This window comes from Scomber scombrus, chromosome 15 (genome assembly GCF_963691925.1).
Source record: "Scomber scombrus chromosome 15, fScoSco1.1, whole genome shotgun sequence".
NCBI classification, from domain to species: Eukaryota; Metazoa; Chordata; class Actinopteri; order Scombriformes; family Scombridae; genus Scomber; species Scomber scombrus.
In genome coordinates this window covers 13827326-13899414 of record NC_084984.1, presented here as the reverse complement: position 1 = coordinate 13899414, position 72089 = coordinate 13827326, and the positions used below count along the sequence as shown (strand labels likewise).

Genomic DNA, 72089 nt, shown 5'->3' with positions numbered 1-72089 from the left:
GAGCCCCACTATCAGCAGCACTTGTAAATGCCAATCAACAGGCAGAGAGTGTCGCTCTGTTGCTAGGAGACTAGCAACAGATGTTTTATGGTGCTCCATAAAACATCCAACAACTGAAGAAACTGTACTGTCTCACCAGAGTTGGGTTAGGTTAGTTTGGAAATGTAATAGGTTACAGATTACTAGTTACTCTATTTAAAATGTAATAAGTAATGTAACTATTTCAAGTAATGTAACTTATTACATTTGATTACTTTTCTAATTGTCTAACCAATATTTCAGCTGTTAGGGTAAATGTTCCCATTAAGCACCAAAATCTAAGTTTAGCTGTTTTTCATGGATACTGACATGATTTATAAGGGAGATCATTTCTTATAAAGCAACATATATCTCTCATTTGAAAATGTTTTCATTAGTTCATGTAGATTTTGGAATGTAAAATAAAGATATTTGATGAATAAAGTGGGTTTAATTTGTACTGTGACATAATTTAAGTCCATGTGTACATTGATCTCTCTTGCATCCTCTCTAATACGATCTCACACCTGTTCTTCAAATGTGAAATACCCAAAAATGTAAGACTCACCTTTCTGAAGCTCTCAACTCTGCATACTCTTTTAACCTCAAAGATATCATCTACTACTATAACTCGGAAGATAATAATGCAGAATATCTCATTAATTTTGTCATTCTTTACGCCTATATTTTTTATTCATAAACAGAAATTCTCTAAAACATCACCTTAAATTTCACCTTTCCTCCTAGATATTAACTCTTTATTAAAAACACTCAAGCTCGTGAAAAAAAGCCATACATTAATACACCACTATCAAACACTATTCCCTGAAACCTGTGACTAATATATATATATAATAATAATAATAATAATACATTTTATTTGTATTGTACTTTATATATATATATATATATATATATATATATATATATATATATATGTATAAACCCCCTTTTAAATATTTTTTAAAATGTATTTATGTATTATTTTATTGTATTTATTCTAATTTTGTTCTTATTACATTTAATAAAAAATATGTGTAACTGATATTTGAGCTGTATAGACTATATACGTGATGTGGTGTTTGCCTGATTGTGTATTCCACTGTTGTTTTTAATAAAATATAAAAAATATAAAACTTAAGAAGCATATATATATAATTACACTCATATATAATTACACTGCTTGGTAAAATGTAGATTAGCAGCATACCTGTATTGATTATGTTGCTGTTTTTCTTTAAGCTTTCTTGTCGTGAAGCAGTAGCCTTTCAGGAAATACTCTAATTGCTATTGGATGTTTCATTCACTCTGACATTTATCAAAACTTTATGGACAGCAACCGCTCCTGCTTGTGACATTTTGGATTCCCTTTAAAGCTGTGAATATGAAGGTTTCCTACTTTATGGGCCACATAACTCTAAAAAATGAAAATGACAAACAGCTCCCACACTGAGTCTCGTTGGCACAGATGAAAGAGCGATGAGAGAAAAGACGCTGATGGTGTTCTCATCCTGTAAGAAAAAGGTCATAAATATGATGCGTCTCTAAGGAGGCAAAAGGTCTTGTTTGGTTTGGAGCTGAAATCTTTTCACAGGTTGTTGAGCTCTGCAGGTAATTGAAATGATGAAATAATAAACGGATGTTGGAGCTCCGAGCAAAGATGCATCAGCTACAGTGAAGTGAGATTGTGCCTATGTTTGATTTGGATGTGTGAAAAGACATCGGTTTCCAGGCCAGTAGCTCCAGTTTGAACAGGCTTTATTGGCTTTGCAAACTAAGATGGTTTCTCTCCAACAGGCCTGTCAGACATCTTGGAAAAGCTGATATTGAAGAGCTTCTCCAACCAGAGTAAGAAATGCTGTTTTTTTGTGTTTTAGGATACTTTACCACACAAGACAGATGAAGTTAGATGATGAAGAGATGATGATAGCAGTCTGTCGGACATCACTATCACTTTGGTCCTGACTTAACTCAATAGGCATTAACTCAAAAATTAGGTATTCTTTCATTTAAATGAAATATGTGTGTAAAACCTGTGGTAATAAGTTGGCTAAAAAGGTCTAACACAGAATTGGGTGATAATTTATATACTGTGCTTTATGAACAGTCAAGCCAATTTTGACCCGGGAGGACAGAAGTTGCATGGTTGACAGGAAGACAACAGGAGGGTTAAATATCTCACTAACTATTAAATGGATTGGCACAATATTCATGTTCCCCTCTGGATGAATTTTAATAATTTCGGCGACCATTTAACATTCCCTCCAGTGCTATTAAAATTACCAAAATTGCCAAAATACCTGCGAACTAACAGCATTTCCATCAGCCTCCACTGCATCTGATTCCCTACTCTACAAAGACTCTTACCAATCTCTGTAGAGTAGTTCTGTGCAGTGTTGTAATTTTGTTGATTAAAATTTTTTTGTCATGGTTTTTGTCAACAACATTTTTTTCACTGACAAAAACGAGACAATAACTAAATTACAACTAACTTGTGATGAAGAAAGCTATGACGAAATCTGTTGACCCTTTCGTCCATGAATAAAAACAAGACAAACATGAATGTGGTCAAGAGAAATGAGAGCCTTTGTAAACCATGTGGAGCAATAATCATCAGTTAAAAACACAACAAACCTAAAGCGACAAATTTAAATGTTTTTTTTCCCAAGCTAAATTATTTCATCAGCTAACCCAAGCTTGTATATTTTCATCAAACTTGTAATACAAGCTAAAAGAACCCACCGCTGCCCTCTACTGATTAGAGAAGTGAATGAAACAGAGTTGCTAATCTCAGATCATTATAAATTAAAAGATAAAGATAATAAGTGTAATGTTTCACTGTACTCAAATGGAAACAAATATGTCAGATAACAGCGTGCATGTTGGGATTCATAGCGTAGCAAGGTAACATCTTTGTCTCCGTCTCTCTCTTCTGCTGTCTGTCTCTTTGTCATGGATCTATAAATATATCTGGAGGTCTGTATGTCTGGAGCTGAGCCCTTTAGCTGCGTGATTAGTGCCATCTATAGTCTGGGAGACCAGAATCCTTGCTACAATAGTTTATTGAAGGATACATAAAGTAAAACTTCTAACTTATCATCACGGGCAGATTTATGTACGACACACAAAATGGCTTCCAATCGTTGCACACATGAGCATCTCCCATCACCGCATCAACAAATCTGCATATATCTGCATGTATGTGTTGAAATGGTTTATCTAGTGCCAGACACCCCATCTAATTACCTAAGTTGGTGTGACAGTCACGGTGCATCAAATTGATGGGATTGCATATGCAGCAGTTCTCTGATACGGATTAGAAACAGAGCTGATGAAACTATAACATATTTGTTCAGTTTTTTAGACAGTTTTTTAAGAGTGCTGACAAACACTGCTGCTGACCCACGCTGGTTAAACTCCTCCTAATGTCATAAAGAAGCTAAATCACATGTTACGTACTCGCAAATAATGCAATTGGTCAACTAATTTGAATACACAAACAGCGTCAGTGAACATCTCTAAACTCAATTGTTCCAGTTTGCATTCCTCTCTGTTGTAAAGCCTCCGAGGGCCGTAATCTGACAGCGGATCTGCATTTAGGGGCTACTTGTGTTGCAGGGCAGGTGGACCGTTCTCCCTGCAGTCACCCCACTGTGCCTTCATTTGCATAGTGGATCAGATTATCATTACATTATGTATTCCAAGGACAGGCCTGAGCTTGATGGATGATTGGTGCAGTCTAGTAATCTCCACCAAGGTGCTTTGTCCAACTTGTATTTCTGCCTCGAAACCGAACGGCAGTGATCTACTGTGCTGCTGCTCCAGGGTCAGACTTTCACCGATACTTTCAGGTGATACCATTTCTTTAATTAGATGTCCAGATTGTTGTATGTACAGTATGTTTGTAGTTTACATGGTTGTGCATAGACACACTGGTGATGATGATGATGTGTGTGCAAAATCAGTTTTTCCAGAGTAACTGATGCTTAATCCTCACATACTGTTCATATTCTCACCCATCACAGTATTTCCTCACATAATTAGTCACTATACCAAACTTCTGAACCACAAATCATTCATAAAGACCTCATCAGTCACAAATAAACACGATCTATCCTTAATGAAGCTTTCAGAGAGCAGAGAGAGTTTATTCTTTAGTTTTTATGATAAAAAACTATATAAAATACACTATACTATGGTCCAGTGTTACATAAAACATGAGAACTATTATATTAAATGTGAAGAATGAACATTCTTGGATGAATATAGGTCAAATATATTTCCCTTTTTGTACATTCTGGGTCATTTTAGGGGAAGATATCAAATTTCAGGCTTAAAAAAAAGCATTTTTACAGCTCTCGGATGTGAAAAATGGGTCAAATGTGACCCTGAAGGGTGTGTAAGGGTTAAAGATGCACTGCAAAAAAGGTTTAGGTTTAAAGGACAAATACCAAAGACTTTTTTAAATATGAGATGCATTATTACTATGGTTTATAAAGTGACAATGACTAAGAATATACTGTATATGCCGGGGTGCCGCCATGGATTTTGGGCCCCATGAAAAGATATCACATTGTTCTCCACCACCACACACAGGTAACACCAACCATGTGACCTCGACCTGCGAAGTCTTGCAACTCTCTTGTAGTCCAATATTAACTGTACAATATTTACTGACATTGAGCTGTGAAAAGATAACACAGTGTAGACATGCAGGAAACATTCTGCATATGAATAAAAAGTGTTAGTTTAATTGTAAATGAAATATTCTGTCTATTAATGATGATACGTTAAGAAACACTTTAGGAAGAGTTGTCAAATTTCAGAGTAAAAGACATTTGGGGTGTTTTTACAGCAGTCATATGTCAAAACGAGTCAAAGAAGAAGCTCTTTTAGTGAACTGAAGAGCTCCTTTAGTGCCAGTCTAGTGATGCCAAGGTGCTCTACAGAAAGATTTAGAAGGTCCTTTATACCTGGTGCAGTGAGGTTTTTTAATGAACATTGCTGTTGACTGCTGGGTGTTGTGCATTGTTTGATTGATGTTGATGTGGTACTTTGCTCTTATCTTGTACTGCCTGAGTTTGTATGTTTCCTTGCTGTATGTTGGCTGTTTTTGTGAGAAGGTGACATTCAATTTCCCCTCCAAGGGATTAATAAAGTACTTCTTATCTTCTCTTATCTTATCTTATCTTATCTTATCTTATCTTATCTTATCTTATCTTATCTTATCTTACAGTGTAGACATGTGACAAGTGTTAGTTTAATTGTAAATGAAATATTCTATTAATGTCTATTAATGAAGTTAATGACGTTTAGGAAGAGTTGTCAAATTTCAGAGTAAAAGACATTTGGGTAGTTTTTACAGCTGTCATATGTCAAAATGGGTCAAATTTTAGGGTTAAAATGCTGAGTAATCTCCTTAGACGTCTGCTCACTGTAGATTTTAGCAAACGTTACACAAGCAGGAGGAAACTGAGCATTTGTGGATTTTGTGGACTATTTTAAGCAGTGGATGAATCCACATTTGGTGTTCCGGTGAGTATTTCTGTCAGCAGGACAATATGTGTGAGGAATTGAGTCAAAATAAACTCCAGTGTTTGAGTTTGTGGCGATGAAAGAACACGTCACCCAGTGCAGCAGTGTGGTTTATTGACGTGGGTTCACTGGACCCTGGTTCCAGTGGAGCCAGACCACCAGGCAGCGAGCAGCAGCAGCAGCCAGCCAGTCTGTGTCACCTCCGTCTCCACTGGACGTGCAACATGGGAAAGAAGGAGAGGAGTACCGAGACACTGATGGACATATCTTCTTATGAGATGTTGTAGCTGCTCATTCAGCTGAGATGCCCCGTTGTCGTGACACTACACTCAGGCTCCGATGCTACACATGGACGGGCCTCTTTCAGATCTGCCCTCAAAAGGTCATGGAGGATACAGGTGGCTTTTATTGCTTTCTCTGCCATTCCTGGGTTCACTCACAGCAATCTTCTGAAAATCCATTATGGCGTTGAAAGTACACCAAATGTGAACAGCCTGTAGTTGTAGAGGCTTTTTTCTTCTCTCTTTCTTCTTGTGTTTTGGCTATGATGTGGTTGAGTCATGTGTCATCAGAGAGGAAATGCGTCATCAGCGACAAACACATGTGGCAAAGGCCCCAGACAGGGAAAAGCCTGTCATCTGTTATGTCAACACAACCCTGACAAAGAGCTTCTCCAAAACCCAGAAAAACAGCCAATGAACCGCTGTTACTGCTACGAGCGTTTGACGCCAACATCCACCAACCGGAAGAGATACTGAGCGCCTTGAACAGCAAAAACCACGATTGAAAAAGATCCCTTTTCTCGTAGTCTTTATCTGCTAATTACTTCAGAGAAATGCACATATGTTGCACTGGAGAGATGTTGTGCACAGGCCAATTTTTCCCAGAGGAAAGTCAAACTGGTCTTTGTCCACTCTGTCCACTCTGTAATAAAACTCCCATTGTCTAGACGAAGCTCCTTACGTTTTTTATTTTCTCTGTTAAGCATATAAAGTGCTAGAAATCTATTTATCCTGGTTTTTACACATGACATGGCCCAACCAACAGACCACTTGTGATTTGGATCAATTGTAATATTTCATACTGTGATAACTCATCACAATGTGTAGCTTTTGGTTGCTTAGTAATGGCAGACGTAACAGTAGCGTAACCTCCGAACGCAGGGTGGGGATTTAACTTCTTAAAATATGAACATCCACCAGCCACTGACAGATACATGTTCAAATTCAGCAGCCACTCAATAGTAAAATAAAATTTTGAGTCTGAAATCTAGCAGAATTTGGCTGGTGGCTGGTGCTAATTTTCCACCATGCTCCTGAGCACCTTGGATAAAAGGATGAAATCAGTATTTGGCATTTTAATTTTTTAGAGTTTTTAGACGCAACATCTTAACGGATCCAGTGGGTGGATCATGTGGGTGTGGTGGCTTTAAAGTTGTTTAAATTACACTTTTACCCCTTACACACTGTTCAAGATGGCGACCGTTGAGAGCGAGAAGTGTCCATAGTTACAGTGCAACATCCGGATACTCATAGCGCTGCATTTTTCCATACTTGTCAGTGTGAACGGACTTATGCACCCAAAATATTAAGAAGTGTAAGTACAGAAAAGTACAGATAAAAGGAAAATATAGAATATTGCCATCCTAACCATTAAATGTGGATCATCTTGAAGTTTAATATAATCTCTGTAGTTGAGCTATATCACATTTCTGATCCTCTGAAGAGAAAAAGTACAATTATCTTGTAATAAGAAACGTAACCTTATTTTTTTAAAAGGCCAAAAAAGGAAGTAGAAAAGAGGCAGTCTTACAATACTTTTCTGGTTAGTAGTAAAAAAACAAAAACTGTAAGCCATAATCCACATTTCTAAAATATCTTATCTCACTGACACTTCAATGTTTCTAAATTCTGCGATCCGAGATCATGAGACAAGCCATCACAGATAAACAGAGTGGATGGCTCTACTAATATGGCAGCAGGAGTGGAATAGCAGGCCGGTCCACACAGGATATGTGTGATTAAGAGTGATAAGATTTATCTGTGGTGCCAGTTACACAGATGGGGTTACAGAAATAGGCTGCTGCCTGCTTACAGGATATACTCTGATTGACGTTTTGGTGTGTTAGGTTTGTTAGACTGCCGGAGGCCCAGAAAATAGCCTGAAGTAGGAACGGCATCCAGGGCTAAGTGCCAGAGATACAACACTATATACAGTCTGTCTGTGTGGAGGTGTGTGACTGACGGACAGATTTAGTCAATTTAAAATATAAAGTTATAAGTTAGAGAGCGGAGTGCTTCTGTTTGATCCTGGAAGCAATCGATATTTAACTCTTTAACACTTTATGAAGAAAGTACAACTAAAACGACTTTAAAATAGATAACTTCTTGTAATTTTTCTGACATTAAGCTTTCACAAAAACACTGAATTCTTGACTGCAGTTTGGAGACACCTCGAGTGGATTGACACTCTGCTATGTGACTGAATAAAACTTCTACACATATTTTGAGTTCTGCGGGAAGCCGTCTGAGTTAGTTTGCGGAGACAGATTGTTGGAAATAGAGAATATTAGAGCTCAAATTGAGGGTTATAATTGTACATTTCAACATTTAAATTTGTGCTTTTAAAGGAAAAGTTGGACAGTTTTTTGTTTTCATGCCAAGAGTTGGATGACAAATTCAATACCTGTATGTATGGGAGACGCTTAGTTTAGCACAAAGACTGTAAACAGGAGAACAGCACTCAAAAGGTTAAAACATCTGCCTGCCAGAACCTCTAAAGCTCACTCAATCAACCTAAAGTGGCTATAATTTATATATTTTTATAATATATGAAATGACAGAGATTTATGGTGGGTTTCAGCTCATTGTTTAGATGTCCAGCTGCGACTTTACTGTTCAGATATTTCCCTCAGGAGTTGGTAGAGAGTAAAAACAGAGCTAAAAGAGAGTGAATATTGGACTTATATTCAGCAGGTGGTAACAAGTTCAACATATCAACTTAACATGTGATGCTGTGTAAATGTTGTGTTCACTATTTGTTCGTTTCTGCTGAAAACAAGTCACCAAAAAAATTAGGTAAGTCAGGTTTAAAGATTTGTTTTTGTGTCATGTGATAATAAACTGAACTAAAAATTCTACCTAAGTGGAATATATATATGTTAAGAATGTTTGGTTAAGTTTTTTACAACCCTCCTCTTGTTTGATGAATGAAATACTCAAGAAAATAAAGTCTGGCATCTCAAGATAAATGAGTAGAATAACTGAGGTGTAATTAATTATATTGAGTTAATGTCACTTGTACTTTAGCTGTTTACTGAAAGAGCAGTCTAATTAAACATTCAGCATGCGGCAGGTAAAAGAAAGAGTGACGTAGAAACACAGCTGTAATGTGAATTAGATTAATCAAATGTGATGGCCTGGGGAGCTCCTACACAGCACTTAACTTGACATTAATTAAGTCAACTAAATGCAAAACTTAACTTTCACTTAGAGACATTTTTCTATAATTTTAATGGCCCTTTGTTTCCTCAACAAAACTTCCCTTTTTCAGAGCTTCCTGCCCATACTGGCCCCTCTAACTGCTGCTGAAAAGAGACAGGAAGTAGGATAAGGAAAGCTTAAAATTCCAAAATTATCTTTGCAGGAAGTAAAATAAGCACAAAGAGAAATTATGACTTCCTTAAAGGCACACCATGCAGGGTTTTCCTTTTAAAATAACACAACGTATAGACTGGTACAAAAAAAACCCCTCTCAGTCATCACTTATGACCCACTAGAAGTGTGTGGCTGTGTATTTATGTGCAGAGACTTCCTCTGCCTGTAGTTTCTTATTATTTTTGTGTTCTGAGCGTCAGCATTTTGGCGGTGGGTGTGTATCCCCTCAGCAAATAACAGCAGGCAGGGAATGAGGTCAGGACCAATGACTGTATATAAATATGGACGTCATGACAGCTCTCCAAAATATCTTGATTGCATCCTAATGGCTGGCTGCAGTATGGGTCATAAGTCCCGCAACCTCTGTGTTAGCAGATGGGACATGGGCCAAACAAAAAAAATCAAAGGGCACGTCAAATTGGTTTCTGTCATTTTAGGTAGTTTTTATCACGCTGATGTTTGTCAAAGTGCTTATTTTTATGACAAGTTTCATTTTAATTAGCTATTTGATGATGTAAAAAGGGGTTGTGATGTCATGATTGACAGCTACAACAGCCACTCGCAAACCTCCATCACGTGGCAGCAGGGCTGAGGGGGGCGAGTCCCCACTACTCTACTACCGCTGCTCAGTTTCTGGCTCCAAATAACATCACACAAGCAACATGGTCGCCCCTAGAAAGAAGATATTTTGGTTTCACTTTTGCATAGCGGCGTCAGTATTTATACACAGTCAATAGTCAGGACTTGTAGTGTAGCGAGAAGGTTACATGGCTGTTTCCGTGTCACTCAACTCTGCTAACTTCTGCTCTCTGTCTCTGTGTCGTGGTTGTATAAAGAGCAGCAGGTCTGTGTTTGTTTGTCCAAGGGCAGAGCCGCACACACATAGAGAAAAGAGGTCATAGCAAACAGGATGAAGCTCTGTATTAACACAAAATACTGCAATGTGACACCTTCCTGCAGGGTTGTGTGGAGGTATGGGTGTGTTTATTTGTGCTTTGAAACCAAACCTCTGAGAAACAATCAGATAACGTTTTATTTATCTGATTCACATCTTTGTTGCTGCTCACGCTCTTGATTTAGCTCGCTCGACCACAGCTGCTCCCTCTCTCTCTCTGGTCGAGCCGGTAGGAGGGCAAACTTTAAACCCTGTGCTTACAAACACCAACCGCCAAATCCTGCATTGTGTACCTCCAGATTCAGAGACAGTTGTTTTGTTTTTTTACCCTAAGCAATTTGCATTTTAGATAAGATAAAGAACTAAGGTACAATGACTTCCACTCATGCTGCTACACACCCGCACTTTACTTTATGATGTGCAATATGCATTATTTATTCTATTATATGTTCTATGTTTTATTTTATTTAATGTTGTATGTTTGAATCAGTGTATGCAGTAATCTAGCAGACGTCTATGCAGTGAATGTATGCAGTAATCTAGAAGGAATTAAAAGAAAGAAAGATTAGAATGACATAATTTAGGATGTGATTTAGGTGATATTTAAATGATATTTGGCTGTCCTACTAAGGAACAGAAATCCAAGATATTTGATGTTATACAAAATCTTTTAGAGTTGAAACACAGAAAATTAATCAGCATCCAGTTTGATGATCAATAACTATAATTTTTCTAGCAAAACTTCCACATGTTCACTGTCTCCAGCCTCTTTTCTTTCTCTTATTTGATAGTAAACTGAATATTTTTGACTTTCAGACTGTTGTTAGGACAAAACAAGACATTTGTAGACGTCTATCTATCTATCTATCTATCTATCTATCTATCTATCTATCTATCTATCTATCTATCTATCTATCTATCTATCTATCTATCTATCTATCTATCTATCTATCTATCTATCTATCTATCTATCTATCTATCTATCTATCTATCTATCTATCTATCTATCTATCTATCTATCTATCTATCTATCTATCTATCTATCAGTGCCAGTCAAATTTACATAAACACAAGTAAAGATGCAACACTTTAATGGGATACTTGCGATTGAAGGTGAATAAACTCATAAAAAACAACAAAAAATGTAATGTTTTTAAACTAAAATGTAAAAATTTAAACTAACACGTAACAGCAAACGTATTGAAAAAAACTGACATTTCCATGATGAGACTTGGACAACAGGGGACAGTCCAGTTCCCTCGTGAGTTAACAAATGTCAGACTGAACTCAGCCAGCATGAGAATAATAGAATAGAAGCACCGGCAAAAAAAGTTTGTGGGGAAACTTTCCCGGTTTAATAAACTAAATGATGAAGTCTGAAACAAGCGGATAGATTAGAAGAGGGATAAACTGGGAGTCTGATGTTGAGAGTTTAAGCTTAACTCTAAGAACATACTAAGATCCAAATAATCCATTCATCCTCTGTGAAGTCTCCTCTTTCACACATAAATAAATAAAAACTCCTTCTCTCACATGTGTCAGTTTCTTTCTTTCTTGTTTCACTGAATTGACTCAAATGTTCTTTCCTTCTTTTTTTTGGGATCAACCTGGATCAATAGACAAGAGGATTTTGCAGAGACTGAAATATAAAGAGCATTTACATGTAGGTTAAACCTGGATATAACCCTCATCCCATTTAAACACCTTGTAATGGTTACCAGTGGTGAATGAAGTAATATCTTAACTATTATATCAATTGCTGTGTAATTTTGTGCAGACCATCCACTTAGTTTTCATTGCAGCATCATGAGGTTGACATTTGCAGTTTGGAGTCAAATAACTATTGAATGGATAACCATGAAATTTGCTACACATATTAAAGGTATCTACAGATAAAATTAGGTGATCCTCTGATGTTTCCTCTAGCGCCTCCACAAGGTCCATTTGTTTCACTTATTCAGTAAAATATCTCATCTTCTACTAAACTGATAAGACGTATCATTTTCTGTTGACATTCATGGTTCCTATAAGGTCAAAATGAACAACTTCAGTGATTTATGAACCTTTCCTCTGCTGCATCATCAGGTCAAATTTTAAATTCATATTAAATAAGTAAATATCAGATTAACATGCCAAATTAAGATGGTACAAATTAGACCTGCTTAACATTAGAATTATTGTTTCTTAACGTTATACAATAGATGAACATTATGTGCATTAAATATGGTTTTCTAGTTTTGTAAAGGTACTTTTCTTTACCATGCATTTGTTCTTTGACCTCTCCTGCTGTGACTCTTCAATTTACTCATGTGGGATCAATAAGGTTTATCTTATTTTATATTAAACCATCAGAGGATCAGAGAATCTTATGTCCTTCCTAATAAATGCTGTATTTAATGGAAATGTTATGGTTTGACAGGGCTGGACAATGTACTGTGACAATCTACTTATAATCTACTATACAATCTACTATATTGATATTGTGATATGAGACTATATATATATTGTAATATCGTAATACAGCACAAGTGTCTTTTCATGATTTTAAAGGCTGCATCACAATAAACTGATGTAATTTCATGAACTTACCAAAACTGTTCTAGCTTTTCTATTATTTGCCTTTTACACACTTAGTGATTACATTCACATTACTGATTATTATTAATCAAAAATCTGTGAAATTGTGTAAATATTTTGTGAAAGCACCAATAGCCATCCCTACAATATTGTCATAATATTGATATCAAGTTATTTGATTTAAAAAATAGTGTTATATTGATTTTACCCATTTCACCCAGGCCTTCAAAACCATTTTAACTTTTTATATTTATACACTCAAGGAGGTCTGAGATGTGGATATTTATTGTCCTTTCATTTCATGTCTTTCCAGAATTCTTAAATATCTATATGTATAATTTTCAGAAATGGATGTTTAAAAACCTGTTTAACTTCATATTAGTAAAAAATATAAATACAAATGGTATATAATACTAAATCAGAGGTGGTAAATTTACACATGAATTACACTGAAATACAACACTAGATGTGATTAATTAACCATCCTGTTGTCCTCGATTCAAGGAAGGAAGGAAGGAAGGAAGGAAGGAAGGAAGGAAGAAGGAAGGAAGGGAGGAAGGAAAGAAGGAAGGAAGGGAGGAAGAAGGAAGGAAAGGAGGGAGGAAGGGAGGAAGAAGGAAGAAAAGGAGGGAGGGAGGAAAGGAAAGGAAAGAAGGAAGGGAGGAGGGAGCGAGGAAGGAAGGAAAGAAGGACAGAGGAAAGAAGGAAAGGAGGAAGGAAGGAAAGAAGGACAGAGGAAAGAAGGAAGGTAATGGGGAGGAAAGAAAGAGAAGGAGGGAGGGAGGAAAGAAGGAAGGGAGGAAGCAAGGAACGAAGGAAGGAAGGAAGGAAGAAAGGAAGGAAAGAAGGAGGGAGGGAGAAAGGAAGGACAGAAGGAAGGAAAAAAGGGGGATGGAGGAAGGAAAGAAGGAAGGGAGGAAAGAGAGAGGAAGGAAAGAAAGAGAGAAGGAGGGAGGAAGGGAGGAAGGACAGACGGAAGGAAGGAAGGAAAGAAGGAACAGTCAAAACAGACGGGGTCAATTTGACCCGGGAGGACGACACGAAGGTTAAGATAATTTTGTCAAACCACTATGAACATCCTGCGTCACACCTAAACTTTATTATAAGGAGCTAATAAATAATAAAGAACACGTAGATTTCATCCTCTCAAAAAACTAATTTAATCAAAACAAAATGTTGATTCATTAACAAGTTTATAAAACAGTGATTTTTAGTTACATAAATAAATCGATCAGTGTATCAAATCTTAGTTTCAACTTCATGAGCATGTTGACATGGTTGTACAATCATTTAACCTAACGTAATAAATAAAAAAGGGTTTTTTCTAAACAACAGACTTCTAATGGGGGGGGGGGGGGGGGGGGGGCAACACTGGAAAACGGATGAAATTAAGCTTTTTTTCCCCTTAAAGCACAAGAATAGCTTGTTGAGCTACAAATTAAAAAAACAACACAAAAAAAGGTTGTAACCGAAAAGTTGGTTGGCTTATGAAAAAGGTTTGGTAAGTTAGAACTCCCATTTGGTTATTTTAAAGCATTAAGACAAGGCAAGAAAGAAGGCTGTTCTTGTGTGAGGAATTCTAGAAAGAGAGAAATAAAATTTTAAAAAATTAAATAACAATTGAAGAGGAGGAAAATCATAACATAAGAAGCGTAAAAAAAAAAAGTGGAACAGTCAAGAACTACAGTATATAGAGCAACTTTCTGTCCTGCACAAAGTCGGGGGGGAGGCGCAGGGATGTCGGCAGAGGAAGAGGAAAAACAACAACAAAAAACAAAAAACAGATTTAGTTTTTGTGACTGCAGATTTTTTAACTCAATGCTGGAATATTGCAGAAAGTTGGCCGACTCGCCGCTCTGCCCTCGACAGTCAACTTCTACAATGCAATCCTCAATCCTGTGTGTTCGGGTTGGGGGGGAGAGAGAATACACACACACACACACACACTTTTTTTTTTTTTAACTTTTTTGCAACGTCTTCTTCCACTTGGCCAGTTGCTGCAGTTCATTATATGTCCGCACTTTTTTTTTCTTTTGAAGTCCTTCTGATATGTTTTTTTTTCTTCTTCAACCCCCAAAAAAGTACTGCAGCTTCAAGTATTGTGCCTTACATAGAATATTCTGTCATAAATTAGTTAACATATACATTTTGTTTTCTCAAATATTCAGACATATACTTTCATATATATACAACAGGACGATAAAATGCTTTTGTTCTCTCTCTTTCTATCTTTCTTTATTTTCTTTTTTTAAAATCTTTTTTTGTCTGCTTTTTTGTTTTGTTTTGTTTTTTTTAGAGAAATCCCTGAGAATGTATGCTGACAGTTGCCAAGTTTCCACAAGACCGAAAAAAAAGCAGTATGATAGTTTGTTTTTGTGTATCTGTGACAAATGTGTGCATAAAATAAGCACACTGAATGTTTTTGAGTGAACAACACTGCAAAAAAAAAGCCAGAACAATCAAGCTCGAAGATGGCAGAAACTAAATAAATCGACCCAGTGAAGGTTTTTTGTTTTTTTTTCCTTTAAATTCTGACACAGTTTCACTACAGTGAGTAGCTGGGCGAGGACAGGAGGGAGGAGGAAGGGGAGGAGAGTAAAGCTGGATCCTTAAAAAGAGGTACTTGTCACTTCAGATGGAGTTGCTCCATTTGGTTTAAAGCCGTTTTGTCTTCTCTTTGAGGCTGTTGAATGTTAGCTGAGGGAAGTCGGAGGAGTGCAAGGTGGACATTTTGCCACTGGACAATACAGTATATACTCAGACTCAGTGTAAAACTCTTATTCTTTCACTTTCATACATACATATATATTTATATATAAAGGGGAAACATACACACAAACTTCCACAAATTGACGTCTCTCTCTTTCTCTCTCTGTCTTTCTACTTTTTGCAAACTTAATGGTTTTCTTTATACACATCAATCAATAGGTGTTGCTTTTTTATGAATGTTTACAGTCATTTGTAGGAGAAAATGTACCCTAAATATTCATATCAAATTTCTATCATCTTGGGCTGTGTCCATTAAAAACATGTGCGTATCAGATATCGTCCACAAAAAAAAAAAAAGTCCTATTCAATATCAACGAACAGTCACTTTTTTTTCTCTCTCCACATCACAGTCTTTCATTTCTAATTATTTGCCTTCAAGGAAAACGTGTTCAGTTAACACATTTTAAACCCAGCAGTCCCAAATCATAGGAATAAGATTTGCATGAATGTTATTTTAGGATGATTTTCACTTCAAGTTAGAAAGGATAACATAAAAATAAAAACAGGAGACTCAAGTAAAAAGGGGCCATTTGGTCTTTTTTTGTTGTTGTTGTTCCTCTTTCAACCAAATCTCTCTCGAACGAGCATCATGAGTTTCTTTTTGCCCTTGTAAATCTGTTTCAGGTTGTCTATGAACTGCGTGAACTGGATGTGTCCGTCGTGCGCCATCAGAAATGTCTCTCTGGCTTTGCTGAGGAACTCGATGAACTCACTGTAGTGGCGCGGGCTGATGTGCGTCAGCCGTGAGTGCGTCGTGTTGATGTAAGCCCCGATCGTGGCGTCCAGTAGCTGCCTGAGTGGAGCCTTGTCCAGAGACATTAGCTTCCCAGAGTTCCTGCGACTGTGCAGCGCCACCATCCCCGGCGTTGTTAACGTGCACCGCCGCAGAATGTCCGACAACACGGTGGCGCACTTCACGCTTTTCACCACCAGGGGGATGACGGACGCTAGTTCGTTTTTCCCCAGCGAGTGGCTGAGAGCACACGCCCACAGGACATCGTTGATGGCCGGGTGCGTGTCTTGGTTGTAGCTGAGGTTCAGGTGAGTCATGGCTAACGTTGCTAGTTTGTATGCCCTCATGGGGTAACCACGGTGCTCCATGTAGCGCGCTATTGTAAACAGCTGTGTGTAGTTCATTCCCGTGGAGGCCGCGTCCAGTACAATCTGATAGGCTGTCTCGAAGGCAATGTGGTCCTTCTCGCAGAGCGTCAGAGCCGACAGGGCACAGTTCTGGGGGTCCTTCATGGCGCACTGCAGGGCCAGGGTGCGGGCGGAGTTGGCCAGGTTCTCCTGCTGGTGGCAGTCCAGGTGCAGGCGGACGATGGTGCTGTTGGACATGACGGTGCTGGCCACGACGCTGGTGGCTTCGGTGGGAGAGAAGAGGGTGAACCAGCTCTGCATGATGCTGTCCAACGCGAACACACCTACAGAGAGAGAGACAGAAGAACATTTATGTTAGTTTAAGATCTGATGGAAAGGAAAGTTCATTTTGGTTCCCCAGGGCTCAATATTAGGTTTTCTCTTTTTTAATTTTACGTATAATTTGGTAACATTTTTTTTGTGTCCATGTGGTTTAGTCAAATTTAAAGGGGTTAAAATGTGAAAATAAACGTATGAATAACTTGCACACATTCTTTTTTTGTGGACCCAGCATCAAATTTCTGCTTTTAATCCATTTTGAGAGAATATATTAGAGGATTATGGCAAAAATGTCTAAGTGGTGTAACCATAAAAACTTTGTACCAAATAATTCAACTTGCTTAAAAACACTAAATTCTCAATAAAACACCATATCAACTAGTTTTGCATGATCTTACATTATAACTTTTTATATTAAATAAAGGTAATGGAATACAATTGTTCTAAATATTACATTTAATCTGGGGAATCATGGAGATCAGGAAACATTTACATTGTTTAAATGAAGTCATTATTAGTATAAGTCCACTTAAATACACTGTAGGTGGATAAAATATTTAATATTTATCATTCTTTTGTGGTTGCACCATTTGACATTTTCAGGAGCATTCAGTCTTACTTTTGGTAAAAAATTGTGCAAATGTCATTTCAAATGACATAAAACCAACAAAAATACTAAATGTACATTTTAACAAACCTGATGCTGCTTTTAAAACTATTTAAGATATTTTTTAATTGCTCATCTTGCCAACCCTTATTTGTCACTGACCCAAATGACTATAACACCCTCTTTCACTGTACATATGATTAGGCCTGTCACAATAATTATCTACATCATTATCATCACATGTTTATATATGGACTTATCGTATGATACATGGACATGACCTTTGACCTCAGTATTGCCACACTTCACATTAGCAGTTAAGACGCTATTCATGTCACATTGGCTAAGTGAGTAGTGTCCTCCATTCCTCACTGTGCTATTATAGTATCATTACATCAGTGGTCATCAGTATTTCAACAGTAGTTATCGTGACAGACCTAGCATGCTGTAATAATGTCTCTCGGCGTGTAAGAATTTATTGTTTTACTATTTATTTATTGACTTATTATGTCTTATTGTGTAGATGTTCAATATTTATTCTATTTTTTATTTTTTAGTCCTGTATTTCGTTCTCTTTCATGTATCTAAATAGTTGGAATGACAATAAACATCCTTGAAACTTGAACTTTGAAAACCTTGAAAACCAAAAATACTCCAGCGAAAGCACCAGAACTGGATTAAATATATACACCCGGCTGAAAGTTGAATCTTTAAGGAATAAGTCTGGTGATATTCTATAATTTTCTAAGTGTCAACAAATCGCAACCCAAAACAACAAAGATAGAGTATCTTATTAATCCCAAATGGGAAATCACAGTGTGGCAACAGCGAATACAATCAAACAAAATCAAAACAACAAGATCCTAATAACAAGTACTATATATGTGTGTGTGTGTGTGTGTGTGTGTGTGTGTGTGTGTGTGTGTGTGTGTATCCAACGCCTGATATGTCTTATATTCCTCTGTGCCGTAGAGCTCTGTTGTTGTTGTCCAAAAACTATTAAAAACACGTCAATGAGCCACAACGCTGCACTGGGTGATATCTTCCTTCATTACTATAGACACACACACACATATACGCTGTAGTTTACTTTGACTCAATCCCACACACACACACACACACACACACACACACACACACACACACACACACACACACACAAACACACACACACACACACACACACACACAACAGCACCAAATATGTATTAATACGCTGCTAAAAATAGTCCCCGACAAAGTCATAATTTACTCCTGTTTGAGTATTGATTGCGAAACAGCTGTTTTAAAAACTAATTAAACATTATATTTATGTATTAATTAGGAACAAATGGGGCTTTAGACAACACATTGTTGGTCTTTCCATGGGATTTATTGCCAATATCCTTTAACCCTTACATACTGTTCATATTCTGACCCGGCTTAAATATTCCTTTATAATTAGTGACTGCAGCAAATTCATGTTTTCTTTTGCTTTGACTTCGTTTATAGTGAAATACATTCACAATCACACTAGATTATGATCTCATGTCATCTAAAATAAGAACATAGCAGCCATAATCATTTGGCATAAAAATGTATAAACCAGCTGCATAAAAATCATCATTTTGGAATATTTCAATTTTTGCACTGGCACACTTTAGGAAAAGCCATAAAATATTAACCTTAAAGGATGTATTGAGGATGTTTGAGTTGCTTTCAATGGGTCAAAACGGGTCAAATTTGTATGTAAGGGTTAAAAAGGTGAAATCATGAAATATATATAATAAAAAAAAGATTATTTGATGTTGGTGATATTAAAATACTTCTTTTAGACCCTGATGAAATGAGAATCAATCAGTCGGACTCATAAAAACCTTTATTTTCAGCCTTAAACTTGAAGTAACCAACTAAAGCAAACGTCCAAAATAGCATATTTGTATTAGCAAAGTCTCACAATGGCTGTTTTACTTTTCTAATTGAATATTCTGTTTCAAATTCTCTGACATTATATGGCCTGGCCTCTCTCTACATCACTGACTGCCAACTTCTCAATGAATCAATTCAAAGCTCTGCTCACAGAAACAGGGACTCCTTGTCATTCCCTCTGCATTCACAAGAAATAATCTGGGAGGAGGAGGAGGAGGAGGAGGAGGAGGGTCCCCCCCCCCCCCCCCCCCCCCCCCCCCGCCCCCGACCCCGTCAGAGCTCCGTCCCTCTGGACTCAGCTTCCTGTCCACTTCAGGGGGAAAAATGAAACGGCCACTGGGCTCCAGTATTCCCGTCCAAACATAAGGCCCACTTAGTCAGCCCACAGGCCACAATCCTCCATAATAACTACCCTGCCAGTCATTCCTTTCCCCCTCCTTCCCTTCCACTGAAAGCTTTCTGAAATCCAATTTTAAGGTCTCGAGGAAACAAATAAGCAAGCAGACGTTTTCAGCCTGGTTACAGAGTTAGAGGTAGTTAACTACATATTTAACATCTGATAAAAATCTGCTGGTGATGTTTGTTATTTCAGACAACAAAATAGACATCAGCTAGAAAATGAAATGCAGCTTTTCTTTACTTCTGTATGAATCAGAGACGTGTTGTTGAGTCCTTTCACTCAGAAACAGAACAAGAGGGTAACAGGACTTCACAGTAACTTCTGTGTAAAGGAAATTTAGCTATATGTAAAAAATTGATTGTATACAAGAGAAAAGACGAGTCGGGTCCTCAGCAGGCGTGAACGGAAATGGGATAAAAGTTGTAAAGAGAGCGTAGTGCCCCCTTACTTATTTATTTTCATACTCATATATTTATTTTTCCTTATAGCAATCTGAGGTTCCCATTTTGATATTAAAACGGTTGTGCAGTGTGGATTATGTTTTTGTAAGAATAATTGAAAAATAAAACAAATAAAAAGTCAAATGTTCAAGAATTACTGTAAAAATATAAGTTTATAGTCAGTCTTTTATAAATATGTGTAAGAAACTAACATTTTGACATTAACAAAATAGTAATACTCTAATTTTAAGCTTAGTGATTGGCTGTTTCTTGCTGAAATGCATCCTGGGAGTCATAGTTCACTTTTACCCAAAACTTTTTATGTTCACAGTCTTGTACATTTGGCTTTTTAATAAGATATTAAAGATATTTTCTAACACAAATGTTCATATTTCATACTGATGATTTAAAACTGCATGAGAGCTCAAACTGTGAGTCGCACAACGTTGTCTATTTGCATCTCTATTGTATAATGTAATAATAATAATACTACTAATAAACTTTACCAAGGCGCTTCACATAATACAATATTAACACAATAACATGCGCAAAAACTCAATTACATAAATATGTACGCACATGTAAACCTCGACAGGCATAGCAACAGTAACTAAGGAGGAAAAAACAAAAAACTCACCAACTTCTGTCGCACACGTGACCAACCATCGCACCATCTCTCTTCTCCGCCAGTTTAAGGTAGACAGAGTCATTCTCATCACCTGTACGAGAGACGATTAGTTTAATACAATTAGTTTTTAAGTTTGCACCATGTGGAGCGTGTTTCTGTGTGTCTGTCATAAGGCTACTTTTGCGGACGAATTTCAGATTTAAGACCACTTAATTGGGGATAGTTTGTCCAATTAGGGACAAAAGCTGATTCCCCATTTGGTAAAACAGTTGATTTTTGGGTCAGTGGTTAGGGTTAGGATAAGTCTCCAGGGAATGAATGTAAGTCTATGTAATGTCCCCAAAAGTGACCTAGGACAACATGTGTTTGTCATAAGGCTACTTTCGGGGACAGTTAAGACCAGTTAATTCAGGACAAAAGCCATGACTTCAGTTAGTAAAATGCAGATTTTTGGGTCAGATGTTATGGTTAAGGGTTAGGATAAGGATGACATATGTGTGTGTGTGTGTGAGCGTATGTGTGTGTGTGTGTGTGTGTGTGTATGTGTGTGTTAGTCACCTGAAGGCCCAGCTCCAGGGAGACTTTGAGCAGTGTGATATCCAGCAGACTGTCCATTAGAGTGGCGATTTTGAAGGCATCCTGGGCCAGTTTGAAAATATGAGATGAGGAGTGGATGTTCTTCTGGATGGACTCTAACACTACTTCTAGTTTACGAGCGTCACCTGATAACAAACAAAGAAAAGAGGTGAAGTTAGTGTCCAGTACTTATTCTCCTAATAACCTAGTTTGACTGATATTTATTTACCTAGGCATCATTTAACCGTTGTGTCGTCCTCCCGGGTCAAATTGACCCCGTCTGTTTTGACCGTTCCTTCTTTCCTTCCTCCCTTCCTTCCTTCCTTCCTTCCTTCCTTCCTTCCTTCCTTCCTTCCTTCCTTCCTTCCTTCCTTCCTTCCTCCCTCCCTCCTTCTCTCTTTCTTTCCTCCCCCTACCTTCCTCCATTCCTTCTTTCCTCTGTCCTTCTTTCCTTCCTTCCTCCCTTCCTTTCTCCCTCCCTCCCTCGTTCCTTCCTTCCTTCCTTCCTTCCTCCCTCCCTCCCTCCCTTCCTTCATTCCTCCTTTCCTTCCTTCTTCCTCCCTTCCATCATTCCTTCCTCCTTTCCTTCCTTCTTCCTCCCTTCCATCATTCCTTCCTTCCTTCCATCCTTCCATCCTTCAATCTTTCCTTCCTTCCATCCTTCCATCTTTCCTTCCTTCCTTCTTCCTCCCTTCCTCCCTTGACTCGAGGACAACAGGAGGGTTAAACACCTTATTACTGGCAAATTTCAGATTTAGGACCACTTAATTGGGGATAGTTTCTCCAATTAGGGACAAAAGCTGATTCCCCATTTGGTTTGTAGCATTTAATAACATAAGAACCTACTTTATTATAAGAAGATCCTTTCTCTGTTATTACTACATACAAAACGATTCAATTTGAACAGGAATTGTCCTTAATATGTTTCCTAGAATATCACTTTAGCTCATTATATCATTAAAAACTTGTTGTTTATGTTTAGGACGGAATAAGTTGTTATGTTATTATGACAAGAAACTTGTCGTTAAAAGAAATGTTGTTAAAAGGAGTCACAATTTCAGCTTGTTCTCCATCAGCTGGTTTTTAAAATGGTTTAATTAGGTTTTTATTTCATGCTCTGGTTGAGAAGCGCTCATCTATTCATTCATAGTCTGCAGCTCGTTAATAATCACTGTCACCAAATCCAGACACAATAATCACACACGTCATATTTATTATCATCTGGAAACTTCTAGTAATAACAACATGACTTGTTTTAATGAGATAAGTCAGTATTTGTGTGTATATGTTATTACAATGAGAAGTGTTTTGTTTGGTTTATGTTTATTCAAATTATCTATAATTGTCGTTTCTGTTGTCTCCTGTCTTTAAATGTTTCTTTTTTGGTTTAATTTGCATTTAAGACATTGATGCTTTAAAAAAAATGCTTTTAATGTATTATGTAATGTACTTAAATTTCTGTATGAAATGTGCTGCACGAATAAAACTCGCCTTATGTTATAATAATTAAAGTTTAATGTTAAAACCGAATATCTTAACCACATCTAGTAAAAAATATATTATATAATATTACATAATATAAAGGTTTAATATGTCTATTGAGATGAAAAATCCCAATAAAACAGTTTTAGCTGTTTGTACACACTGCATGTTGTTGTCCATTTGTTGTTTCTATATCTATGTATCTATGTATTTTCATATATTTCAGTCAGGAACACTCGTCATAGATTAAACCATTCATTGCAACAAATGAAAATACAGTTTTACTTGGCACTGAAGTGCTGTGATTGGCATTTAACTGATAAGGTATACTGATAACGTGACGCTTCATTTCACATATGTTTTACTTACTTGCACATATAAGTGATATGTTTGTAAGTCCTTGTTCAGCTTTATTGTTCTTGTTTTGGCTGAACTATGTTAATATCCACTCATATCTATCTGAACATTGTTGTGAGTACATTGAGAGCCACTAGAAACTGGAGTCAGAGTACTTATGAGTGTAAATTCATACTAAAACCCTGTGTGTATATGTGTGTGTGTGTTTACCTTTAGCAGCAGTGAGCATGGTGGAGGCCAGTTCACACTGCTGGGACTCTATGTGGCTGAGAGTGAACCAGCGAGGGTAACGATTGGGCACCACTGACACTATATGGTGAGGACGAGACAAGTCGCCAGAGCCGGCCGTGGACTCCAGGACCGGCAGCCTGAATACACAAAGAGAGAGAAAAAAAACCTTTATTATCAAATCTTTATTAGACAGAAACACAGAAACACACAGGAGCAGATTTGTCTACTCAGAGGAACATTTCACAAAGCTAAAGAAGTTATCAGGGTGCAATGTTCCTTTTAAAGAATAAATCGATAGTTTTCCTTTGCTTGCCTGCACACCTAAACTCAGGTGGATCTTCGCCTGAGGCAAAGATGGGTTTAAAAGTAACAACTCAATTCCTTCTTTTTTACCCCTCCTCCTCCTCTCCTCCTCCTCCCTCCTCCTCCCCTCCAACCACACTCCTGCTACATCCTGATATAGCTGCTGTGATATCACGCTTCAGCAGTTTAATAATATTCCTCCCTCCTGTAATTCAAGTTTCAAGATTTAAAAAAAAATAATAAAGATTTACATATAAAAAAAAAAAAATCAAAAGGGTTTAATTTGGAGGAGAGAGGAAATAAAGTTTCATAACACCCGTGGCGGTCAGGGAGAAAACCAACAGCGTATATTTATTATTCACACATTTTATAAAACTCGTTTTCAGCAGTGTTTAATTATTTAGTGAATATTCCAGCAAAAGGAGGTTTTGTCATTAAACAGTGCCCCAGATAGCTCCTAAATCTGCCTCTCTTCTTCTTCTTCTTCCTCTTTCTCTCTCTCTATCTCTGCATCCATCACACACTGCTTACATTTCCAGGCTGTTTCCAACCAACCCTTCCCTCTTTTCTCTTTTTAAAAATGTCATTTCTGTTCCTCCTCTCTCATCTGCAAGTTCCTCGTAGACAAAAAAGAAACGAAAACAAGCAAAAAAAGGAGGAAATAAGCAGATTTAACTCACCTCATGGCCCTCAGTGCAATTTTATACGCCAGTTCGGCGTCATGAGGTAGCAGGGAGGTGAAGAGATACTTGGCAAAAGTGTGCATGGGGACGCTTTCTCTGTAGATTAACTCCCCCAGACCACTGTAAGGACCAGCTGGAGGGAAGAAAATGAGGAAAAAAATGTTAGAAAACACTTCAAGGATCAGTGCAGTCTGTGCAAAGTCAGCTTGAAGACAACAAAAGGTTTGTGCATGCCGTGCAGAGCAGCATGATGGTTCACATATGACTGGACAGTGAACCTTGTGTATGAGATTATCACCCAGCTTGATATTTCAACATGTTTGACACCGTTGATTAAACACAGAGAAGATGAACGGTATGATTCAGAGTGATGACCACTTTGTTAGTCATCCGAAAAAAATGTGCATAGTTTTCTGTTTCTTGGTCTCAGTTTCCATTTTAGTAACACAGGACATCCTGAAATATGTTAGAAATTACAAGAATTGCAGTTCAGCCAAAGCAACCACGTTAGCAGCAGGCAGAAGTTGAACCCAAACCCAAAATACAGCTCAGTCTGAAGGAGACTGCTGTTCCTTTTGTAGGTATTTAGACATGAATCAAAGCAGTTTTAATCAATATTTTTTCATAATAACATAAGAAATGATTACAACTCTGCAGCTTTACGGAGCTTTATAATGAGTTTCAGCTCTTTGTTTAACTGTCCGTCTGCAACTTTACTGTGTCGGTTCACTCTCAGCGCTTTCATAGTGTCGTTTTGGGCCGTTATAACTATAAGTTTCAACATTTAAATGTATGCTTTTAACCCTTTACATACTGTTCATATTCTGCCTCATAATTAGTCTCTACACCAATTCACATTCATAATCACTATTGCCTCATTTCTGCTGCAGGAACTTCAGGAAGTTCCTGGTAAAATCTAGGAGGCAGGAACGTCCTCTCAGCTGTTGTGTTTCCACAGCAGAGTAAAATGACCCTGAAGTTCCTGCAGTGGAAACGGGGCTTATTTTATGTTGCAGGAGAAACATTTTATAGAATATGAAGAACACAACAAATGTTTGAATGCTGATGTTTTCTTCTTTTGTTTTCTAATAAATGCACATCAAACTTGTACATTTGCATATATAAAAACTGTGTATTAGCTGCACAAAAATGAAAAAAATGAAGCATTTTATTTCCATGTTTGTATTCTGTGGGTCACATGAGGAAAAGTCTGGCTAAAAGAAATGTATATAGGGTGTTTTTACAGCTGTCAAATGTTAAAAAGGGGCACATTTGTTGGACAATATTTTGTTGGGAGACACTTAGTTTAGCACAAAGAGGGAAACAGCGCTCAAAAGGTTAAAAAATCTGCATGTCAGCATCTCTAAAGCTAACTCAATAAAGCCCTTTAACGTTAAGTGGCTGTAATCTATACATTTTTTTATAATATATGAAATGACGGAGCTTTATAGTGAGTCCAGCTGCACAACTTTACTGTTTTGGTTCACTCTCAGCGCTCTCATAGCGTCGATTTGGGCCTCTAAAAAGCCTCTGTACCTGCTCAGCACCAAACAGCAAGCTGACACAGTTAGCTGTAGGCTAGCTGGTGAACATAGTGGAGCATTTAGCAGGTAAAGATCCAGATATTTCCCTCAGGAAGTTGGTAGAGAGTAAAAACAGAGCTAAAAGAGAGTGAATATTGGACTATTGGACTTGGATAATGGAGCTAGGAGAATATAAGTAGTTCAAACCAAAGCAGTACACCGACATTGTCACGCATGAAAAAGAAACATACATAAACATGTGGTTATTTTTGAACAGGTTATTTCAGTACAGTGACAGTTTCTAAGAAAAGCTATTGAGGTGGATCCACTCCTTTTTTTCTCTTTTTCTTTGAATCTGTGTTAAACTTGTTCGCCTTTGTTTGTGGAAGTGATTTTAGTGCCAAAGTGTAGGAACAACATGCAGGAATGAAGGAAGCGCCATGTTAATTAGTTCTTAACTGAAGATGACAAATACTTTAATTAAACAGCTCAGTAAGTTCCTTAAACAGCTGGGGACTATTTTCATCGGCGGATGAATCCACATTTGGAGCTCTTAGTATTTCTGGCAGCAGGACAGTGTGTGTGAGACAGAGTCAAAATAAACTACAGTGTGTGTGTGTGTGTGTGTGTGTGTGTGTGTGTGTGTGTGTGTGTGTGTGTGTGTGTGTGTGTGTGTGCGTGTGTGTGTGTGTGTGTGTGTGTGTGTTCATGGTGATAAAAGAACGTGTCACCCAGTGCAGCGGTGTGACTCACTGTCTTGTTTTTAATTGTTTTTGGACAATAACAGAGGTATGTGGCACAGAGGAAGAAGATATATCACAGAGAGCAATTCATTGTAGGTTTTGGTGTTTTCATGGGATTTAGTGACAATAGAAACACATTAATTAGTTCCAGGTTCGAACGAGTCAGTATGAATTAAAAGGAATATGCATGTTTACAAAAACAAAGATTAGAACAAATTCAAAGCAAAGATGTTTATCAGTTAAAGGAGCCAATGTGGAATGTACTTGAAAAAGAATTGAAAATGTGTAACACACTACAAAAATTATAAAAGTATTAAACAAATAAGATGATTAAGAACCTTGGTACTTTTGGGGATATATAAACTATACTATACTATAATATACTATACTATACTATACTATAATATACTATACTATACTATACTATACTATAATATAATACACCTTGATATACTATACTATGCCTTAATATACTATACCTTAATATAATATAATATACTATACCTTATTTTAATATAATATACTATACTATACCTTACTGTACTATATTATACTATAACATAACATAACATAACATAACATAACTGAACTGAACTAAACATAAAGTCCCTTTTTTTAAATGTTCAAAAAAATACACTTTGATAAACTCTTTGCTTTAATAAGATAAGATATGACTTCCTACAGGCCTCCACTCTATAATCACAAAGTGAGTTAGTAGTTTTGACGTAAAAAGAGCCTTGAAGCATGATGAACTACATATCACACACACACACACACACACACACACACACACACACACACACACACACACACACACACACACACACACACACACACACATTCCCACAACGTCAGCAAACAGACTCACAATACAAACAATCGACTCGCACAATTATGAATACAGAAGTACAAACATTCAGGGTGTTAATGTACACGTACGGGCACAGAGCGCACACTTAAGTACACACAGTTAACACAACACGGCACACGCTTAACATAACAGACAATTACCAGCACAAAGAGCTGGTTGTTATTCAGGGTGTGAAATGGGAATCTTCCTGTGTGTGGATAATGTGTCAGTTAGTAGAGGAGGGAGGGGGGAGAGGCGGAGGAGGAAGGGGTTATTTGAGGGATGGAAACATTTAAAAAGGAGCAGTTAGTTGGAAAAAATACGTTTATTTGCTCTCTTTTTTTTTTTTCTGTGTGTTAGATGAGAAGATTTGATACAGCCTCTCAGCACAGAGTGGTATTGATCTACTCTCGTCTAACTCTCGGCAAAGAAAGTTAATAAGCGTCTTTCCCAGAATGTCGATAATTCCTTTCAAATATAACAGACGCTCATCTATAAGCATGTTTGGGGATACATTTTTAGCCCCGATGGTTTTTGTTGGTGTTGGTGTTTCCTCCACTTTGCTACAAATCTGAAATATCTCGACAAATATTGGATGTATTGTCATTAAAATTTGCTGCAGATAGAAATTGTGCCTTTGAGATGATGAATCCTACTTTTGGAAATGTTTGAGTTGTTCTATTTATTGTTTTTACACATATTAATGGATCTCATTCTGTGGATACATCATGTGCTATTACTTCTGTGCTTCTCATTGCCTTATTTATATTTATCTAGTTTGGTTTTGCTTCATTTTGTAATGTAAATCTTGGCACAATTTTGGGTGAAATGTCTCAAGTACTAAATGGATTGCTACAAGATGTACTTCATATACTCATATTCCTCTCAGGATGAACTATAATAACTTAAGTGAACATATAGTCATCTTTAATTTGTCCGATACTTAAATTTATGACTAAATACCTGCACAAATAATGACAACTGAAATGAATGAAACTTTATGTTTAATGCTGATTAAATGTTACCATGCAAACACCTAAACTAAACTAAGATGGCAAACATGGTGAAAATTAAATCTTAAATTAGCTAATTTAATTGGTTAGCATTTACTGTAAAGCACTGTTGTTTATAAGTATAATCTCACAAAGTTGCTAGCATGTCTGTTGTCTCTTATAGTCATGTGGTACTTGTCACAATAATTATCAGCTTATCGTACAAAAAACGTAATTACAGCACCGTCATGTCTATATATGGACTTATCGTATGATACATGGACATGACCTTTGACCTCAGTATTGCCACACTTCACATTAGCAGCTAAGAGGCTATTCATGTCACATTGACTAAGTGAGTAGTGTCCTCCATTCCTCACTGTGACGTCCTGAGTGGAGACTGTAGAAGAATTAAAGGTAAATAACTCTGTCCCCAACCATATTGGCAGTCTGTGTTTTTACAGAAGAGTAGCGCCCACTCTCCAATCCCCCCTTTTCATTATTATGCTATTATATTATCATTATATCAGTGGTATAAAATGGTCTTCAAATGACGATAATATTGTTTATCGCGATTATTTCTGAGACAATATATCGTCCAAGAACAGTATTTATCATGACAGGTCTATATTCTCCATTGCAGAACAAAACATCAAAACTATGAAACTGCACATATGGAATTATGTAGTAACCAAAAGATATCCAACTTAATATCATATAAGACAAAGAAAAGCAGCGAATCCTCACATGTGAGCATCTAAAACCAGTAAATACTTAGTGACTCTAACTCACCCTCGAGCAGGAAAACAGCTTGCTTGCGGAAGATCTTCACCAACATGTCGCTTAACTCCACTTCCTGCAGCTTGGCCAGTAGCTGCTCTTCGTTGCGACACACCTTCTCCTGGGCGTAGAGGCCGTCTGGCATCACTCTCTGCTGCCCTAAGCCAATCAGAGACGTCTCTATGGCGAGCGACATGAACGACTCGCCTTCTTCCAGGAAGCGCTGCGCCGGGCAAATGCCGTGCTCCGACCTTCTACCTGAACCCAGCGAGCCTGAAGGAGAGGGGAGGAGGAAGGCAGAGAGTGAGGCGACAGGGTGAGAGATGACTTAAGAGGAGAATAGTCCCTTTGGGCTGTGGACTGAGCAGATTATTGATAATGTATTGATCTATTTGTTCATCCTGGTGTTCTTTTCCTGGAGTGTGTATTCTCCTGAGGACGGTAATCATGTGTTTTAATGGCTTAATGATGTCTTGGCAGACCTCACAGTTCATCCCAGGAGGGTTAATAGTCCCCGATGAACACGAACACACACACACACACACACACACACACACACACACACACACACACACACACACACACACACACACACACACACACACACACACACACACACACACACACACACACACAGAGTTAGAAATAGCAAAGAGCTGCAAGTCTTAATTGAAAACTTTCGCAACTTCTTCCGTGCAGTTGCTTCGATACGTTTCCCCCATCGACCGTTATTTTATCTACTTTATAAAGAGAAATAAAGAGTATCGGAGAGGCTTAGAGGTGACGTGACGCGGCCGTCCTCTCACTGTGGCTACTCCATGTTTGTTTGCGTTTTAATTGGAGTGTTTTTCCTGCCGCATTTCTTATTCATGAGCTGTTATTGGAGGATGACTGGAAGCCAATCAGCACGTCTGTGTCGTTACTGCTGATTGGAACCTGAGGGCCTAAAAAAAAAAAAACCTGACAGGAAAGGATCGCTGCGGCACACACACACACACACACACACACACACACACACACACAGACAGACAGACCGGAAATGGTGAGTGTTAGTAGTGTACTATCGACTTGTGTGTCTTTCTGTGTGTTTACCTGAGAAGTCGAGCAGCACCGCGGTTCCGTCATCGATGCTTCGCCCCGTCTCCATCAGGGTGCTGAACAGGGTGCCGATGGGATCCAGAGGGTGACCCACCCAGCCCTCCATGTTGGTAATTGAGGTGACGCCTTTATGGAGCAGCTCTGTAGTAAAACATTCAAACTGTTAACATGCTATTTATATACTTGGATGTTACTGTAATGCTTAGACTGAGGTAAGACAGAAAGTGCCAGATAATGATACAGAAACGGTGTAAAAACATGTGTAAAATGTATTTTTGTAGCATTTTTAGCAGCTCTGCCTGAAAGGTTTGGACGCTGTTTTTCCTTCATTTTAGTTTAATTTTAGTCTCCAGCTTTAAATTCCAACTTTATTATATTTTTGTTGCTATATATTTTGTGGCATTTTAAGCAACCAGGTGACTTTTCTCTGTGAAAGGAGCAAAACTCTACCCGAAATTTGCTGCACATTTCACCACTTTCAAGAGACTCATCAAATCATGGCTAAATAAGCAACAAACCTGCTCTCATGTCTAGTTTTATGTGTATCTTATTGTATCGTGTACCATGTTTCACTTTGCTCATCTTCTTTTTATTCTGTGCTGTATTGTATTTACTACATAGATGTACTTGGCTGTCCCCTTTTTTTACTTTCTTTAAAAAATATATTTTAATCTTTAACCCTAATAACCCTATTATTTAATATAAAAGGAGTATCGTATCGTACTGTATCGTACTGTATAGTATCCTACTGTATTGTATAGTACTGTATCGTATCGTACTATATCGTATCGTACTGTATCGTACCGTACTGTATCGTATCGTACTATATCGTATCGTACTGTATCGTACCGTACTGTATCGTATCGTATCGTATCGTACTGTATCATATTGTATCTTACTGTAACGTAACGTATCGTATCGTATCTTAACTGTCTTGATTGGTATGACTGGATTATGATTGATAGAATGAGTTTGGGCTCCCAAAGTTCCCAAAATGCACAAATTGAATGTGAAATTGTGAATATATAAAGGTTTATAGCCTAATATTAAATGTGAAGGTTGTCTTATTCTGAGGATGGATTTTTGGAGTTATTTTTATGCAGTTTTGAATGAAATAGGATAGTTAAAGTGGTGTGAAATGAAAAAAACAATCATCAAGAACCTGAATATAAACTGGATTTTTGCTTTAAAGGTTGAAGTAAGACAGAAAGTACCATAGAAAACTGAGAATGTGTGCATACTTGGCTCCAACATAATCCCCTATATCCACAGATGTGAATGTGAAATTGTGAATATATGAAGGTTTATGGTCTAATATTAAATGTTCTGTAGCATCTCTGCAAAATGTGACTGCCTTTTTATTCTCAGGATGGATTGTTAGAGTTATTTCTATGCAGTTTTGAATGAAGTAGGAGAGTTAAAGTGGTGTGAAATAAAACAAACAAACATCATAAACCCTCAAATTTGACTGGATTTTCCTTTAAAGCTCAGTGCTGAGTTTTCAAGGGCCACAAAACCAGAGTGATGCTTTATATTTTTAATAAGACTTAAACAGAAGCATCAGTTAAGCGTCTTGGATGTGAAACTGAAGCCTGAAGAAGACAAACTGACCTTTTTTGTGCGTGCGGAAGAACTCCAGCTGCTTCTGCTGTTGCCTCCGCAGCGTGTTGACTATTGCGATGGCGAGCCTGAGCGCCTCCTTGGGGTAACCGTGCGATCTGAGCGCGTCCACTCGTGCGCACGCCGTCGGGACGTGCTCTGCCAGGAGAGAAAATGAAAAGGACATTTCAATTTTCTCTCCCCTCCTTTTTATTTTATATATATATTTCTCTTTATTAATCTAATTTGTCTCCTCCCCTCTGTAACCCCCTTGTGTCGCCTCTGCTCACTCACCGTGCCACAGCGGCCAACCCCGGGGGTCGAAGAGGGAGCTGTCGAGGTTGTCATGGTAACAGTAGTTGGTGTAGTGGTCCTCGGTGATGATGTGCTGCAGGTGGGGGTCCAGCCAGTGCAGGTCGCAGGCCTCGATCGCTCGCGTGAAGACCGTCCGGTGAGGCCGAGTCAGTGAATCTGAAGCGAGAGAGAGTTTTTATTTATTTTATTTAACTGAAAAATATCCAAAAAACCAACAATGTAGGATTATTACAGATAAAACAGCAGCAGTAATAACATTTTTATTACTACCTGATAGAAATGTACGTGTCTTTGTGTGTGTGTGTGTATTTTTCTCTGATTTAGTGGAAGCACACACATACACACACACACACACGCTCAGAAATGAAGGCCACAAAAAGCTACAGGACCTGAACTGTGTTATTAGGCTCATTCTATTAGCCACACTAAAAAGGTAATAAGGCTCGAAGGCACTGAGATTGAAGGAAGGAGACTTGATTAAAAGAGAGAAAGAGGGGGGAATGGGGGGAGGGGGGAGAAAGAAAGACGACTTAACGGTGTTAAGGCAGCAGCAGAACAGGAGGAGGAGGAGGAGGAGAGATCAGAACGAGAAGATGTGATGTAGGAGATGATTTGGAAATTGTTTTTTTTTTAAAGAAAAAAAGAAAAAGAGAGGAGGTGACGTCTCTTGCTTTGGCCGGGTGTCATCTCACCTGGGTTGCCAGGAGGGCCCTGGGGCAGAGCGTTGGTCAGATTGGTCAGCTCGCTGCCATGGTTACCGTCCTCCAAGGGGCAGACGTCCACGCCGTTCCACCTGCGAAGCTGTCGGAGCCAGAAACTCTTCTGCTCGGGTTTACAGTGAGGGTTCAGCACGATGCACATCCACAGGGCTCCTGCACACACACACATGCACACACACACACACACACACACACACACACACACACACACACACACACACACACACACACATTAACATTTAGAGATAAAACACACACTTTGCTCTCTTATCCTGCAACAAAAGGTGTGGAATAATGGGAAAAAGTAAATTACGATTAACATTTTAGTTGCAAAACTACCAACCAGAAGACACTATTTTGATAAATAAATAATAATTTTAGTCATTTTTTAAAGTAAAAATATATTTATTGTCTAGTTGCATCTTCTCAAATTTTATGATTTGATCTCTTTCTGTTTCATAAATGATGGTAAACTGAGGAAATGTAAGGAAAAAACTCAAATATTTGCAGGTTGCACCTTTTAAAATGCTGAAAATAAGGCCAGGATGTAAAGATTAAAAGCTTTATTTGTGTAACAAATGATAATAAACTGGATATCTTTGGATTTTAGACCGTTTATCAGACAAAACAAGTAATTTAAAGACGCCACAGCGAGCTCTACAAAATTATAACAAGGTTTGTTCTGCAAAAGAAAAAACGATTAAGCGAGAAAATAATTGGCAGATTAATCGATAATGAAAACCGGATCAGTGCAGTTAATTGCAGCTCTAATTATCAACCACTTAATAAAGATAAAAAAGCTGAATTATGGATTATTATTAATTATGGAGCTTTTCAAAGCTCTGTAGTTTTTCTGATCATTCACAGGACCGAAAAAAGCACCAAATTTGCAAGTTTATTTTTTTTAAATGGACTCAAATGAAAAAAGTAGAGTAATGTTTCATTGTAGGTGAAGAATTTGAATAAAAATATAACTTCTGAGAAAAGAAACTGGCTACTAGTAAGATTAAAAGTCTCTGTAATGCAGCAGAGCAACATAATGAGCACTTTAAACCTCTATTATAGCATTTAAAATAGATTTAATTGTTTAATTATAGGTTTAATTATATTGTATTCTGCTCTCACATAAAGAAAAAAGCAGCTTGACATGTGCTTTAAGTGTGAGGATATTAAGTGAGGTGGAGATTACCTGCATTGTTTACTAAAAACAAGAAGACACAGGATACAGATTACAGACGACTACAGATAAAGAGAGAACAACAGGAGGAGGAGGGGACAATGGACAATGAATAGGGGATAAATAAAGGATGACAGATGACAAAATGAAACGGGAGAGGAGAGAAGAAAAGGGGAGGTGAAGAGAGAGAAAAAAAAAGAGGGAAGAGAAGGTGAGGTGAGGGAGACCGAGGATGAGGATGGGGGGAGGGGACAGCAGGAGGAGGAGGAGGAGGAGGAGAGGAGAGAGAGAGAGAGAGGCTTTATCCTCCGTCTCTTTGTTAGAGCTGCACCAAGGACAACAGCAAAGAGGAGAGGAGGAGGAGGAGGAGGAGGAGGAGGAGGAGGAGGAGGAGGAGGAGGAGGAGGAGGAGGAAGAAGAGAAGGAGGAGGAGGAGGATGTCAGATGTGAGTGACGAAACGAAGAGCAAGCATTTTCAACAAGAGGGGGGTAAAAAAAGAATCAGAAAATCAAAAGCAGATAGAAGAGAGTTGTGACATAAAACATGAAGTAAACATGTTTTTCTGTTGATAAAAATATAAAAAATTGTAAATAAAATAATTTTTTTAAATCATGTTCACAGTACAGATTAAATCCGACTGATGCTTCGTTTATTTTTAAGTGACTTTAATCACTTTTCATCATGAGAAAATGAAGAAAAGTCGATTCTTCAGATGCAAAACAGTGAAAAAATGACTGCAGAGCAAAACAGAACAGGTGCATTTCTTTATATTTATTTTCTGTTGGTGCCTTTTAAAAAGTTTATTATTGAAGATTTTAAGGCTTTTCATTAGTGATTAATCTGTTGATTATTCTCCTAAATTAAATGTTTTGTCCAATAAAATGATGCCTTCAAATGTCTTGTTTTATCCAGAAAATCACTGTTTCCCCAAAGCCAAAGATGCAACCTAATATGTCTTGATTTGTCCCGACCGAAAATAACTCAAAAATATTCAGTTTGCTGTTGACAAGAAGATTAAAGAAACCAAATAATATTCACATTTAAGAAGCTGCAACAGTCCGAAAGACAAAAATATTCACTTTACTATCAAATAAGAGAAAGAAAAGAAGCTGGAGAGAGTGAACGTGTGGATGTTTTACTAGAAAAATTATAATTATTGATTCTAAAACTGGTTGGTGATGAATTTTTGGTCAATCGACTTAATGATTCATTGTTTAGAAGTGTAGAAGATTTCATATTACAACTCAGATATCTTGGATTTCTGTTCCTTAGTAAGACAGCCAAGTATCATTTAAATATCATGTAAATCACACCCTAAATTATGTAATTATAATCTTTCTTTCTTTAATTCCTGCTGGATTATTGCATACGATAGATAGATAGATAGATAGATAGATAGATAGATAGATAGATAGATAGATAGATAGATAGATAGATAGATAGATAGATAGATAGATAGATAGATAGATAGATAGATAGATAGATAGATAGATGCGAGAAAATGTGCAGTACACTATCTAAAAAATATATAAAATATATAAAAACAACTAAAAAATTCACCCAAATAAACTATGTACACATCAGACAGCCTAAAAAGATGATCACAATCTTAATTTAGTGTTGTAGCATGGTAACAGTTGCTAATTAGCACTAAATTCACACAGTTAATTTGTCTACTACTTTGGTCATAAACTAAAATATTGGACAAATTAAAAAGTTTGACCTGTTGGTGGCGCTAGATAAAAAACACACTAAAGTTCATGGGGTTCATCCTCTGAGGGCGGCGAATGTTTACATTAAATTTGAGGATCCATCAAATCCATCAAATAGTTGTCGAGATATTTCAGTCGGGACATAAATGAACCAACCAGTATCTTTCTTTTTAATATAAAGCTTAATATTATTAAAACAAAGCCAATAAAAAAGTCTTAATTAAAGCCACATGAATGTGAGGAGATTTTCCCGCAGCTCTCGTTGTCTTTGTTGACAGAGATTTTAAAACAGCCGACTGTGGATTAATAAATAAAGACTGTGTTTGTACCTTTCTTCTTCACAAAGACAGATTAATTAAACCATAATTCCCTTTAACAGATGTATTATGTATTCTCCTCTTACACAAAGAGTAATGTGCTTATAATTTGCTGCGTGTTTCCTTTCTTTGTTCTCTGAAGCAGAATAATTACATTTATGATCTACTTGTTATTATCATTTTAAACCTACACTGCAGTTATTTTAATGTGTGAGTTAATTAATAAACTTGATATTTATGTGCTTAGGAATTAAATATAATGGGCACAATTTCACTTCTTTTAAAATATTTTACAATTCAGGTATTTCAGTTATTGTAACACACGAAAACCACAAAGTAGGTTGAATTTCCGAGTGTAAAGTTCAGTTTTAGGCCAATATACTTGTGTAATATAAGTGCATTTATGCTCTTTTTCTCTGTCATATGAACACATGCACACACACATATACACACATAAAGAGCCTGACTCTACAAAAGGTTTATTTATTGAATATTTGCTGACGTAACTCAGCTAAAACCTGGCGAGTATCATGACATATTTCAAATCTGAGACTAAAATTACCTTTTAAAACTGACATATGATAGATTTTTACATAAACCTTTGCAATAAAATGAATATATATGTATATAAATCTGTAGGTAATGTGCTTCTCTGTTTAAATGAAATCATCCCCAGCTATCCTACTACTATTTATTGAATATTTGCTGATGTAACTTACCTGAAACCTGCATGTATCATGACCCTTTTCTTCAATTTTAAACACATATTTTAAATCTGAGACTAAAATGACCTTTTAAAACTGACATATGATAGATTTTTACATAAACCTTATATATATATATATATATAAATCTGTAGGTAATGTGCTTCTCTGTTTAAATGAAATCATCACTAGCAGCTCTCCCATTACTTAAGTTGAGCGTTGACAGGTTATTGTAACATTATGTGGCGCTAAAATGGCAAAATCGTCAATTTCTATGTGTGTGCGTGTGTGTGCGTGTGTGTGTGTGCGTGTGTGTGTGTGCGTGTGTGTGTATCCTCCCACTGTACCTAGTTCGTCCCACAGCTGCCTGTACTTGTCAGTCATTGTGGTCCCTTGTTGCCTCCACAGCGCCAGTCTGGGGTCGCCCATGAACTGGTCTGTGATCAGCGTTAACATGCGAGCGCCGTTCGAGTCCCTCATCTTCAGCATTTCCCTCACCTGCAGGAACATTTAAAGAGAGAGAGAGGGGCATGAGAGTGGGTAGATGTACTGTACATGACGTTGTGTGAGTGTGAATGTGAGCGTAGTCCTGTGTAGTAATCACTCTTTAAAGATCTCCGTTACCTTGCTGAACAGTAAGTTGAGCTGCTTCCCCGAGCCATGGTACCCGCCCTGGGAGAGAAAGAGCTTGACCTGTTCCTGAACTTGCTCCTCGTCTAGATGCCAGCAGTTCTCGTCGTCCACGCTCGCCCCCGCCGTCGGATCCGGAGCTCCTGCACAACAGAACAACCAGCAATTAAGTATTAAACAAACACTCTGTTCGTGTCTTCGTAGGGACGACCCGACACGAATCATGAAATCTGCCTGCATCAGCGTTAAGTTCACCCCTCTGCTGCATTTGCATTGATGTATTAATGCAGTGCTGGTTAAGCATTTAAAACACTGATCAATACTAGAAACTCTGCAAAATCTGCTACATCTGCTAATAGAAGAGAGGAATACATATGCCACATTTCTAATATTTAACATGCATTCCTGGGAGGATTAAATCAATAAAACAAAACAAATATGTTCAGTAAAAATCTATAAAGTATTTAACCATCAAAAGGCTACAAAGCAAATATTCTATATATAAGCATTATGTTTACATGTATACAGTAATTAAGTTACAGTAAACAACAGATTAAAGTCACTGGAAACTGTAAACAAATGTAAACAAACTGGAAATGAGGAATACTAGATGTTTTGTGAATTAACATGCAACCACTTAACACATATTCTGCTGCAAAATACTGCTATGTACTCTATATTTAAATATTAAGTATCCAAAGAGTAACTGTGTGTAATAACATAATGCTACTACGACACAAATGACCACGAACTGGATTTTAAAAGTATCTGAGGTTGTGTCAAAATATCCAGATTAACATACACACAGATCTCTGTAGTGTTTAATACACTTTTTCTCTTACTTTCTTATTTTTATTTATTTATTTATTTATTTATTTATTATTTTCTCTTATGTATTTTACTTGTATTTATTCTACGTTTACTATATCTTATTTATTGAATTTATCATTTTATATTCTATTATTCATTGTATTTATTATTTTATTTTTATATTTTTATCTCCATTTTTTTCTTTGTAAATTTTGTTCTTTGTTCTTTTTTGTTCCTTTTCTTTATGTTGTTCTCCGTCTACACTAATTCTGTCTTATTATCAGCTTGTCAATCAACTGTGAAGCACTTTGATAAATATAGTAAATACAGTTTGATTGATTATAAGAACAACTTAATACACCAACAACTACTACAAATTACCTGAAAGTACTATTGAACTACAAAATGTATCCAGTCAGTACAACAATAAACCAAAGCTCTGCAGTAATTCCCTTAGCATGTCTGCACACAAAACTGAATATATATCTACTACCAACAAAAAATACAACAAAATGCATCTTAAATATTCATCATACTGTTCTATAATAAAGCACTACACGTCCGTTGGGGCATAAAACATGTTCTCACCTGCTCCAAACATGCTGCAGATTAACCTCACACTGTATATTTACATGTAAACACAGCTGCCTGCATGTTTTTACACTTCTTTTTGTTTTATTCAATCAATCAATCAATTACTATATTTGTCCCAAAGGGGGAAATTGATTGTGCAGCAGCAGTGTAACACGGGATAAAAAGCACATGTGCACACAGCATATAAATATAAAAGCATCACGTATGTGCAAAAGAAAGCAGAGTACACACGTTTAAAACACTTTCAAACCAATGATTTCAATATGAATTTATGAGAAAAGTACAGTTTTGAGGTATGTAGGTTTTGGAAGCTGTGTATGTGAGTAGGTTTGTGAGCACTCAGTGTTTTAGGAAACACTATATGACACACTTTGTACTCATTCATGTACTTTGTGGTATTTAATGTTTTATGGTGACGCCTGAAACTCACGTCTGCTCACAAACTTTTCCCCACTTTATACATTCTTGTAACTTGTTCTTGACCTGATTTAAGTGTGTGTGTGTGTGTGTGTGTGTGTGTGTGTGTGTGTGTGTGTGTGTGTGTGTGTGTGTGTGTGTGTGTGTGTGTGTGTGTGTGTGTGTGTGTGTGTGTCTGTCCCGTTCTCCTATAAACAGCTTGTTGTTTTCCCTGCATCCTCTCCCAGGATGGCAGCCACCAGCTGGACTTCAACCGGTGCGAGACGGAGGAAATCTAACACAGGTACCCGCATTTGCATGTGTTTGTGTTTTGTTTACTTAAGCCTGTACCTGCGTGCACGTTTAAGAGGGGGAAGTTCAGCCTGTTCTTCCCCTGAAATCACAGATAACGACCATGTAAACTCACCGTGCACCTGGTTGATCTCAGAGTTTTGCGACAGTATTTCATCGGCCAGTTTCTGTGCGGTCGGCAGCACCTCGGTGTGATGGACCGTGATCAGGTACTGAACAAACTTCTGCAGCTGATCTCTGTTCATCTGGAAAAGCGTCTCTGAGATGGGAAGCCGCAGTTTGACCTGCTCGGGCTTCCGCACCCGGTACAGCGAGAGCGCCACCACGTGGGCGCAGTAGAAGATGTCCTTGTTGCCACAGCTGCACGTTACCGCTGTGATCTTACATCGGTCGAAGCTGACGCTCACGTTGCAGACCAGCTCGGGCTCCGAGGACGTCGCCGGTTCCCTTACTGTGCCGCTGAGGTGAAACCCTGAAACAGAGGAAATAAAACAACTGTCAATCAGATGCAATTCAATTAAAAACACTCAATTTAAACCTGCAATAACAGATTTTCAGTGGAAACAAACACGGAAACAAACATATATTATATATATATATTGAACATATTTGCAAACAGTTGCCTTATTCCACATCCAGCAGTTACTGAGCGACATTATCATTCGTTTGGAGTCGTGTTTCTGTCCACCTGCTGAATATAAGTCCAATATTCTCTCACATTTTTTGCTCCATTTTTGGTCTCCACCACCTGCTGAGGGAAATATCTGGCTCTTTAGCTGCTAAATGCTCCACTATGTTCACCAGCTTATTGCTAACTATGTCTGACTGCTGTTTGTTGCTGAGCAGGTAGTGTAAAGTGAGGTGTTTAGACCATTTCCCCCACAAAAACCAGGTCTAAAATTATGGTGAGTGAACAAAAAAAACAGTAAAGATGCGGACCGTGAAACCAAAACGATGAGCTCAAAGAAGCTAAAATGCTACACAGAGCTGAGAGCTGCAGAGTCGGGTGAAATTGATAGTAATGAAATCAACTGTTAATAATACTATAAAATACTGATCATATCCACATTGAATGCCATAAAATAAATAGACTAAAGCTGCAACAATTAATTGATTAATATACTACTACTAATATACTATTACAATCATTTAATCATTTGGAGTCATTTTTTAATCAAACAATACTACAATTTTCTGGTTCCAGCTTCTTAAATGTGAATATTTCAGGTTTCTTTAACCTTCTGCAACAGTTAACTGAATATTTTTGGGTTAAAGACTGTTAGTCGGGACAAATCAAGACATTTTAGGTTGCATCTTTGGCTTTTGGGAAACAGTAATCGACTTTTTTCACGATTTTATAGACCAAACGCCTAACTGATTAATAGAGAGAATAACTGGCAGATTAATTATTAATGAAAATAATCATTAGTTGGTAGTTGCAGCCCTAAAATAGGCATGAGGAAGTTTGAAACTTGCACATAAACTATACTTGAACTATCACACCAGATATCAAGAGGCATGGCAGTGTGGGGGAAGTAAAAAGACAGAAAGAGAAAAAGACAGAGACAGAAGAAAAGAGAAAGAAAGAAGGGTGAAAGGGCAGCAAGCATGCAGAGCCAAATATCCTCATTTTCTTTTCATTTCCCTTCCACAACAACTCCAGTGATTAACTTCCCCTCTCTGTCTCTCTCTGTCTCTCTCTCACTCTCTCTCTCTCACACAGGACTGACTGATCAGTTCACCACAGCCACAGAAAAACCTCCTATTATACAAAAAAACAACCTACAGGCTTTTAAGTGTGATTTCAGGAGGGTTAAAGAGAAATGGAGGATCTTAAATTTACTCTCATTTCTTGGAAGCTTAAGAGTATTTGACAGGAAAATAAACCCTGATGCAAATGCTGCGGGACTCTCAATTTCCATTTTAAACAAACAACACCAACCAAAAAAAAAAACAAAACATGATAAATATAGATCTGAAGTTAATCTGCATGTTGTGAGATTTACATTGTTAAATATTGCGTCAGCCCAGGGAGGCAAATATGTGTCGTCTGATTAGGAGAAGACGACAACCAGACAGAGTAAAAGCGTGTATCAGCGGTAACCTACTAACCCAGTCTGATAACACATGATGTCAGAAGCTCAGACAGATTTTATCATCTGAGTTTTTATTAGCAAGCGATGTGACAAAAGCTTTTGTGCTCATGTACAGACACTACATGCACATTTTAGTTCCACTGAAATCAAAAAGCAGCGTGATGTACTCTGTGTGTTTGTGTGTGAATCATGCTGTTGTCGTGCAAACTGAGAAATACGTGACTTGGCCGATGGTGAGGCTGATAAAGGCCAAACAGTAACAGATGACAGAGAGAGCATCAGCAAATATAAAATGCCAAAAGACAAAGAACAAAAAGAAAAAAAGCTCCTTCACTTTTTCCTTCTGTGGGAGGCTAAATAAACATCTGAGACTCTGTTAGGAAACCAATAATAAGACTCAACTTTTAATCAGATCAATGTGATATATCAATAAAAGGTGTTTCAGCTGGTAGTCACAACAACGACTGACCTCCAGCTGCTGTTAATTGTAGTTTTTTCAGGGCCTTTTTGTAGCTGGATTGACTTTTTCTTTTTGTTCTAGGATGGCAAAGTCATGAGTCGCCCCACTCCTTGCCTTCATTGGTTGGATTGGTGAAGTTTAAACAAATTGCAAATTAATTCAACTTTATAATAATAATAGGGAACATTTTACTTAAAAGCCTCGTTTTAATGTTAATGTTACAATTACGGTTAGAGATTCAAGTCAAGTGGAGGAATATGTGTATATGTGGAAGATTAATATTGTCTAAATTAAAAAAATCAAACAAATACTATAGACATTATTGTATTTTCTTTCATTTTTTATGCATTTATTGTGTCATAATTGATTGAAAAATGTGTTAAAATGATAATAATTTAACTCTTTGTCTTGCAGAGTGCTGTCATGCCAACATTAAAGCTACAGAAGTAAGCCAGAGTCACTGTTTCATGTCATTTATTCCTATATTTCCTCTTATCTTATACCTAAACTGTCAATTATTTAATAAATGCATGAATAAATAAGTTTAAAAAGCTCAAATTGTAGCATGTAGCATTTTCTCCAACTAATAACCTGCTATATACCATTACAAAGGTGGTTTGAGTGATTCTGCTCCATTAAAATCTGTGACGTAAACACTCGATTAAACAGATTAAATCAAATAAAAGAAACACCGCTGCACAGTTATCAACATCTGTGACCCAATTTAAAAAACTTTCCCATCAACATTATTGTTATGGTAAAACTTTTTCTTTTCCAGTGGCGTAATCCCAACATCGTCACAGAACTTCTAAGACTGCAATATAATTTAAATCTTTTCTGTAATGCCGGTCAACATAAACACATACATGTTCAGAAGAAGCACGCCTGGAACATTGGTTCTCATAAATGTGACACATATCAGCCTCTGTTTGGGTGGAAGAAACACCGTTATAACAGAGTGGGTGTTTGCCTGCAGATGTGGCGAAGCGGGGAGATACAGAACTGAAGCCCCAAAAAACAAAACAGGCGGAAGAACCACGAGACATTAAATATGTGAGAGCGAAACTTGTATAGAAATAGAAGAAAGAAAAAAAAGAAGAGATGTCGTTTCGGTTCTTGCTGCTGCTGCTGCTTTTCCTGCTGAGCAGAAACATGACACACAAACACACAGAGAGAGAGAAAGGATCACACTACACCACAAGTCCATATCCTGTCTTTATATACACACACACACACACACACACACACACACACACTGAGAGAGAAGTGCATGGTGCTCTCAGTTACGCAGCCCTGCCCCAGTCATGCCTGGCCCACAGCTGAACTACTGACGTAACAGAAAGAGAGAGAGAGTGACTCGCGAGGAGGAGACCGCTGTGCTGCTGGAAAAATCGGTATGCCCTCAGCTGTGTGTGTGTGTGTGTGTGTGTGTGTGTGTGTGTGTGTGTGTGTGTGTGTGTGCGTGCTTGGCGGTGAGCCAAAGCCCTGAGCTCAGCATTCTGCAATGCACTTCCTCTCTCTCTCTCTCTCTCTCTCTCTCTCTCTCTCTCCTCTCTCTCTCTCTCTGTGTGTGTGTCTGTGCTTCGCAGGCTTGCATAATACAGCTCTGTGCACCGCATAGCAACCAAACTTAACTCCTTCGTTCCCAACGTGGGTGTAAATACGCCGGCCGGCCCGGAGACCGAAAAGGTTTTAACGCTTCGCTCCCAATTAGGCGTGAGGTCGTCTGTTTAAGCGGTCTTTGAAGGATTCGGAGAGGAAATGAGGAAGTGAGGAAGTGGGAGAACAGGAGTGGTTCTTAACCCTGGCATACTGCTCACCCATTCTTACATTTGAGAGCACACAAGTAAAACATCAGTTATCTCTTGTTAAATGTCAATAATGTGTGAAAAAAAACTCAAATCAAAACACTAAAAACCCTTTCAAATGTCTGATGACTCATCCTGAATTCAGAAGTTTTTGTTCATTTGATCGTATGAACAAAAGGCTTCATGCAATGTAATACGTTCAGGGTCAAATTTGACCCATTTTTACATTTGAGAGCTATAAAATCACCCTAAAATGTTTCTTATAACCACACTATTCATCATGTGACCCACAACATACAAAAAAGTCACAAATTTTGAAACTTTTTGTGCAGCTGATACACATATTTATATCATGAGTCAGAATATAAACAGTATGTAAAAGGTTAAAGACACAGTCCTGCGTCCCTCTGTGTTAATCATTCAGCTATCTCTTGTTAAATGCCAATAACATGTCAAAAAAATCATTAAAAATCACTTTCAGATGTTTGATGACTCATCTTGAACTCAGCGGTGTTTACCGAAGAAATCATACCATCGAATATGTTAAGGGTCAAATTTGATTATTAAAAACACAAGTTCAATGAATCATCTTGAACTCGAGGGCATTTACATAAAATTCATACGATCGAATATGTTCAGGGTGAAAAGGTGACCCATTTTTACATTTGAGAGCGGTTAAATAAACATTTCATTTAGTCCCTGGAAGTGTCGTCCTGGGTCAAAACTGACACAATAGAACTGTTTAAAAAGCGTAAGGTATAAATGATCTATTCCAACTTATTACCACAGCTTTTACACATATTGTTTTGGAAATAATGGTCAATAGGCCTCATTTAAATAAAACTAAACGTATTTGAGTTAAAGCCTGTTTGTCCTCCTGGGTTAAAATTGACCCGAGGACAACAGGAGGGCTAATGTGACCCACAGTATCCAAAAACTTAAATAAAATATCATTTTTCAATATTTTTTCATATTTTTCCCCATTAAATTAATCTGACGGGGAATTTATGAATGTGAACTGGTGTAGAGACTGATTATGAGTCAGATAATGAACAGTATGTAAAAAGGTTAAAGACACAGTCCTGCGTCCCTCTGTGTTTATCGTTCGGTTAAATGCCAATAAAGTGTCAAAAAAAATCATTAAAAACACTTTCAGATGTCTGATGATGACTCATCTTGAACTCAGGGGCGTTTGCAAATAAAATGCCATATGATCAAATATGAGACTTTTTGGCAGATAGCTAACCGCACCCTTCATATAAAAGCTGCTGTGTGGGTCGTAGCAGCTAACAGAACAGAATCATAAGAGGGAAGTGGGTGTTTTATCACTGAGTAATACTTTAATTTGCTTTAAAAAGACTGTGGCTTCATTTTCTCCTCTCCGTCATCCTGATCTAACAACTGGTGAGGCGGGTGCAGCTACATATCACCCTGTATTCGCTACGTTAGCAGTCTTCAGTGGACCGATCATATGTAAAAGATTCAAATATTCATATTAGGAGCAGCTAAAGATTCTCCAACTACCATTTCATTGTGACTTTAAAGGACGAGTCCATTTTAAATCAACATATGAACATTAAACCTGTTTTTTCTTGCTGTAACCATTCCTCAAAATGTATTTAAATGTTGATGTGAAGCTAATATGAAGCATCAGCCTTCCATATGAGTCAAATCTTCATCTTCTATGTTTCAACGTTACAGTGTTTTTAGAGCCAAAGTTTCTCTTTTTGTTACTATACTTCTTCCACAGCTCAACGGGGAAACACTAAGAGGGAATTTAATGCTAAAAAGACAGTAAATGTGTCAGATATCACTTGATATGACTAATCACATCTACTTTTAAATACATTTTTGTTGCACTAAACGACGATTATTTCTGTCCTCCACCACTTTTGAAATTGAAACCATTGAAAGCACCATTGAAGGAGATCTTTTAATAGTCAGTATGAACAGGAGGAATGATTACAGCGAGCTAAAACCTGACTGCTGGTTTAAGAGAGACTTTAAAAATCTGTGAACTCGTCCTTTAAGCAATTAAAGAACAAGGCCCGGACGTTAGCCTGTGAAAGAGCAGCTCAGCTCCCTACAGAGTTCAGCCTGAAAGAGACTTTCATGCCAGAGGCTCAAACTGCGTCTGCAGGGGGTCACACTCTCAGCTATGTGCCCAAAGACTCTCCGAGAGCACAAAAGCCGGCGAGACCCTCGACACACCAGTCGACCATTCAGTCACCTCAGCCTCTCGATGCAAAGGCCGGCCAATCAGGCGCGAGCGAGGGCTTCTCGGCCAAAGGTGTGCTTTGTGTGTGTGTGAGAGCGTGATGACAATGATGACAATGGGGAACCTAATCTCTCACCCGTGGAGATGCAGAAGCACCTCTGGGGCTGCAGGAAGGAGAAGTAAACAACCAATCAATGGTCACGCTGCACTGATCCATCTGTCCTCCATAACTGGTTTCAGATCAGCTTCCCATTAAGTCTGTAGATGTTTATAGTGGAGTTGCTGGTAGTTTACATCATTAAATAATCATTTGATTATTAAACTGAACCCCTGGAACTAAAACCTGCCTGTTCAGCCTAGCTTTACTTAGTCTATTTTTATAATATTTGTTTTGATATTTTTTTAAATGTTGTTTTACTTTATTTTATGTTATTTTATTATTATTATCATTATCATTCTTTAAGTTTTATCTTATTATTGATTTTATTCGTCCTAGTTTTCGGCTAACTTTTTCTCTTTCATTTTTATTTAATTTTTAATTATTTTTTTTCTATTTTCTTTGTAATTTTTTCCTCTTGTTTTTATTCCTTTTCTTTATGTTGTCACTTGTTCTTATTATCAGCTCGTCAATCAACTGTGAAGCCTTTTGAACTACATAAACCTGTAGGAAAGCTGCTATATAGATTAAGTTTAATTGATGTTCATTTTTTAAGGAAAAATCTTTAACATTTAGTAGTTGCAGCTTCTCTAATGTAAGGATTTGACCCTTTTTTGTGTCAAACATGTGAGAAAACAGAACATATTTGGATTTTAGATTGTTTAATTGTCATTTTTTAGCAAGCAAAATTGTCAATATCTGCTTTTTATTGAAAATTATAACAATATATACAATAACAATTGAGAGTTAAACCTGCCTGTTAGCACTGTAGAGTAAAGAAGGGTTAGGGGTGGACGTAGTAAAGCAAACAGTATAGTGGGGATTTGAGAGCCTCCACTAATAAGTTAATGAGTTAAGGGAAAGAAGGGGGGAGGAGGGGGGGTAGTTGTGAAGAGCTGGAGGATGCACCTCCATGCAAACTCAAAATGAGGTCAACGAGGATTTTGAGTTAAGTGGGTCAATCTGGATTCCTCTTAAGTAAATCGCCAGCAGCTTCTTACAGTGTGAACGTACTTATCGATGCTGTGTGGACGAATCCTTTAAAGCCAATTTCACTCTGGTTTAAGTTCAGTTTAGCTTGTTATCTGCTTTTTTTCTTACAATGCAACCCCTCCCTCTCTCTGTTTCTGAACACACAACTCTAGAAATAGCAAACTGCGCTGAAATACTGCAGGGAGGAAGGAGTCCCCCCTTTCGACCGAGTGGACAGAAATTCCTCAGCTCTTTCAGAAAAACAAGAGGCCGCCTTTACAACACACGAGAAATTGCAATACGGTCTCGTTATACCCCAGACAAGAAAACGACGACTCCTCCTACAAGTGAAACACCACTGAAGCCGCCTGAAGTTTTATGGTGTCCATTTCGCTGTCCAATAAAAGAAGAAGAAGGGGAAAAAGGGAGTCTTGGTTGAAATTTGTGTCTAATTGCTGCCATTCAGGCTCCAACGAGGCCTGTCTGGTGTGTAGTGAAGACTGGGAGGAAACTGGCTTCTCCGTGAGAAGAGCCGCCGCACTAAAAAAGATGTGAGAGGAGAGAGAGACAGACGAGCCTTTTAACAGTGAAAACACACGAGTAGAAACCTCTCAGTGTTTTTTTTATCAGAGCGTGGCGAGCGGTGGCAGCGGTGGCAGCTCATGAATCGATTACAGCTATCAATGCAGAGAGATGCTACACTTGTGCCTGTCATGTAATTTAAAGGGTTATGAAAGAATGTCACATGAGCCATGAAAACCTCAATATACCAGTTTTCATTTGGATTAAAGCTGAAATGAGTCAATTCATCAATTAGTAGATTGACAGAGAATCATTCAGTGTTGGTTTCAGTCATTTTTTTACAACAAAAAAGCCCAAAATCGATGGTTTCAGTCTTTTCTTATAGTAAAAAGGCCCAAAAATGAAGGTTTCAGACATTTTGCATTGCAAAAAAAACCAAAAAACTGAAGGTTTCAGTCATTGTTTGTAACAAAAAATGACAAAATTGATGGTTTCAGTTTTTAAAATGTGAGGTTTGTTGTTGTGGTAGTGTTTTATTGTAAATTTAACATGTTCGGGGGGCCCTAGTGGCCTAACGGGTAAGACCCATATCATGTAAACGCAATGTCCACAGTTCGATTCCTGGTCGGACCTTTGCTGCACGTCACACACCCTTCTCTCTTCCCTTGTTTCTGGTCTCTCTACACTGACAAAGTGAACTGTAGCTAGGTTTCCAAATGTAGCATAAAACTTTTAATGAATTTCAATAAATTCTGCAAAAATAAAATTGGATTCAATGCATGTTTACATCTACAGATTACAGACAAAATATACAAGAAATTTGAAGATATGCAATACTGTGAGCTCTTCTTTGCTGCACATAAATCTGATGTTTTCTTATCTTTGTTGGACGTTTAGGTCACAAGCTCCGTTGTATGTCATCATTTATTTAACAACGTCTGTTTGCATTGAACTTCACAGAATATAGTTTTTTATCGATACACAAACTTTTCCACCTCAGCAAATAGTATGGATGGACACACCTGATATAGGAGATTATGATGGGCATTTTTTTAGCTGTTTACTTACTTTGCATTTAATTAATTAATTAATTAATTAATTAATTAATTAATTAATTAATTAATTAGGACAACTTTAAAAATATTAACTGCTATCCTAGTTTGGATATTTCACTGAGTATAAGTGTCATACAGCTTTAATCTGGCAGGATTAACATACTGGACAGACCAGAGAGTCTCTGGTTAGTTTATATGTCAATACTACGTGGCCTCAGATTTACTATGTGCTCATTTAAACACATAACCTTGAAATGTGCTGCAGAAAAGTGAAATAAATGAAGGTCCTGAAACTAAATGTTGTCAGTCATCATGTGTGATACTGACTGACTGTGGTGCACACACACACACACTGGGGCAGTTGCCAGCTTTGCCCCCCCTTGGTAATTCAGCTTTGGCTTTAATGGATTGCTGAAACAAACAGACATACTGTACATGTGACAGCGCAGTGCAGCAGGAACATGGATTAACAGGCAGAGCACACACAGTCGCTTCCACACAGACCTTATCGTGTTGATAGTTCACACAGCAGGTACAAACATACATGTGCACAAACACACAGTGTACATTGCATAATCAGGCTGCAACTAATCATTATAAACTGATGATTATTTTTGCCTTTAATCGTTTTGTCCGTGTCATGTCACAAGTAGAAGATAATTATTTCTGTTATTTGTAAAAATATTCACTTTATAATCATATGTGACAAAGTAAAGCAGCAAATGTTCACAATTTTGGCTTAAATAGTGACAAAAAATTGACTTATTATAAAAATGGTGGCCAATTATTGTTCTGTCTATCAACTAATCGATTAATTTTACTTGTATGATGGTGTTAAAAAGTTGAAGAAATCATTTAAAAGTTGTCAGTCCTCTCTGGTGCCTAACTTGTCATTTCTAATATTTAACTTATCATCTGACATTTAAACTGATACCAATATATCTGCAAAAAAGCTAATATCATATCAGTCGGGACACTAAAAGTAAGTATAGTTTAGATTTGGGCGCTGTCTCCAACTCCGGCTCCTCTGTGGACATTCAGGGACAAACAAACACTCTCAACTAAGACGAATGACAAGAGGAGGATTTTCCCCTCCCTTGTCTTTCTCTATTTAAAAGCATTTGTTTGAGTGCTGTCTGTTCCCGATGTGCTCCCTGAAAGTCATTTGTTTATCCTCGGAGGACCATCAGCAGGCCAGCCAGCGCCTCTCCTCTCCAAATGCATTTGTTCCCACTCCTGAGATACAGCACAGACTAGTCTACAGAGACCCCTTGCAGGCTGCGCTGGTGCCACTAATGAGCTCAGGAATCCCATAAAGACGCGAATAAAATCAAATAAAACCTTTTAGGCTTTTTGCCCCGATTGTAGTAATCTTGTTTTTCCAACAAATGAGCGGCTGTTTGAGATGTAGATACTCTCTGAATCGTGAACAAATTTGCAAAACAAGTTTGTTTACTTTATTACTGGAAGTTTAGATGAGAAAAGTGACACTACTCTGACGTCCTTCTGTTACAGATGAAGTTATCAAAACCCCAAAATCTCACAAATTAACACTTTATAGCTCATTTATTTAAACCAAAGTATAAAAACAAACTGTTAAATATGAAGTTAGAGTCTATTAGCTTAGCCTAGCACACAACAAGCTAGCCTGGTTCTGTCATAAAGTACAATAAATCTAACAAATCAACACTTTATAGCTCAATTGTTACAACCAAGTATAAAAACAAGTTTGCTTTATTACTGGCAGTTTAGATGAGAAATTTGACACCACTCTTGTGTCTGTTTGTTAAATATGAAGATAGAGCTGATTAGCTTAGCGTAGCATAGAACAAGCTAGCCTGGCTCTGTCATAAAGTTAAAAAAGTACCTACTAAAACCTCTAAATATCAATAATTAACATGTTATGTTATTTGTGTAATGTGTACAAAAACCCAAGTATAAAACCAGTTTATTTGCTTCATCTCTACCAGTTTAGATGTGAAAATTGACACCACTCGTGTCTTTTTGTTAAATATGAAGCTAGCACCGCTTAGCCTAGCATAGAACAAGCTAGTCTGGCTCTGTCATTAAGTTGAAAAACAAACCTCTAAATCTCACTAATTAACACTTTACAGCTCATTTTTTTCAAACACCAATGTATGAAAAACAAGTTTATTTGCTTTATTGTTGGCAATTTAGATGACACATCTTTGGCTTAGCACAGTAATTTGCTGCCAGGCTGACAGTTTCCCCCTACTTCCAGTCTTTATGCTAAGCTAAGCTAACCCTTTCCTTGCTCCAGCTTCATATTTATCTTACAGTTATGAGATTAGTAACAAGCGAAACGGATGAATAACCAAACGGATGAATCGATACTGAAAATAATTATTAGTTGCAGTGCTAATCCTCTCATCTAACTGCAACTCAACAAAAAAGCTAATAAATATGTACTATTTCTTTAAAATGTATACAAGATGGGGATGAATTGAACATCATATAGTGCTGAAGTGTGTTTGATGTTGCTGCAGCATTCACAGGAGAATAAAAAAAAGATAAAAGGTAGAAATTCAGATGCTCAATCCTCTAAATTATTTACATTAACAGTCTCGGATCACACCGGCTAAAAACACTGACCAAAATAACCAGGAAGTAAAGGAAAAAACTAAAGTAAAAAAAAGAAAGAAAAGAAATATGTGTGGGAATATGCAGCACATCAGTGAAGCGGGGCCAGCAGAAGGCCGAGAGAGCCGAACACTGTGGGAACAAATGCGTTGGGGGACATTTTGGGTCTCTGAGTGGATAAAGTTAACTCTGAGTAACCTGAATGTTGCTTCTGCTCCTGTGGGATTGTGGTGGTGCAACTCCAGCTGTTTCTGCATTTTTGCTTCCCCTTTAATGTCACCATTTCCCTTCGCTGCATCAGCGCTCGCCATCTCCTGAGATTATAAATCCAGCCATGTTTTCATCCGAGCACGGAGCCTCCACACTCTGCCACAGACTCACTGACGCTGACAGACATTCAACTCATATCTGCACTGATAACAATGGGTCAGCATCAAAATATACTTAAAAGAATATCAGAATATTATTGAATTATAACACTTATTGATGCATTCATGTGTTATCATCACTTTAATGTTGCAGATGGTAAAGTTGAGGCTTATTTTAGCAACTTTATTAACTGCTGAGTGGCTTTATCTTTAATAATTAGTGCTGCAACTAACTATTAATATTTCATTATTAATTAGTCTGCTGATTATTTCCTCAATTAATCTTTGAATTGTTTGTCTATAAAATACTAGTAAATAGTGAAAAATGCTTCTTATAATTTTTCAGTGTTGAAGGGGACAAAAAAATGAACAAATCTTCAAATTTAAGGAGCTCAGATGGTCAAATATTTGATATTTTTGCTTTAAAAAAACCTTAAAATAACTATTTGTAAATTAAAATAGTTGCAGATTAATAATCAGTCAATTGTTTATCAATAAATCTGCAAATCGTTGCTGACGGAAGAAAGAAAACGGGCAAATATTTACCTTTGAAATTCCAGAGAAAGTGAATTTCTGGCATTTTTGTCTAAAAATGTCTTTAAAAGACAAATAAGATTAATTAACAAAATAGTTGCCAACCGAGTTTTTTGTTAGTGTACTAATCAATGTATCCATTAATTATTTAGCTACACATTTCATTTACAAGTTATTTTATACGGCTGCAACTATGTGTTGATTTTTGTTGTTGTTTAGTCCATAAAATGTCCGAAAATGATGAGAAATGTTCCCTGAAACACAAAGATGACGTCCTTAAAAGGTCTCGTTTTTATCCCTAACTCAAGATAATCAGTTTACTGTCACAGAGGACTAAAGAAACCAGAAAATAATAACATTTAAGAAGCTGAAATCAGAGAATTTGGACATTTTCTTCTTCTAATTGATAATCAGAATACATGGCAATTAATTTAACAGATGGAGACTAAACACTGCAGCTCTATTACGTCACAAACATAGAAAAACAAGCAACACGGACAGAATAACAATGCCACAGTTCAACAGGTGACTCAGCAGTGTCCATGAACGCACCATCGGTCTGTCTCTGCTCATTATAATAATATAATGTAGAAACTGACAAAAAAAGAATGTTATTGAAACGTCTACAGTGATGGATTACCTCTTTTAAACAAGTTTGGAGTCTGTGCAATAAAATGAATGCAAATGAAAGTCTGGTATGTAGAAAATAAACCATAAATTCTTGCAGTCTTCAGCACACACTATCTAGTATACTTTAGGAAATGTTAAATATTCAAAACCAGCACTATGGACTATTGTCTCCTCCTAGCTTGTGAGGCCATAAAGTGAGTAGGAGGTGTGCGAAGCTGTAAACTGTTAAATAAAAAAAAAATTTAAAAAATAAAGCGACACACCACATGAAAATGACTGTGAAGAAAACTCTGCAGGAAACACCGAGCGCCGGTCGTGTCCTCGACGCTGCATCTGTTCAAACAAACACACCTGCTGTGGACGGCAGCACGAGCCAACTACGACTTTTTTCTCTCTCCATGAGGCACACCGGTGTGACCTTTGACCTCTTGACGACCAACAGTTGCTTCCTCGAGGACACACACAGCCCGAAAACACCAGTGTGTGCAATATATGAAAGTGTGTGATATCTAAATACTGTCAAACTTAGCACATATTTTTTTTAAGCTAGTGTGTGAATCTCTATATGATCACTATCTTTGTGATTTTTTTAGGATTATTTCTAACCTCACAACTTAAATAACATCCCCAGAAGCAGTTTAAGCATTTAAAAACACATTAACAGTTATGACTGGGCTTTCTCTCTTTGCAGGAAGGGTTTGTTTTCACACAGTACGTTTACCGCACACATACAGTATATAAAAAAAAAAAAAAGTGAGACAGACATGTGATGAAGTGAGAACTACAGGAAGGTTCGCTTCCTTAATGTCACAGCAAGTGAGTGAATGATGAGTCAGAGGAGGGACTCGCTTCTTTGAAACATGACTTCACTAATCCAGGCTAACATGCTGTTTTTATTATTAGGCTAAAAATCAGCTGAATCAGCAATCTCCTGTTTATAATTAAGTTGTCTCTTTTCTTGCTTGTTTTTATTTGCTCTCTTTTATAAGACACATATTTTATGAGTTGTGCATGAAGCACTTTGTAACTTGGATTTTGAAAAGTGTTCTATAAATAAAGTTTATTATTATTATTATAAAATGATCCTACTGATCAAAAGTAGAGGATACATCAGTTTATCTTAGATGAAGTTCTAGTGAATTAGCTCCTATTTTAAATTATAGGCCACATGAGAGTTGAACCTATGACCAGCACTGACATGACTGGCTGACTGATGATATGTAGATGTGTGGGGAAACTTCCCAGCATGCAATGGGTCAACAGACTCATGGGGGGGGGGGCGGCAAGTCAACGAGAATCCCCCCAAAAATAACACGAATATCTATTTATTTGGAAATGAATAGCGTTTGTTCTGAAACTTGAGTCTCTGTGTTGGGAAACTTCTGTTATCATGGCTCATTTTTAAGCGATAGCATTCACTGATGTCATTTTATACAATGAAGTTTAATCTTAAACTGTTAAATATCACAGCCTCTATTACCTATCTTCATCACAAGGGTTTGATAGCCATATTTGAGGCATCATTGCCCAAAAAAAATGTGTTTATATGTATATTTTCTGTGCATATAAGATTATCAGCTATCGGTATCAGAAATAGAACAGATCTTTATTGTCATTGCAAGTATACAATGAAACCAGTCCAGTAACTCTAACGTACACGCACAAACCCAAACACATCTCACCCATCATTATTGCATCATTCATTATTGGGCCCGGGGGTGGCACTTCTGTGTGTGTGTGTGTGTGTGTGTGTGTGTGTGTGTGTGTGTGTGTGTGTGTGTGTGTGTGTGTGTGTGTGTGTGTGTGTGTGTGTGTGTGTGTGTGTGTGTGTGTGTGTGTGTGTGTGTGATCTCTGCAAATATTGGTACCTGCATCAGCTCTAAAAATCCAGTATCAGTGAAGTCTTCTAAGTTTTGCATCATTTTTAAAGCTGAAATTACGTTTTTGTTCTTACAGAGAGAGTAAAAAAACAGGGGGTACTAGTATCGGTTCACATGTGAATAGTGCCCAACCTTATTTAACATCATTTATATCATTATCATATGAACATATTTCCTCACATAACGAACAAAGGGAGCTGACAGTGAACAAGCATTTTGACATGTTTGGACAGCTTCAGGCTTTTCACAGTCACAGTAATGCTGTGTGTTTGTGTGTGTATATGTGTATTGTATGTCATGCATGCGTGCGCTGAATAAACTAACCCGACTGCATACTGCAGGCTTGTCTTTGTCTCAGGTCGAGTGAGAGCGAGAGCGGCCGTTTAACTGTCGGCGTAACGTCATAACGGCGTGCCTCTAGGAGGAAAATACTTTCCTACGGCGTCACTGAGGAGGAGGAGGAGGGGCCCCACGCTGTCAAAACAGGATGCAGGTCACACCTTATCATGGCAGAGCATCAAAAACCAGAATCTCTCACACACACACACATAAACTCCTCCACCTCCGTTGTGTTTGGGCTTAAACAGACGACACATACGGCTTGCTCAACATTTTTCTGGAGAAGGGAGGAGAAGATTCGATCAGCTTAAAAACAGCAGGTGTGACTGCTGGAAGATGAATAACTCCACTATCAAGTCACTCTTTTCTTTGTGGGTGTGGGTGTGTGTGTGTGTGTGTGTACACGTTTATTTTGGTTTCTGCCTCCCCACATTATCTATCTATCTATTCCTGCCTCAACCGACCCACCAACCAACCAACCAACCAACCAACCCTCTTCCGCTCTGCATCTCATTTTACCAGCTGGAGTTGCCTTCCTGCTCAGCTGCGATGTGATTCGTCATGTCACGCCATGACTGAGAGCTTCACACACTAACACACACACACACTAAACAGAAATATGATCATGATTATACTCCCTGGCAGCTTGGAGTTACACATATTAAGTCTCTTTTCTCACTCGGGTGGCGAAAAAAAATGATATCTGTCAAACACACACACACACACACACACACACACACACACACACACACACACACACACACACACACACACAGATCAGGGGGGCTCACATCTCACATCAGTGGACACACACAGTGATGAAACCTCATCCTCATCGTCCTCCCCTTTAAACTCATCCATTCCTTCTCAGCGCCACTCCCTGCTTTAAACTGCATTACAGCCGCGGGTCGGTCGATACAGGTTTATTTAAAAAATGCGCTCGGTTTTCCATCACACACACACACACACACACACACACACACACACACACACACACACACACACACACTCACACACTCTCACAGACACACACTTACTCGTTACTCATCGTATTAGCAGATGAAAACAATGACTCAACTTGTAGGCGCATGCCAGGCATACCCTCTTTGTGCAGAGACATACCGGAGGAGTTTGCAGGGCTTGTGAGAGCTTGTGTCATCCCCGAGGTGTGTGTGTTTGTGTGAGTGTGTTTGTGTGAGTGTGTGTGACCTTTGAGGAGCTACCCGTTTTTTGTTTTTTGTTGAGAAAGCAACCGAATTATACATGGTTAATGATGCGCATTAATTTCATGAATGTGTTCATTATGTTCTGGATTCTTAATGCACGTAAAAGTCAGTTCATACGTCATAGGGAACACTGCTCAGCCTCTTTTAAGGGACATAATGTGCTTTTTTGTGATTATATGTTATTAATATGCTGTTATGATGTCGGGTGTCTATAATAAACGTAGTCAATGCTCTAAAATTTGAGGTGAACATATGTAAAAATGCTGTGAACGCTTCATCTGCCATGTGACTTCTACTTCCTTGTTGTGATTACATCAATCAATCAAAATGTATTTATATAGCAGCTTTCATACAGGTTAATGTAGTTCAAAGTGCTTCACAGTTGATTGACAAGCTGATAATAAGACGAGAACAAGTGTAGAACAACATAAAGAAAAGTAATTAAAAAGCGACAAGGGGACAAAAACAACAAGAACAAATTACACAGAATGATAAACATGTTGGTATGTGAAATTTAAATAAAGTAAAGTAGAAAAACTGCCCAAAAAACGATGTACACTGAAGTTGTCCCGAGGGTTGTTTGCATTGTCGACTCTCATATTTCGGATCGTATTCAGGCTCCAACATGTACACGTGTATTTAAGAAGCTTCCATTACAAGTAAAGAAGTGAAATCTTATTATTATGGTCTGTTTACGTAGCCTACCAAGCTGGCAGAAGCTGACCAATCAGAACAGAGTGGGCTCATCAGGAGGAGGGGAGGGAGGCCTTAAAGAGACAGGAGCTAAAACGGCCTGTTTCAGACAGAGGCTGAACTGAGCGGCTGCATAAAGGGCCAGAATAAGATAAATAAGGAGTTTTTAACTGGAAATAATGCAATGATATTTTTAGAATATAACCGTAGACTTGGAAATTCACTTCAACTTCTTGTTCAACACAGTCTAGTTAGCTTTTTAATGATTTTAGCAACTATGGCGCTGTGTTTTGTTCATACTAGTCATATTAGTCAATTTTCATGCTTCCAAGTGGCTTCTTGCTAGTAAGTGAAGCAAATCTATCAGCCACTTCCATGTTTTACAAGAATTTAGCTAATGGCTGCTGTTGATTTTGCACCCTGGACTCATGGGTATTGTAGTATTTAAAGCCATCCGCCAAACAGATAAACAAGAAACAAGAATTTCTCTGAGAAAAAAAGTTAAAATGATTATAATATCATTCAGGACACTCCTGTATTTCTCTGTATTTCTATTGCAAGGAACAGTGGGGAGGTTGTTTAAATATAAACTTGAAACGAGACTACAGAATTAATAAAAAAATGTCACACCTTTAACCTGTTAAGTTTCTTTATGAGAGTTGTAGGATACAATATTTGAGTATTTGAAGCTTGACTCACACTAAAAGCCGGGGGATTTTTTGGCTTCTGCTGCTTTGATTTGGCTCATTGTTTTGTAATCTCTGTCATGCAAGTCTCCCAACTTTATTAAATTGCTCAAGTTTGTCTCTAATAGATAAATCGGGTCAGGAAATAGCATTAAATCCATCACACTTTGCTTCATATTGCTTGTTTAGTCTGTCCAAAAGTGCACAACACAAAGATATTCAGTTTACTAACACATAAGAGGAAGAAAAGCTGCAGATTTTCAGCATTAAAAAGCTTTAACGTCATTAAAAAGTGGAATGAACAGTTAACCATCACGAGGAAATGGAAAACAATGTAATACGTGGCTCTAAAGTTGTGCAACAGTTTGCCTGGAAGTCTTTAAATGATGGATAAATAATCAAATGGTTTCATGATGAGCTTTAAAAAAAAAACCCAACCTGGTTTTACTTGTCTGAACCTCAACATGTTTTACCTGTTGGAGCAAAGAGACGCTTAAAAACCAAAAACCAACCAGTAGTGACAGTGTGAGTCAGGCAGGAGTGGAGCTTAATGCTGAAGGTTAGACGGAGGGAAAAAAGAAAATAAAAAGGCCTGGAGCTACAGTTGGACCAGGAGAACGAGATCATTTTCATGTTATTACAGATACAGACGTAGGTGCAAAAAGGTGGAGCAGCATGCAAAGAGGGCAGAATAACAAACTGAAACCAGACAGGAGATCCCCGAGTGAAAAAAAAAAAAAAGGAAAGGAGGTGAACAGGAAGTGTTTGGTTTTAGGTCTCGTGACAACACACTGCTGCATGCGTCTGCTCAGGTTTCGTTTATATATGACAGACAGTCTGGGTCACTTTTTCTTTTTTAAAATTTGGTTAAATAAACATGAGCATTTAACCGCTGTGATGTTTGTGTCTCTGTTCAGATAAGACAACGAGAGGTATAAGGAAAGAGGGGGAGGAGAGAGGAAGAGGAGGAGGAGAGGAGCATCAGTCTTCATTAAGCGTGCTCCGGCTGTGAGCTAAGGTAACAGCCTCTGATGGATGGCCCCTTTAAGTTCCCATTAAAAAAAAGGTAAAAAAGCATTGCTCATAAGCAGGAGGAGGGAGGGAGGGAGTTGGAGGTGGAGGTGGAGGTGATCCTGCATGGCTACTCCACTCCTCTCTCAGCAAACACACTTCATCTCATTTCCCTTTTGCTGCTTTTTTTTTCATGAAAAGAAGATCAAGAACAGGAAAAATCGTGAGCAGAGCTAATATGTTTGAAACGCTCCGAGCGGTTCACCTGTTATTAACTAAAGTGCTCTTGTTTGCAGAGTCTGCGGAGGTCTAGGAGGGGCCGCTCGTTCTACCGAGAGACCACCCCACGCGGGGGCCCCCGGGAGTCCCATGCGGCGAGGCGAGGACAGCGGCAGGCTTTGACTTGCTGAGAGAGTGTAGAGGGGGTTGAATGAATAAAACTCCCTAGACGCCACTCCTCCCTCCCTCCCTCCCTCCTTCCCTCCTTCCTCACCTTAAAGAAAAGAGACAACTCAACTGGTTTCTACACCTCTAGGAAGCCGAGGTGCATCAAACTGTTCATATTAGCAGCGGCGTTTCCTGAAGTCCGAGAACAGGTTAGAACACAAAACGAGGGGTTTAATCGACTCAATTGAGGGCAGACGGAGGTAAACTAGTAACTCCCCCTCCTCCTCCTCTTTCTCCTCTTCCTCCCATCCGCCTCTCTGCTCCGCCGCCTCTCCTCTCCCTCGAGTTGAAGGTTAATGATGAAGGGATACGGCAGAGGAATACAGATCAGGGGAGACGTGGATGGATGTGGAAACAGGTAAACTAAAGCAGACTGGAGCAGCTGTGCAATGAGAAGAGAGATTATGAGTAAATGTTACCCTGCTAACCCACCAACCCGGGCTTTAAAGGGGGGATAAGGTCGGGGATGTTCTATATTTCTCTTATTGTCAATAAATCCCCAAAAACAAACAGTGGATCTGATCTACCAACAAGAAGTATGATATATCTTCTTCCTGTGTGCCGTAGAGCTCCATTGTTGTTCAAAAACTATTAAATATATCTCACACACACTGTCCTGCTGCAAGAAATACTCACTAGACTAGCATTAAATGTGTATTAATCCGCCGCTGAAAGTAGTCCCTAATAAATGTACTACTCAAGTTTGACTAGAGTTTAATTAAAAACTACAATGCTCAGCTGTTTTAGGATATTTGTGATGTGTTTTTGTGATTTTTTTGTTGTTTTCATAGTTTCTTTCTTCTGTTGTCCATACATTTCCAAGATTTATTAACTTATGTAAGTAAAGTAATTCTAGGACAGGTTAGAAAAGAAGAAATAAGATAAATATTTAACCAAAAAAAAGGGGGAAAAAAACATATCTATATAAAAAATAAAGAAGAACACCTCCACAAAATCTGGGCTTTTACATAATTAAGCCATTTAGTTTATGACTTAATATTTTTATACTGTTATAATGTTGAATGTTTATGTTAAAAGTGGTTAAAAAGCTCCAAATCTTGATGTTAAATGCCCCCCTGCAAGTCAGAAAACCAAGTCTTCAAGCTGCTTTAAACGCCTCATTTCCAAAGTTATCTGTACTTCCTCCTCATGATGACATCAGATTGTTCAAACATGCCAATAAACGTTGTTGCTAAGGTCGTTAGCGTCGTCCATTTGAACATTTCAAATCAGATTTGAGCTTGAGCATGTACTAATGTATTCAAGAAGTTTCCATTTTAAGTAAAATATAAGTAAAAGAAGTGAAATCCTGTTATTATAGCCGGAGGAAGCTTCGTGAAGCCGACCAATCAGAACAGAGCAGACTAATTAGCCTTAAAGAGACAGGAGCTAAACGGCCTGTTTCAGACAGAGGCTGAACTGAGCGGCTGCATAATGGGCCAGTATAAGATAAATTAAGTGTTTTTTAACTGGAAATCATGCAACAAATATTCCAGTAAAGCTCCAGAATATAAATATAGAGCTGCAAATGTGCATGATACTTCCCCTTTAAGGAATGAAATCCTTATCTTACAATGTGCAAGAGACACAGGAGGCCAAGTCTTTGATTTTTTTGTCTTTTTTTTTTAATCGCATTTGTTTAAAGTCTCACTCTCCCATGAAACATAAAAATCTGTTACACACACACACACACACACACACACACACACACACACACACACACACACACACACACACACACACACACACACACACACACACAGACACACACACACACACAGCCAAGAGTCAATTGAATGTGTCCACAGAGCTTTCACTGACCATGAGGAAGCAGAAATGAAAAACTTGGTTACATTCCTCGCGGTGTCTGACACTGACCTGGAAAATACCTGGGCAGGACTCCAAGGCTTCAACCAGCAACAACAGGAAAACTCAGATTAACTCAATTGTGGGACTTTAAAAAAAAATTTAAACATCTAACGGGCCTCGCTGTCCACTCACTCACTCACACTCTCACTCACAGATATGCCTCTGTTAACATTCGGTTAGACTCTTGTCCTTAATTTTATTCGGAGTATGGTCACTGAAGTGTAAAATCATTTTTCAAAATGGCAGGTTTTTTTCTTTTTCTTGCCGATAGCCGGTCTGGTACGAGCTGTAAAAATCCAGCCGAGCATTCGTTTCAAAGCGTGTAGCTCCAATAAAAATTGATCTTGCATGAGCAGAAGCATATTGAGCTATGCATACACTATTAATGCTGATCAACAACCTAAAGGGCCAAGTGCAGCGTGTGTGTGTGTGTGTGTGTGTGTGTGTGTGTGTGTGTGTGTGTGTGTGTGTGTGTGTGTGTGTGTTTGTGCGTGCGTATAAAGCTTTGCATCATTCAGTAGGTGAGCGCCAATTCATTGATTCTTCATAAAATTGCAGATGAGAAAGCGAGCAAACAGTAATCAGTGTATACAAAAGGCCTGAAGCTTCATGAGTGTGTCACTGTGTGTGTGTGTGTGTGTACAGAGATAACACAAATTAGCGCTGTGAAGTGCTTAGCTCAAGTTTAATTCAATATAGTGTGCTGAGTTTAGCATTTGAGAGTATAAATACATGCAGCATCACAATATCAGACATTAATCTGAGTAGCAGCTGTGCTCATATATAAAACTTTTTTTATATTTAAGCAAAGACTCTCAATATGTGAAGCTAAAGTGGAATCATTCATCTCCCGATCGGTTAATCGGCTGATTATTTTAGTATTTGTCGATACAGTGTCAGAAAATAATGAAAAATGAATCTAATGCCTGAGGTAACAACTTGAAATCTGCAGATATTTCATTTATAATTGATTAAAAAACTGAGAAAAGAAGCTGTTTTTAACGGTTGAGAAGCTGGAAGCAGTGAATATAAAAGCAGAGCTACGAGGATTAATCGATTAGTCAATCTGCTGCAACTATTTTTGATAATCTACTAATCGATTTAGTCATTTTTAAAGCAAAATACACTAAATATTAGTTAGCTGCAGGTTCTCAGATGTGTTAATTTGAAGCTTTTCTGTGTCATACATGATTATAAACTGAATATATTGAAATGTTGTACTTTTTTCCCCCTTCCTTTTCTTCATGTTGTCACTTATTCTGTCTTATTATCAGCTTGTCACTCAACTGTGACGCACCTTGAGCTACATTAACCTGCATTAAAGCTGCTATATCAATAACGTTTGATTGATTTGAAGATGTCACTAATTGCTGACATATTATACACTGAGTAATAAATCACTGAATCGCAAGTAATGATTAATCAAATTAATCAATATTGCGAATAATTGTAGCTCTACTTTAAAGATTAATTCATTATTGTAAAAGTTTATGATGCATTTTCTGTCATATGACTATTAGATTAATGGCTCAGGTGTTCAAATTAAGTGAAAGTAACAGTTTTAATTGTAGATTTATATTAAAGACTGTAAAAGAAGACGTAATCAGCTCCTCCACTGTCTAAATGTTTGATCCTCTCTGGTGCAGAAAGCATCCAAGTTTGAGTCGAAGCATACTTGACTCCGGTGTCAAGAGCTCTCCGACTGAAGCGCCTCCCGTCAGCTCGGCTAATCAGGAAGCAGGAGAGCATAATGACGACTCAAAAAGAAGAAGAAGAAGAAGAAGAAGAAGAAGAAGAAGAAGAAGAAGAAGAAGAAGAAGAAGAAGAAGAAGAAGAAGAAGAAGAAGAAGAAGAAGAAGAAGAAGAAGAAGAAGAAGAAGAAGAAGAAGAAAGAGAAGGAGGAGGAGGAGGAACACTTGTCTCGGGACGCTGCGCCTCATCGGACGATCGCTGAGCCAGAACGTCCATTTCAGAACAGAGCAGGTGGGAGTTTGGGATAGTTTCAGATATGAGATTTCACACAGAGCCAACAGAACCAAATCTAACCCTCTAACATCCGACCCTGCAGACCAGAACGCTTCTTTAACAGTAAAACATGATGAAATGTGAGGAAAGTTTAAAGATACAGACGACGGCCAGACTCCCTGTCGGCCCCGCGTTCATGAAGCAACAGGCCCGTGACAGACTTGAGGGCCGAGTCTCAAATTCTGCAAGTCAGTGTACAAAATGACGCCAATGTTGATGTAAGCTCAGCCGTGAACCGTTTCGGCAGCACTTGATGTTTTAATCGGTATGGACGTGCAAACAAACACGTATAACTATCACAAATTTCTGACAGAAAAAGGGACAGAAAGTCTGAATTAAGCTGTTTCTGTTCTCAAAAGCTGCACATACTGATTATTTTCATTATTAGACAATCTGGTAAATGTTTTCTTGACTACTCTGTTAATTATTTTCTTGATGAAATGTCCAAAAATACTAAAAAAGTACCTCATAAAGACTGAAAAATATACCAATTATATTCTTGATTAATCAATCTGTTTTGAATTGTTTTATAGTAGTGAAACATGGCTAGTTATCATTTCCAAAAGCCAAAAAAGAATCAGTTTATTATCATGTATGACACAGAAAATCTTCATATTCTCACATTTTAGAAGGTACAACAAGCAAATATTTAATATTTAATTAAAAAATGATTATTTTTCTAATATCAAAATAGCTGCTGGTTATCAATTAATCATCAACTCTCAATTGAGTATGATTCATTTTTGGGCAATTTTTGGACAAAACAAGCTGATTTTTCCACTATATTTGATCAATTAATCAATTAAATTATTGACAAATGCCGCCATAGCTCCTTCATCTCTTGAGCTCCTTAAGTGGCAGAGCAGGTAAGTCAGAAGAAGAAAAGAGATCGGGGGAGGCTGTTCTCGGTTTTCTATCAACGACGAACACTGCATACCAACAGCGTCCATGTTTCAATGACCTTTGACCTCACACAGCAGAGGCAGAGTGAAGCTTATCAACAGAGGGGATCAGACGAGGAGAGAAAGTGTGTGTAAAAAAAAAAAAAAGGTGTGAACTTGACCTGCTGTAAAGTGCAGTAATAATAACCGGGTAGAAATGGTAGCAAACATATTACAGCACATGTTTTTAAGCCACATATATAGAAACCATGTATTTCCTCGGCTAGGTAAATGTGATGCTGTGTGTTTAATATACATTTTTTTCTCCCTCTCTCTCCGTTTTGAAGTTGTTTTGACAGTCTGAGTGCAGATTCTCCTTCTGAAATAACCATCACTCAGCGCTCACATAAACACTGAAGCCTATACTTCAACTTCAACACGCCACTGAAGCCTATACTTCAGCTCAAAGCCTATACTTCAACGTCCATACTCCACGTCCACGTCATGTTTACCATGAAACCCTCCAGAGTCACCGCAGACAGCGCTCATCCAGGAGCTACTTCTGACGTCCTCGACACCGCGTGCAATGTTTTAAAGGGTCGTAATCGATGGAGAAGAGAGCTGTTAGGCCTCAAAACTGACCACGATACTGGGAAACTTGTCTTTATGAGAAAGACAAGGAAATCTTCTCAGGATATGATGTTAAAAAAGATGATAATGTCAGCTGATCCATCAATCCCCCACTTTGATCAAAAAATGCATTATTTAAGGCTGTGAACTAGTGATTCATTTTCATTATAGATGAGTCATTTAGTCCATAAAATGACAGAAAAAGGTAGAAGAATGTTAGTTACTGTCTTCTTTTGTTATAGATATTCACTTTTCTGTCATAAAGGACTTAAGAAAAAAGAAGAAACTCAAGCCAGAAAATGTGATACTCAAAATAATTCAACTGGTGATTCATTTTTTTTGCTGATTAATCAATTCATCATTGCAACACTAGAAATATCTCAACAACTATTTCACACACTGGTATTACATTTTTTGTACAGACAGTTCTTTCTTTTCCTAAATAGCACCACCCTGAAGTTCACATATGTGGTTTTTTAGTGAAATATCTCTGCAACTGTTGGACAGATTGCCATGAAATCGGGTTAATGCATTCATGTTCTTTCTGATAAAAGACACACGTTGATGAGATGAGTGTTTTGAAAACAGCACAACTAAAAACAAATGTCATTAAAAGTAATCTTGCACCTATCAGCACTTATTGGCTATACATGGATGTGGACAACATGTCTCCACTTCCTTCTGATATGCAAAAGTGAAGCCAAAACATCTCCTTTCTGGGAGAGGCCATCTTGCTTGTGGGAAATTATAGGGATGGGTGTCAATACTCAATAACTGTTAAGGTATAGACTGAAATAAATCAATACCAAGTAGTATTGAAACACCTCCCGTCAAACGATACCTGCAATCGATCCTTTTTGCAGCCAGAGCTAGAAAATATGACTTACTCACAGCCAATCAACGCAAGCGTTATCCGATTTAATGCAACATGTGATTGGCCCACTGCCACAGCAGCTACAACCCGTCTGTGGTGGTGAAGTTGTGGTGAATTTGAGTAAGCACGCTTAGCAGTTCAGCAACCAAGATGCCACTTAAACACTCTAAAGTGTGTCTACACTACACGCCTGTTACACCGGATAAAAGACAGAGCACTAAATGTGTGATGGGTATCAAATGAAGTACTCAGTTTGTATCGGTATCACTTTAAGGGGACTTGTGAAGTCATTTGGAGCCAGAATCTGAGCGGTAGAGTTTGCGCCTGATGGAGGTTTGAGTGTGGCTGTTCTTATATCATCAAATAATTAATTAAAAACAAACTTATCGGAAGAATGAGCGTGATACGAATTACCTAATATCACAGAAACCATCTTTAGGAAAAACGTAGTTTGGCTCTTGTCCCATCCGCTAACATGGAGGGGGTGGGGCTTATGAGCTATACTGCAGCCAGCCACCAGGGGGCAATCCAGATGTTTTGGCTTCACTTTTTGTCAGCTGTCATGATGTCCATATTTATATATAGTTGATTATTAGCACGTAAACACACTGAGACTGAGCTTCAGGTCACATTTTCAGCTGTTTATAGAGAAAATTGACTTAAAATATGGAACTTATTTGGGGGAATCATGTTTTTCTTCTTGTATTAAGCTAATATAATATGCTCAGTCTTACATTAGATTCAAGTTAATTGTCATTGAATGAGTGCAAGTGCTTCAGATGTTGCTTTGCAGATCTTCTTCCCCGTCTTTGCTTCATCACATCTGGGCTTTCTTCTGTAATATCTCTGGAAATGTTAGCAGAAGTTACTGTTTCCTGCACACAGGATGTGATTCTGCTTTCTGGCCCTCTTCCCTGAGCACAAACTGAAGGAGACAAAAGGCTTTCATGTTCTCAGCTGCTTCTCTGCGTGAATCTCACTGCAGAGCGACTCCACACCGGAGGAGCTTGCAGGACGCAGAATCAGACTCAATATAAAAAAGAGGCTTTGCACGTTTTGTTTAGAGAAGATCTTGTTTTGGTTTCTGACCTCGTAACACACTTACTTTGTATTCATCACTTTGAACTTATGTTGATTTCACCTATTTGCATTTAAAATTGCACCAGACTTTCACATTTTATTTGCTAATGTGATTTTACAGCACAGGCCTTTTTAGGATTTACTGTATAATATACATTTTTAAAAGCAGCAGATGTGATCTCATTTTAAGCATTAGTCAGTTTAATTTTATGCCAAGGACCATGACTTTGACTTTCCTACTTTGAATTAAGACACTTAACAAGATGTTTAAGCCAATTAAAATCACTGATGGCAGCAATTATTGACCAGTTATGAATAGTTATAAACCAGCGTTTGCATTATTTTTGTATTGAAACATCAGTCAGGTGTCCACATGATCATTAAAGCATGTTTTTCTTGTTCATACTGACCATTAGAAGATCCCTTCATAATGCACTTATAATGTAAGTGATGTTGGACAAAATCCACAGTCCTCATACACAGGAAATATGTTACAGTACAGCATCTAAAGATGCTCCAACGTCTGTTTAACTGTGACTTTAAAGGACAATTATGTCTTAAAACAACAGTCAGGAGCCCAAATGATCATTGAAACCAGTTTTTCTTGCTGTAATCATTCCTTGAAATGTATTTAAAAGTTCAATCTGAGTCAAAGCTTCATCTTCTATGTTTCAACGTTACAGTGTTTTTAGTACCAAAGTCTTTTTGTTACTATACTTCCACCACAGCTCAACAGAGAAACACTAAGAGGGAATTTGATGCTAAAAAGACTGTAAATGTGACAGATATCACTTGATATGACTAACTCAGACTGCTGAAGCTCAATAGAAGCTGATCATCTTCTTTTAAATGACTGTGTGGACACACTGTGGATTTTGTCCAGCATCACTTTGCATTAAAAGCACATGTGAAGATCTTTTAATAGTCAGTATGAACAGGAGGAATGATTACAGAGAGGAAAAACCTCTTTCACTGTTTATATAGACACCTGACTGCTTGTTTAAGACAACCGGTCCTTTAATGTTTGATTTTTGTGTTGATGCATGTTACTGTGAGTCCGCACAAAGGCACAAACATTTATTTTTTGTATTATTGTTTGATTTTAAAGTGCTGAGTTCACACTTTTAGTTATTTCTTTGCTGCAAAATCTTCATCCAGCTCAATAACACGAACTCAAACCCCCAACCAGAGGGGAATACAGTAACCCTCAAATCTGTTATTTGCTCTTGTGAAAGAAAAATGGCTCCTTTTATCTTTGTGCTGATTAACAGTGAGGGTTTGTTGTGCAGTGTGTGGGGGTGTGTGTGGTTGGGGGGATCTGGGGGGGGCCAATTCATTTCCTCAAGGTCTGCTGCGACAAACCTCCTCCTCCTCTGGTACAGCCCACACGTGGGGAGATTACATCTTTTATTTATCACTTTCTTGGCTCTATTTTTCCGGCAAATTCTTGGCCAGGGAGCAATCAGCCAAGAAGAAACCCTCCCTATACTATATATATATATGTGTGTGTGTGTGTGCTACTGTTATTCCTCTTTGTAAGCATGCAGATCAAGCCCCCTCCCCTCTCCTCTAATTCACTCCCTGGAATAACAACCCAAATTCAGTTTCCCCTCAAAGAAACATTTCCCAATATCTGGGAATATATAGGCCTCTGGTTTTGGCAGAACAGAGGCTGGTGTGTGTGTGTGTGTGTGTGTTGAGAGTGTGTATTTCCTGTGGTCCTTCAGTGAGTACACAAAGCCCACATGCATTTAAAAGTGTGTGTGTGTGTGTGTGTTTGGAAGGGGGGGGGGGGGGGGGGGGGGTTACTGGGTCATGCAGAAACTGAAGTGATCAGATTGCATTACAATTCAAATGAACCACGCAGAGTAATGGGATTACAGTCCTCCTCCTCCTCCTCCTCCTCCTCCTCCTCCTCAGCAGCACCGCTCGCTCCATGTGTGAAAAGAAGAAGCAGAAGCAGAAGAATAAGAAGGTAAACCCGAGTCTGCTGCCGAAACCTCACAGGTGACACACACTCACCACCACAGCACGATCAAAGACTCCTCCGGTTGCAATAATGGCTCTTAACCTGGAGAGCATCTTCATTTGAAAGTGATTCAACACCCCAGCCACCATCTCTCTCTCTTTCTCTCTCTCTCTCTCTCTCTCTCTCTCTCTCTCTCTCTCTCTCTCTCTCTCTCTCTCTCTCTCTCTCTCTCTCTCCGAACCAATTGGCTGCAAACTGGTGTGAATGGTAACCCCCCTCTTTTTAAAGAAAAAGGGGGTGAATCGTTGTGCTCAATACGCTTCCTCCTTCCAAAATCTCGTCTATTTAACACAGAAGTGAAAAGATGCTTTTGTTTGCCTTCCTTCTTTTTTCTTTTTTTTAAAGAGAGGCGACAGGAAGCTTGAAAGACACAAATGAACATGAAAATAGGAACAAAGTGCCAAAGTCACAACAATAGGAATGCTCAAGGTATTTGATATGTGTGGCGGGTAATTAAAATCTCAAAAGACAAGCGTGGTATAATCACATTATAGGAAGGGAGAGAGGAGAGAAAAACGTGCAACATGCAACTAAATTCAACAAAAATCCAATGTTTTGCAGAGTCACCGGTGGAGGAAAAAAGTTGTCATATGCAGAAGAGACTCAGTTTAGCACACAGGTGTCTGTTCCTGTTTCACTCAGCGGGTTAAAAACAAACCGACAGACAGTTACTCTGATGCTCAGTTAACTTATGTAGTGGTTTATCCTGCACTAAAAAACACTCACAGTAATAACACACTGCAGCTACACTAAATCTGAATATGCAATAACAACTGTGTAGCGTGCCACTGCCTAATTTGACTCCTTCCTTACAAAAAACCCCTCATATTTGTAATTTTTTTACTGGAAGGGAAGCACGTCACATAGAGCTCGCTACACTTAAATTATCATTCAGTGGTATCTAGAGTGTGCCACACGCTGAACAACTCATTCAAATGTAATGTGTGTCGGTTGAGACCCAACCCAGCACTCACTGAGCACTTCCTTTATTACTCAATACTTTCATGTAATCATTTAACACTGATTTTAAAAAAGGGGCATGGGGATGTGTGTTACCCCTTTATTAAAGTGATGCATGATATAATATATGGCTTCAACATGTTAAAACTCCCAAGAGCTCAATCAATGAGTAGCTATAAAAATGGAATTAATGACATTTTTAATATATTTAGGTGCTTTTTTGACGTGACTTCCCCCTCCAAAGTACTTTAAATCTTCATATTAACATAATTTATTGACACCTTTTAACTAGGAGCAGCACCAGCAAGTCAGCAGATGTGGGCATTTACCCTTTTTCAATTATTATAAGTTCTCTCTACACGCATATAGTGGTATTTAGATGTTGAAAGATATGTAAAATGCCTCTTTGTGGAGTTTTAACACAATTAAAGTGACCCCCCCCCCCCTTTTTTTTTTTACATTTCACATGCAAACTGCCCCTGAGCAAAAAACAGGATTTAAATGCCCCAGCAGTCACACATTCCCATTCATACACACAGCAGATTTAAAGCCCCCATTGTAGCCTCCCCTTGTGTCTGTCTGTCTGACCGCTTCACCCTTTGTTGTCACTTTATCTTTTATTCCTGCTATATAACAAGGAGATTTTCTTGTTTTTTTAAAAGTATATATATATATGTGTGTGTGTGTGTGTGTGTGTGTGTGTTTGCACCGGATAAACCAGCTCACTCACCGACTTGCAGCACATTATCCACGCAGCCACTCTCCAGGAGACCGATGCCCCGTCGGAACGGCAGCCGAGTTTCGTCGCCGATCTCCCCGCTACTACCTGCGCACTCCTCCGCGCTGCCGCCACCAACACCGCCGATGGAGCTATTAAACGACGAGTACATGCAGATCTCCCTCTCGCTCCTCGGGAAAGACCAATACACTATCCGCCTCTGCACGGGCTCCGGGATCCTCTCAAAGCACTCCTCCACCCGCTGAAACGGCCACTTCTCCGCCACTCTCCGCGCCGAGATGTCCAGCAGAGTCTCCGGGCTTTGGGTTGCGCACGATGCGCCCTGCGCTGCAGCGGAACCGCCGCACGGAGCCCCCGCGGCCCGCTGGCCAAGCCGATATGTCGAGCTGTATCCCGGTCTATAGCAGAGGCGTTTGGCCGGGGGCTGCTGAACGAGCTCCGCCATGATAGCTCCACTTTTAAACGTCAACGCACCATATGAACGGGATCGGGGGGAAAAAGGGAAGAGGTTACTCACGGCTTGCTTGCTGGCCGTGTATGTGGCCAAATCATCCCTTTATGGAAACATGGGGGCAGGGCTTCTCCGGAGCTTGTCAAACCCCTTTGTTGACAAATTGAGAGCAGGCGTGGTCTGTCCGGTCTGCTCGGTGCTAAATAAGGACTGAAGGGGCGGAATTCCTGCTAATCTTCCCATACCACTTTATAATGTGATTCCTTGTTTGTATTGAATGTAAAACAAATTTTTAAAAAAACACTTATTGCACAGTTGTTTTTATGTCATAGTTGTATTTCCTGGCGTTGTGTTTCCTCTTGTGCTTCTTCACACTTTTTTTTCAATATGTGACAGATTTTTTAATTTGACTTTTTTCCAGGGGCGATCTCAGCACCCCTTAAAATAAATACATTACTACGTATTTTACGACTTTAAGTATTTTGTGAGCCCGTCTGTTAGAGATGGGACAAACACTTACGCTACAGGTTCAAATGGTTTTATTTTAACAGGTTTAATGTACTTTGGATAGTTCTGTCATTAATATATAATCTTTCCCTCAGGTTTTATTAACTATCTGAGAGTCCTCTCTGTAGAAATCTGTGATTGTTTATTTTGAACCATTATTATCATACATTATAGTAGACCACTCTACTATGTATTTATAGCAGGGGGTTTGAACACTTGCAGGGGCATTGTATGTCAAATTCTCATTAGGAGCTGAGCCCTCCTGATCCTAGAGGTCTGATCCTAGAGTCGCCTTTTTTCTATAAAGTTGTAAAAACAAAACTCAGCTCATTTCATTTTGGTGGGATTATTTGGTCCCTCTGACTGAAATATTATTATATATGACATCATTAGATTATTAATAGTGAAGCATCAGTGTTAGAGCAGCATGTTACTGTTGTAGCTGCTGGAGGTGGAGCTAGTTTACACTACTTTATATACAGTTAGTTAGTTTAGTCCAGTGGTTCCCAACCTAGGGCTGGGGCCCCTCCAAAGGATCAGCAGATAAATGTGAGGGGTGGTGAGATGATTAATGGGAGAGGAAAG

The 72089-nt window shown here is 38.2% G+C and overlaps 1 protein-coding gene across 1 annotated transcript; it reads right to left on the bottom strand.

Annotated features, from left to right (window-relative positions):
* Nucleotides 1–16011: 16011 nt before the first annotated feature.
* zswim6 (zinc finger, SWIM-type containing 6) lies at nucleotides 16012–71094 on the bottom strand. Its single transcript, XM_062434470.1, has 14 exons — nucleotides 70538–71094; nucleotides 39872–40228; nucleotides 37639–37787; nucleotides 37362–37512; nucleotides 33077–33256; nucleotides 32364–32540; nucleotides 32082–32228; nucleotides 30465–30611; nucleotides 29385–29645; nucleotides 24482–24617; nucleotides 23478–23635; nucleotides 21411–21574; nucleotides 20862–20943; nucleotides 16012–16874 (listed from the first exon to the last, which is right to left on the bottom strand). Exons 1-14 carry the CDS (start codon nucleotides 70989–70991, stop codon nucleotides 16012–16014), a joined length of 3426 nt encoding a protein of 1141 aa, XP_062290454.1. The 5' UTR covers nucleotides 70992–71094.
* Between the last annotated feature and the right edge of the window lie 995 nt (nucleotides 71095–72089).

Coding starts and splice junctions, on each gene's coding strand:
- zswim6 (XM_062434470.1), bottom strand. CDS start 70,991: ATGGCGGAGCTCGTTCAGCAGCCCCCGGCCAAACGCCTCTGCTATAGA. Junction 32,541..33,076: donor GGGCCCTCCTGGCAACCCAG/GTGAGATGACAC, acceptor CTCTCGCTTCAG/ATTCACTGACTCGGCCTCAC. Junction 20,944..21,410: donor CCCTGGAGCTGGGCCTTCAG/GTGACTAACACA, acceptor TCTCTCGTACAG/GTGATGAGAATGACTCTGTC.